The 72,089-nt window shown below is 36.8% G+C and overlaps 2 protein-coding genes and 1 pseudogene across 4 annotated transcripts; 2 read left to right on the top strand and 1 right to left on the bottom strand.

Annotated features, from left to right (window-relative positions):
• Positions 1–35,481: 35,481 nt before the first annotated feature.
• On the bottom strand, positions 35,482–36,210 carry LOC147544385 (putative gamma-glutamylcyclotransferase At3g02910 pseudogene; annotated as a pseudogene). The gene has a single exon (XR_015224386.1). The product of XR_015224386.1 is annotated as a putative gamma-glutamylcyclotransferase At3g02910 pseudogene (transcript).
• A 5,276-nt stretch (positions 36,211–41,486) lies between these two features.
• LOC147544384 (uncharacterized) lies at positions 41,487–42,353 on the top strand. The gene has a single exon (XM_086635689.1). The coding sequence runs from the start codon at positions 41,487–41,489 to the stop codon at positions 42,351–42,353; it is 867 nt and encodes a 288-aa protein (XP_086491815.1).
• Positions 42,354–42,774: 421 nt separating this feature from the next.
• LOC147544383 (uncharacterized) lies at positions 42,775–56,315 on the top strand. 2 transcript variants are annotated; one of them, XM_086633191.1, is made up of 20 exons: positions 42,775–43,197; positions 43,677–43,833; positions 43,909–43,996; positions 44,089–44,166; positions 44,276–44,335; positions 44,446–44,550; positions 46,432–46,542; positions 47,444–47,485; positions 48,463–48,576; positions 48,695–48,876; positions 49,585–49,706; positions 49,874–49,986; positions 50,130–50,172; positions 50,303–50,394; positions 51,243–51,291; positions 52,409–52,488; positions 54,672–54,785; positions 55,341–55,432; positions 55,682–55,727; positions 56,113–56,315. In XM_086633191.1, the coding sequence occupies exons 2-20, from the start codon at positions 43,685–43,687 to the stop codon at positions 56,143–56,145; spliced, it is 1,713 nt and encodes a 570-aa protein (XP_086489317.1). In that variant the 5' UTR covers positions 42,775–43,197; positions 43,677–43,684; the 3' UTR covers positions 56,146–56,315. The 2 variants fall into 2 exon arrangements, with proteins under 2 accessions (XP_086489317.1, XP_086489316.1); XM_086633190.1 differs by having other exon boundaries at positions 43,668–43,833.
• Positions 56,316–72,089: the final 15,774 nt, after the last annotated feature.

The raw sequence follows: 72,089 nt of genomic DNA, 5'->3' as shown, positions 1-72,089 counted from the left end.
CAATTTTCACTTCTCCAATTCCTACGATTTTTGGGTAACCTAAGTTTCCCATCCTGACTTTGCCAAGGTCACCAGTTATGTAAGATATAAAGAAATCCTTACATGGAGTAGCATGATACGAAGCACCTGAGTCAACCAACCATGTTGTTTTTAGTTCTGACTCAGTGATACTTAAGCAAGTGTCTCCACAACCTGAGAGTAAGATAATGTCATCACCTGATGCAACTGCTGCAACATTATCTTGTTTTTCATCATCCTTTTTATTTTGCTTCTTTGGTTTCTTGCATTCACTCTTGTAATGACCCATTTTTCCACAACCAAAACATTTAATTTATTTCTTTGGTTTTGATCTTCCCCTTGACTTATCACGGTTATGAGGTTTTCTACTTTTACCTCTCCCCCGTCTTTTTGTAACAAGTGCTTCTGAATGAGACTCGTCTGACAATGATTTCCTTCTTATTTCTTTATTCAAGAAACTACCTGTTACGTGGTTCATACGCATTATGCCACCAGGAGCAGAATTGCTAAGAGACGCCACAAATATCTCTCAACTATCTAGTAAAGAATTTAGAAGAAGTAAGGCCTGCAACTCATCATCTAAAACTAACTTCATTACAGAATGCTGATTTACTGGACCTTTCATCTCATTCAAGTGTTGAGCAATTGAGGTTCCTTCTTTATATTGTAATTTTCTTAGCTTTCTGAACAAGTAAGCCTTTTTGAAAACTGTCTTCTGATCATATAATTCTTCTAATTTCTTCTATAGACTAAAAGCGGACAACTCCGTCGATACATGATGAAAAACTCTGGGTTCTACCCATTGTCGAAAAAATCTAACAACTTTTTGATCTAACACCTTTCAGTCTTCTTCATCCATCATCATCGGTTTTGTACTTTGATTTTCAATGGGTGCAGCTAGGTCTTTGCAGTATAACAAATCTTCCATTTATGCTTTCCACATCAAATAGTTTTTCCATCTAAACTAATCATGCGATTAGCATTCACTTCCATATTTCTGAACAATAAATCTAACCTGAGCTCTGGTACCACTTGTTAAGAAAAATAACCTAATTAACTTGTTCACAAATATGAAGATAAAAGATGTGAACGTAAAAGCAGAGACACCAAGATAATTTAACGTGGGAAAAAACCTCTCGTAGATAGAAGATAAAATAACCACGGGACCTAGTCCATAAATCTTCCACTATTGATTAAATAATGGGTTACACAATTCTTCCCTAAAGCAATAGGGGATTAACCAAATCTTCATGATGTGTAGAAACACTCTTGGATAACAACTCTTCACCAAAACTATGGTAGATAAACTGAACAAAGAAAGAAAGAAATAGAAATCTCTTACTCATTAGGATTTGAATAAATCCTATATTACCAAAGGCTGAAGAAGATAACCACAAATTAAATTGCTTCACAAGATTAATAATCTTCTTTTCTTCAAATCAATATTCTTCTCTTTCAAACTCTCTTGAAAGAACCACTTCAGAAATCTCCCTTTCTCTGACTTCTCTTTGTTCTGAAAGTTGTGAATAATCTGTTCCTTTTCATTTCCTTTTATAATGATAAATAGAGAAGTTTACCAATAAAAACAGGAATTCCTTTTTAGGCTTGAAAGTTTCTATTTTTTCTCCAAGTTAGGAATAAGGGAAATCCTATTTTAACTAGGAGTCCTTTTATTATAAGGAGGGACCCCAACAACTTTCGGCTTACTTTATTGTTGCTTCTTTGCAACAGTTTACATGAAAGAATGGTTAGAAGATTGGTTCATACACTTGTTTTCAACCTAATTTATCAAAACTTGAACCAGGACACGCCCTGGTGGCAATTGTTGTTGGATAACAGACAACTATTTCTCTAATTAATGCACGGAAGTAACAAGTTCAACATTTATTGAAGGGGTGGAATTTTATCATTTAATTATTTACTAGTGGTAAATAATATAGATAAAGTATAAATAAATGGACTTTCAAACTATACCGTCTTAAAGACTTCTATGGTTATATGGCCTAAGATGTCTTTGATGATATCAGTTATATTATTTACGATGCATCTTCACATCCTATATAGTAAAAAAACTCTGTTAGTTGCTTGAACTGCCATCCCATTACTCAAAAATATAAACGCTCTTTCTCTCTCTCTGAAACCGTCTCTCTGATAAGAACCTAAGTCTTTCTCTGGGCCAGTCAAAGATAAACGTAATACTAATAGAAAACTTTATTAATAACTTCAAGATTCATCTCATATTCATATCCCTTAACTACTATGAACTCAACCAGATCGTGGTCTGTTCGTGATGAACAGACCTAGCTCCGACGAAGGTTTTCCTTCGCCGGAGTTTAGAGAGAGAGAGAGGTGAGAGATTTTTTTTTTTAAAAATTTTTTTTTTATAGAGAGAGAGAGAAAAAAAATTTGAAGGTCGCCGGCTGGAAATTTGGCCGGCCGGCGACCCTGCCGGTGAAGACGATGATGTGGCTGGTTTAACGGGGTGGCAAAGAGAGAAAACATGCTGGAGGAGAGAGAAAAGAAATGGAAGAGAGAGAGTAACGGTGTTATAACGGAAGGGGGCCATATGGGTATTTCTTGTAAAGTAGGGGGCCAGGCAGGAAGCTGGTCACAAAGTTGGGGGCCATTAGGGAAATAAAATAAGGAAACTCCTAAATTACTTAAAAACTCTAAAATATAGAAACTCCTAATATTAAATAACTGTAAAATATCTTCCAAAATGTAGAAACTCCTAATTTTAAATATAGAGAATATCTTTCTCTATCATTCCTCCTCCCTTGAGAGAATCCTTGCCCTCAAGGATGTTCTCGATCATAGTTATCTCCGGGTCTCCCTCATCTTCGACAATTGGTATTTCATCAGCAATCACAATATTGAGGATACGTACCTTCTTCAAAACAGAAACATGAAAAACAAGATGAATTTTAGTTCCCTCTGGCAATTCCAAATGATACGCTACTGGACCGATTTTTTCTAGTATTTTATATGGACCATAGTACTTTGGAGAGAACTTCAGAGACACCCTTCTTATTGTAAACTTCGCCTATATAGTTGAAACTTTAAATACGAAAGTCTTGCTTCCATTATAGAATTCACTTCCATATATGATCAGTTCTCTTCCCTTCAGTGGATTGATGTTCATGAAACAGTTTGATCGAGGAGAAGGTCTAGGAACATTTTCTTCAATGTGAATTTCCTTCTTTTTGGATTCTAATTTTTGTATGTTCATCGGGATGGCATCGATGTCGTATTCCTCTGAGATTTTTGTGTTCTCTCTGCGAGCTTCCTTCTCCTCTAGTTTGGTTGTTTTCTCTCTGTCTTCTCCTTATTATTTTCGGGCTCCTAAACCATATTTGAAAGACACTCAAATTCTTCTTGATATTCATAGTAGGATCCTGTTTGTCGTAATTTTGCTAGTGTAGCCCCCGCATCTTCATACGTTGTTCTCCTGAAGCGACCTACAACCGCTTCGACGAACTCTTCCAATGTACGAAAATAGTTACCTCTTTTAGCCCAACGACACCATTGCAATGCTTTTCCATCCAACTAATTGATTGCAAACTGAATCTTTTGGTCTTGTGCAGTGTCATGAAACTCAAAATATTGTTCAGCTTGAAAATTCCATCCTTCCACATATGATCCGTCAAACTGTGAAATATAACCTTTCACCTTTAAAACGATCACCTATTTGAGACACAATCTCTCTATTGTCGACCAATCGATCAATCTTCTCAATCAATAATGATTGATTTACCATTATCTTAGTCATCTTCTCCGCCAATTCACCTAATTGCTTCTCTATTTTTTTTTCGAGTTCGTACTATAAACGAGGTTCTCTAACGAAGATGAAAGTAATGCGAAAGCGAATGATAGGAGCGTCTGCTCTAGATACCAATTTATAAGAACCTAAGTCCTTCTCTAGGGAAGCTAAAGATAAACGTAATACTAATAGAAAACTTTATTAATAACTTCAAGATTCATCTCATATTCATATCCCTCAACTACTATGAACTTAGCCATATATGTAGGCTACAACCAAACAATTTAGACTCCAACTAGGATAACTAATTAGACTACATCTGGGACTTAATATTTAAAAATATAGAAATATGGAAACTCCTAAATTACTTAGAAACTCTAAAATATGGAAACCCATAAAATTAAATATCTATAAAATATCTTCCAAAATATAGAAACTCCAAATTTTAAATATATAGAATATCTTTCTCTATCACTCTCTCTCTCTAAAAACATCTTTCACGGATCTGAGTTTTTCCTCCCTTCGCCGGAACCCTTTTACCTTTCTTTAGTAGTTTTTTATCCTTCCATATTTAGTTTCTAGAGCAGATCGGTGTGTAGCCGTTGTATCCATTGATAATCGATTCATGATAATTTGAGTTTTGATCATCGTCGGCATTATTTGTGTTGTTTTAATGGCGAAAAATGGTGGTGGTGTTGTAGTAGGATTAATAGCGGGTGTGGAAATGGATGATCAACAAACTTGATTTTATGCAAGTGTGTCTTTGTACGTTGGAGATCTTGATAGATCTGTAACAAAAGCACAATTGTATGACCTGTTTAGCCAAACTGGCCCGGTTATCTCAATTAGGGTTTGCAGAGACAAAACCAGGCATTTTTCTCTTAGTTATGCCTACGAAATCTACATCAACGGTCAACATGCTATGAAGGCTTTGGAAGTTTTGCACTTTATACCTGTAATTAGGAAGCCTATGAGAATTATCTGTTAATGGTGGCGGTGGTTCTCTCGGTTGGAGAAACCTTTAATCTTAGTAATATAATTTTGTCGACCTTTAGGGTCTTTTTATTCTCGATCTTGAGGATATTTTTATTTGTTCAACCTTTAGTGTTTTTTCTTTTTAGTTGTGTCTACTTATTCCTTTCCCTTCATAAGACACTTTACGTTCGAAAGTTCTACGTAGAACTTTACTTATCTAACTCTCATGTAGTTCTCAGAGGAATTAACAATCGAATACCATGTAATGATGTGGATCAATTCACTTATGAATGTAATTCTGGTTTTAATAAAAAAAAACTCCGTTAGTTATGCATCTCCATATCCTATTTAATCTGACGAAGAAGCATTTCTAAAGGAACAAAGTTCCAACATTTATAAGTATGGAGACAACCAAAGACTGTTTCAGTCATTCGAAATCACGAGATAAAAAAGTGAAAAGTGATTGGAAAAACTACTAATTTCCATGTTTTTCTCTCCATCATCCCACTCATTTCTTCATCTTAAAATCATAATTTTTTCAGTTTATCTTTTTGTTCTTACGACTCTTTCAATCTCATGTTTTTTTGCTGAAGTCTTACAATCTCATGTTATAACAATTGTGGAAGGGACCCATGAGAATGAGAGAATCTTTCCTTTTGAGGCCTGGAAATAGTACAAATGCAAAGCACCTTCTTGTTTCACGTGGAAACAAACTTCAACTTATAGAGGGAAACAAACATATCTGTTGACTCCATAAGAGTTTTGAAAGTTCATTTAGCCGCCACCCAAATTGAAATTTGTATTTTGTACATTGAACTTGTAGCAGCCTAAATAAAGAAGTCTTTTCACCAAAAATAAAAATAAATAAAGAAGTCTTTATCCGTGCTAATCTAATAGGGAGTGCCATAAAATTTGATTAAATTTAATTAAATTTGGCTTAACTTTTAACTTAAAAGGTAATTTAACAAGGGGCTATGGGTTTTTACTCCAAAATCTATTATATAAAATGGATGGGTGATTGCTAACTGGGACAAAATCTTTGACAAAGCCAAAGATAAATCGAGAGATAAATCTAGGCATCCATTTTGTGTTAGATTGGTTAGATTGAATTTGGCCATTGAACCATAAATCCAACTGTCCATTTCCTTATATCTAATCTTTAAGTACAAAATTTTGATCAGACCATTTAATCGTATAATAATGTCTAAAAAATTGTACACTAATGACATTAACTCTGGATTGTAAATACATTAACTCACTCGTTCCAAATACAAAACTTTTATTCTCTTAAATCTTTATGATGGTACACTAACGACTCATTAAGTGTATACTAATGAGTAACACCATAAAATCAAATGAGTAATGGCTATAAAATCAAAGACTACTGAAACGGTTTTTCTAAATTCATTTTTATTTTTCCTATGTGATTTCTACACATGTAACACGTTTATCTTTTGGGAAATTTTATAGGCCATGCCCAAAGTTGTTATAGGCAATGTATTTTCCACTTATGACTTGGTCAATTCAATATGACCATATTTCTTTAAAGGCAATGCCTACGATAATCAAGTTTTGGGGGTTATCTTCACCCAAGTTATTTTTTTCTCTCACTTCAAAATAAGAAACTAAATCAAGCCCTAGATGTCAAATCCGAATCAAAGTCATCGGTTATCAGCGACCTACGAAACGCACCACCCATTGTGTTCGTCTCCTCAAACTTTAAGTGCAAGTGATACCATATTTGTTAGAAACCACCATGGATGAAGAAAGTTCCAAAAATATTGGGGATACGACAAAAGACTACAACAAAACGATTTCTGCCCAAAATTTTATTTCTAAAGCGGTATGTGAGCATTCCCTAATACTTCACTTCGTGTTTGAAGGAATAAATTTCGGCATTGATAAAAAAAAGTTTGCCGTCGACCTCAAAATCGGTCTGGTTCGACCGAATTCGTGTGTATAGCACGGTGTGACCAGACTGATTTCGACATACTTGCTTTCTGTTATGGAAATCGGTGAGGTTGTACCGATTTGCATTGCCTCCACCGGTGTGGCCACACCGATTATCACCGCCTCTATCGATACGAGCCCACCGATTCAACAACCGGAACTTAATTTTTTCTAACATCTTTAAATCGACAATTGCCTCAACTCCGAACTAAAATGGTCGGTAGAAACGCTTCAATTAAGGCACCAACCAACCCCACACAGAGAAAATTAGCTTTGGATCAATATTTTACAGCAATTCGATCTCCCAAATTCTGGAATTTATGGACAGATAAAATGGGAGAGAGATGGAGAGGAGTGTTGTAGTGAACGCAGGTTAAGTATGGTTGATTTTGAGAGAGAGAGATTTGAAGAAGAAGAAATCGACGAACAACGTAGAACGATATCTCTTCTTTGAATTTGGGAAAGGGTTAAGTCAAACGACTTTGACTTAATGATGGACCTAACAACATCAATTACGCCGTTAGGTCAAATCGTGGTTAAGGCATTGCCTCCTACCCATACATTGTCTCTAACCAAATTCGGGATTGCCTTTAGTGAGATTGCTTATAACAAGTTTGGACATTGCCTATAAAATCTCCCTTATCTTTTTTATTTGTTCATTCTAAAAAAACATTTTCGCGTCTCACAATAAATTCACAATTAGTTTTTTTCTTTTCGATTTTCTAATATTATTTCTAATTTATTCGTTTGCAGAAATAAATGGCAAACTTAATGTTCTTGATCCGAGCTAATATCTTGAGACTGCAAAAGGTAACATCTTAATTTATTTTCACTTGTTGTCTATTCATAGATTTTTTTCTTTTGTAATATTTGAAATTACCGAATGAAATTGAGGTCAACTTTCGCTTTTGCATGAGTTTTTTTTACAACATTACTTACTTGCTAATGTGGGAGCTGCTAGAAAAGTGAACAACAAGGTTAATATGTAAGTTTTCAAGTTTTAATGTTTACTACTAAATTGTAAATGTGTAGTGAAGTATTTTGTGTGATTTTTTACTTTCTTTCTTCATTTCTACTTCATTTTTTGAAAGTACTTCATCGATGGAGATAACATTTATTCTTTTTATATTTTGATGTTTATAACTATTAATGTAAGAGTTTATAACATTTCTAACCAACTGAATTTTCATATCAATATCTAGAAAAATTACATTGTTTGTTGCATGCTCTTTAGTATAAGTACAACTAAATTTTCATATCAATATCTGTAAAATTAAATTATCTAACATGAGAGAGTAATTTAATTTATTTGGAACCACTTGGGCTACCAACTGTTGACCCATAGTTTCATTGTTGAGATTTACATTCTTAAACATTTGGTTTGATTCGTTTCTGTTAAGATGAGATCAGATAATTGTGATAACAAAAGGGTTTATTTTAGCGGATAGAAAATCATTCATTTTGATAATAGGTGGTCAACAACTTTATAGCGTATATAATGCTCAGCGGAAGCGCCCGTGTCGGAGGCACGAGTTATACCTAGTAATACCCTAAAAGAGTTTAGACTTGCAAAAATATGGATTTTAGTCCTTTAGGTGTTTGGTCCATACTACCCTCAACATAACGAATTCACTACCCAATACATCCCTCCCAAATTCCCACCCGAAAGAAACCGTAAAAGGGGATGACCGATTATCTCTCTACATATCTCTCGGTAGGGCTGGGAAAACGGTCCGAAACCCCGCGATCCGGCCCGTTCGGCCCGAACCGTGAGAGACCGATGACCGAAGTCAACCCGACCCGGGCTTACCCGACCCGATGGCTCAGGCTTATAGGGTCGGGATTCGGACAGACTCTCAAATCCGAGTCCCGGCCCGAAAAGCCCGTCCGAGTCCGAGCCCGATAGTGTCCGCCCGTTACCCGTCCGTGAGAACCCGCCCGATACCCGTCCGTGAGAACCCACCCGTCACAAACCGGCCTACTTTCTTAAGTTCTAACTGCTGAGGTAAGATGCCTCTTCAAAATTAACCCCAGCCGTTAGATCTAAAGCAAATAACCCTTTGTCTCCTATAAAAAAGGCCAAACATCATACCAAACCCTAAACCTAATAACACCTCTCGACCTCTCTCTGTCTCTGCGCCTCTCTCTATCTATATTTGTTCCTCTCTCTCTCTCTCTCTCTCTCTCTTACTTCACTGTAATTTTTATTTTTATGATTTACTATTATGATTTACTATTATGAAGATTTAGGGTTTTATAAATCAGATATGTGATCAAGTAGGTGGTAATCTAGGTTTTAATCTCTTTTTGAAGATTTGTTATTATGGAGATTTATGGTTTGTTCTAGGGTTTAATAAATCAAGTTTTTTAGTATGAAGATTTAGGGTTTAAGATCTTTTTTAATCTTTTCATAGTCTAAGTTTTCCTAAATTTTTAGTTTAGGGTTTCACCCTATGATAATCTTGGGGGTTCATAATTTTAATTTCAGGGTGGGTGAAAACTGAAAAAGAAGAAAGACATTCTTCCTCTTAATTGTTTGTTTGTTTCTTTCCTGTGCAAAATGGCAAGAGGATCAAAGGACAAACATCAAACCCTAAGAGCATGTCCAATGTGGGGGGGGCTGGGGCTCCCAAATTCAAAATTTGGGAGCCCCAGCCCGCATGCTCCAACCCGGGAGCCCCGGGGCTGGGCTCCCGGTGGGGCTGGGAGCCCGGGCTGGGGGCTCCCAGCCCCAATAATATTCCCGTTGGGAACTCCCAACGGCTAGTTGGGAGCTCCCAACGGGAATATTGGGGTGGATCGCCTTAAAAAGGGGATCCACCCCAATTTTTTTTTTAAATTTCATTTTCTCTCCTTCTCTCTCTCTATTTTATCTCTCTCTCTCTCTCTTATCTCTCTCTCTCTCTCTATTTCATCTCCTCTCTCTCTATCAATTTCTCCTCCATTAATTTTTTTTTTTCAATGGATCCAAATGCCAATTTGCATAATTTAGGCTATATGGAAATGTTGAACTCCGATTTCAATTATGTCGATGAAGTTAATTTATCCAATGATGGGATCGAAGAAAGGGTTAAAGAAAATCTTGATTGTAATGAAACGCCAATGTCGTCGGTTTCTAGTAAGCGTTATACTAATGATGATGATATTGTGCTCGTTCATGCTTATTTGCATATTGCCACCGATGCGATTATTGGTAATGATCAAAGAGCGGGTACTTTTTGGAGCAAAATTGCCGAACACTTCAACGAACGTACAAATCAAAATCGTGTACCAAAAGGTCTTAAATGTCGTTGGGGCGAAATTAACAAGCAATGCGCGAAGTTTTGTGGGTATTTGGCATTGTTGCAAAGGAACCCAAAAAGCGGAGAAAATGATAATGATCGGGTAATTACTCTTATTTTACATTTTGACAACATTATGATTTATTTTTGACACATATTTGAAATTTTAAAATTTTATTTTTGTAGATAAAATCCGCAAAGGCGATGTTTAAACAAAACGGCAACAAAGAATTTAAGTTCAAACATTGTTATACAATTTTGAAAGACCATCCCAAATGGTCATTAAATTTATCTCAATCTTCGTCACACAAAAGAAAAAATTCTTTTGACCAAGACGAAGGATCTCCCTCAATAACCCAACAAAGACCACTTGGAAGAAAAGCAAGCAAGGAGGCTAGAGATAAATCCAAAGGTAGTGAAATTTCCGCGGTGCTTGAATTTTGGAAAGAGAAACAAGATAGTAGAGATAAACTTATCAATGACGCCATTGATTCGCAAAAAGAAAGTCGACTACTTCAAAACAAACAATTAGAAATGAAAGAAAAAGAATTAGTCATTGAAGAAAGAAAATTAAACGCTAAAGTGATGCAAATGGGGATAGACTTGGTGGGCAAAGATACTTCGAACATGACTCCCGAACAACTTGCTCTTCATAGGATGTTGATCTCAAATTGGCAAAAAAATAATGGGGGTGCATTTTAGTGATTCTAATTAGATCCTTTTAATTATGTATGAATTTCAATTATGTATGAATTTTAATTATTTATAAAATTTTAATGATTTTAATTATAATAATGTAATGGGTGAAAATTAAAACACAAACCTCACACATTTACACCACACATGTACAAAATTTAGATTTGGGAGCCCAACATTGGAGTTGCTCTAAGCCCCGGGGCTCCCAAAATTTAGGGGCTCCCAAAATTGGGAGCCCGAGCCCCACATTGGAGTTGCCCTAAGAAGAATGTCTATTATTTAGGGCAAGGTTATTGAATATGAAAATAGAATAGTATTTTGATTAAGAGAGAAGAGATATTTCAGTAACAAAACATGCTTAATCTACTGAACAATATATAATAATGGCAGAGAAAGAGATCGAAATGAAGATCGTTGAAGTTTGATTCACTTTAAAATCTCTCTCCTTCCCTCTCTAATAATCCCATATAGTTGAGTTTCAGTAAAAATTTGATTTCTAGGGTTTCAATCACTCAATCTGAAGATTTAGCACTAGTTTCTTGTTGTGGGTTTTGTTTATTTTTTCATTTCATGGCTTCTTCAACAATATTTCTTAATGAACCTGAAGATCTCACACTCATCACTCCAAATGGATTATGTTTTCTTAGATCAAAATTTTAATGGAAAATTAATACCCGCACTGGGTTTTGTTTCATATAATAGAAAGTGTTCAGAATCAAGAAATTTACTAGTACCAACAAAATGATTTTTTTATTAAAGAATTGTTTTTTTTTTAATATTTTTTAAGTCTCAAAAACCCGAGCCCGTCCGGCCCGAGCTCGTTGGAACCCGCTCGGGCAGCCGGGCTCGGACGGGCTACGGGCACTTAGATGGCTTGTTTCGTCCGGCCCGATCCGCCCGACTCCCTACCTCGGGCTCGGCTTATCCGAGCCCGATCCGCCCGAGCCCGACACTTTATAGCCCGAGCCCGTCCGCGCCCGCCCGATTCCCACCCCTATCTCTCGGTCCTTATCTCTCTCTCTCTTGAGCTGAGATCTCTCTCTCTCTACCTATCTACATATTTTTCTCAATCTCTCAAAATTGAACCGTTGTCTCTCTAGTTATCTCTCGTCCCTAGTACGCTCTCTCTTCGAATCGGTGAACCTAATCCTCAACCGACACCACCAATGACAGAAGGTTTGGTCTAGGTTTTAGTATGTTTCGCTTTAATTGATTCTTTGATTGGAAGATTTTAGATTTTTTCCAGTTTTCTAAACATGGGATTTAGGATTTTAGGTTTTCTTTTCAAGTTTTGTAAACACGGGGTTTAGGGTTTTCGGTATTTATGTTCTTGTTGAAGAAAAAATATGTTTTGCAGATGTTGTTAGTTCCATGGCATACAAAAGTAAGCTTAGTTGTCAGTTTTGTTTCCACAAGCGATCTGTGCTGCTCTTGTGATTCTTAGTTTTAAACGACCTATGTTTCTTCTTGTTTTGTTATTTTGATATGAGTAACTCTCTTTTTCCTTGTTTGTTTGTAACAAAATTAGGGTTTGCTATTAGTTTTGTGTTAATGATGTACATAACTTGTTTTGATTCTTGTTTTATTATTTTTACCAACGTAATATGATATTTCATATGTTTGAGGGAAAGTAAGAAATAGTTAACAAACTTCGAATTTTGCAACGTGGAAAATAAAAAAAATGTATGAAACTAAGTGAATTTGGCTTCATTTGTAAAGTATTTTGGAATATCATTACATGATTTCTTTTCCTAGTTCTGGATTTGTATACAAACGCAAATCCACACCCAATATCAAAAGACAAAAGGAAAATATCCTAGGATTGTCCGGTGGTCGGTTACTTAATTCATGGACGGAACTGAAAATGATTTTACTAAGTTGGAAGAACGATAGTCGATAAGTAATTTTTTTATTACTCAAACCATGTTTTTGATTCAGCACATGTTCAGCACATGTTCTTTTTGGGTATTGAAGTTACTCGTGTTCCTAATGATTTTTTTCTTTCTCAAAAGCGATACATATAAGATTTACTAATAAGGGCAAATATGCAAGGAGTCAAACCTGTTGGGACCCCTATCAACACTAATGCTCTCACTGAATCAACAAGGAGTCCTAGACTAACTGATCCCACTATCTATCGCAGTTTGGTTGGGGCTTACAATATCTTACATTCACTCGACCGGAATTAGCTTACGCCGTTAATAAGGTTTGTCAATTTATGCATGAACCAACTGAGGCTCATTTTGCAAGCATATTCTTCGTTATCTCCATCAAACCTCTACATATGGTATTCTTCTCCAACCAACACCATCATTGCAGTTAGCTTTTGCAGCATATATTGATGGTGATTGGGCAGGTGACCTCGCTGATCGTCAATCGACTAGTGGCTATTGTGTTTTCTTAGGTAATAAAATCATCTCTTGGAGTGCTAAGAAGTAAAAGACTGTCTCTAAATCTAGCACCGAAGCTGAATATCGAGGCCTAGCTATTGCTACGGCTGAACTTATGTGGATTGAATCTCTTCTAAAGGAACTTGGAGCACCTATTATCACCCCACCTGTCTTATGGTGTGATAACATTGGAGCAACCATCTTGCTATAAATCGGGTCTTCCATGGTCGAACGAAGCATATTGAAATTGATATCATTTCGTTCGAGAAAGAGTCGCCGAAAATTTACTTGATGTTCGATTTGTCTCTTCTAAAGATCAAATTGCTGACATCTTCACTTAACCACTTAGCAAGGACATATTTTCTCTCTTGCGCTCCAAGTTAATTGTGTGCCCATGCCCACTTGGATCGAGGGGGCGTGTTAATAGGAAAGATTTGATTGATTCAATCATAGAAAATCTTGATGTTGATTGAATCAATTACAATCACTCTTGATAAGGAGAATATACTGACTTGAAATATTCTCTATTCTCTATTATAGTATTTGCTATAATCTAGATATGGAGAATATACTAACTTGAATAGCTACCATTATACTACATATATTTTCCTTGTATATTATTTTATCTTTGTAAAGTTTCTATATTCTACACCAAGAATTGTCTATAAATTGAAATCAGTTTCTTCAAGGTTTCTCATCGAGAAAACCCCTCAATTATATTCTTAACACCAACAATCTTGGTAGGCTTATTGAGCACAAGATGCTGCTTGGCAATAAGATATAGTTATCTTCTCCACTCAAAAGATGAGTTATCAAGATTGAAGCAGTTACGTCATCTGCTACACAGTTCAATCACACCCAGAATCACCAAAAAAATTGGCTCCACCTAAACAAAATGGCGAATTTCATTTGCTAGTCTTATAGTTTTCGATGCAAATTCAAAATTTAAGAGTTGGGTTTTCAAAAAGGTTGCCCTCTTTTGATCTTCCGTGTCTATAAAAGTATCCACTTGATTCAAAAGTTCAATTTCTCTTTCTTCTTCTCATCCTTGGTTATATATTCTGCAACATAACTTTGATTTCTAAATCTTCGTCTTCATTCTTGTTTTCGAAACAACTATGGTACTTGAGCTGACCTCATCATACGATAGAGGAAGCCATTGCAACAAAAAAGATTTTGCAGTATAAGAGGGAGTTAGACAGAGAATGTTGCAACTCCAATTCAATAGAAGGAACTTCGCAATTCTTGCACAAGTTTCAAATGTAGAAGCAATAACATTCACTTTGCACAGCAAGTGACAACACTGCTAAATCAAACATAGTAATAAAAATTTTCAGAAAATTAATGGTGTGTTTGGATGACGGATTCATGAATCCACGTAAAATCTTTTGGGTTGTTTGGCAACTAATAAGAATCCTATGATTTATTATTATTAGAGTACTTTTAAACGTTTCTTTATAAAAAAAAATATTGAATAAACCTTGTTCTCGAAACTTGTTTTTCAAATGTCGTTTCATTCGAGAACTCTGGTTTCTCGTAATTTTTTTTGTAAACAATTTTTTTTTTCAAAAGTAGTTTTTCCCGAAAGCTGTTTTTTCCTAAATAAAAAAGGTTTCCCTAAATTTTTTTTTCGAAACCATTTTTTCCGGTAACCAATTTCCTAAAAAAAAAATTTCCCTAAATTTCATGACACCTATTTTTTCACGAAAATCTTTTTTTTTTGGCTGAAAACCAATTTCTTTCGAGCACTGTTTTTCCGTGGAAAAAACACAATTCGGGAAAACAACAATCTTTATGAAGCAAAAAAAAACTTTTATAAATTTTCAGTTAGCGAAAAAATATTTTTCGAGAAAAAAACCCGGTTTGAAGGAAAAACAGTTTTCAAGGAAAAATCTGCTTTATGGAAAATAATTTGAGGAAAAAAAGGTTGTCGGAGAAATCGGGTTCTGGGAAGAAAATATTTTTGGGGAAAAATGATTTTTTGAAGAAAAAAAAATAAATTTCGGAAAAAAATAATAATAATTTTTGAAAAAAATAATATTTTTAAAATAATTATTTCGTAGAAGGAAATCTTTGTTTGTTGATTTTAAGTTTGAAATTTAGGTTTATTACTCCAAAATCCTAGGGGTAAGGTGGGATTTTGGTCTAATACAGATTTTGGATTAGGAATCCCTAGGATTCAAGAGTCCTAGGATTCTCGGTAGCCAAATAGATCAAGGATTAATGATTTCTACCGAATCCCATTTTTGATACGAATCTTACTTAGGAATCCTCCAACCAAACATACCATAAATAGAAAAGCATAAAGTTTGAAGAGCTATAAAAGTTTTAGTTAAGAACCAAAACTCTTTGGGATAACAAACAACAAATCCATAAACTCAGAAAGAAGAATCAACTAATAATGATCAAATTACATCTAATTGTGATCCAAATTCCAAACTATCACTATAGAGAAATATTGGTTTAACTCCAAAGTCGAAAGAAATCAAGTTTGCTCTATAAAATTACCTGAATTTGGGGCAAAGTTCAGGAAGGCTCGTTTTATGAAGCAAATTGAATCAGTATTGTTTCAATCGAAATCTAAAAACAGTTGTCGGAGTAACAACATATTATTCTATTGGATCGTCTTTTTTCTCAGCAATTTCTTCTTCTTTCTTGAGCGGTATGCCTGACCTTATTCTAGTCTTGAATATCTTTTTCCTTTTCTATAGTTGGGAGATCATGGTTAGGTTATGCCATCAGAACTATTTTCAGAACCATTAGAAACAATGGTCGATGATGATTCGTTTGAAATGAAGTTATGAGAACATACTAAAGCTGTAGTTCCAAGACTATTCGGAAGACCAATTGAACTCCAGATCTATTTCTCTTTTTGTTTCGATTTTATCTGAGTTTCTGCGATCTGGTAAAACCTTTAGAAGCAGAACAAAAGAAGAAAACAAACTCGAAAAGAAGAAGATGTTTATTTGAAGCTCATAATTTGTAACTTATATCAGTGATTTCGAAGATGTTGATTTCATCTATATTAGGTTTAGAATGTTTTTGTTGATTGAAATTGAAGAAGAATTGAGAAGAAGAAGAATCACGATGAAGAAAAGGGAAAAAAACCCTAAAAACTTTTGGATTTTTGAGAGAGAAATAGTTCATTGGGTAAAGGAAAAAAATAAAAATGACGTGATTGTTATAAATATTAGATTTATGGTGGATGCCCACCACCAATTGTAACTCCCACCACCATAGGTTTTCCACCATTACTTTGTATTCAAGCTCCATTATTGTGTGCCTATTGGATGTGTAACTCATCTAGCTAAATGCCTATATAAAGAGGTTACTTGCTAATGAAGAAGATGTACCAAACTAATGTATCTAAGTATCAATTTACCAAAGTAGAGAATTCTCTACAAACATATGAATACAACTCTGGTTCTACTTGTCTCTATCTCTTGGTCTATATTTCCATTATCTTTCTTCTTCCCTACTTCTTTTATTTTTCACAACACGTTATCAGCACGAATTGCTCTATGGTCAAAGGAAAGAAGAAATTATCTACCTCCATGATCAAGATATAAAAATGTAAAAGATTGGTAAGTTTGTTCAAGTGTAATTGGTAAGTTACAAGATATTTTCATTTTTAGTTGTGTATATTCAAAATTATTATTCTTATTTTATCTCTAACCACTGAGTTTATGTTTTTTAAGACATAATAACCTATATCAAAAGGATATGAGAATTACATAGATGATAATGACTAAAGGGTTAATATTGCAAGCTAATATGAATGTAAATCCAATTCATTTTATGGTAAGGTCAAGGTAAGTTATGTCTCAAAAATAAATTTGTGTTACTCTCATAACTAATGTTTAATTTTGTATGAATATATCATAAGTGCGTATTTTGATCTGTTAATTTTGTATAAATAACCATCGGAATTTGGTTAAGATCAAATTGAAGCATCTATTTGTATATAGTTACCAAACCTGAAGTTTGGTGTATATACTTCTTCAAATCTAGACAATTCTAAAATAATTACTAGAGTAAATAATCCCCAAAAAAATGAAAATATATAACCCCTATGAGTTGGTATATTATCACCAAAACGGTGAACTCTTCAAAACAAAATTGTTTACTCATTCCTGAAGAATGAGAAATATTGATATTTCAGTATTGGAATTATTTTCCATTGATTCTTAAGAGATTACAACTGAACAGTTGGTAAGAAAAGTACTACACTGCGTTCAAAATATTTATTCAAGTGCTGATAATATTTTCTTTCACATCTTTGGATGGTGATGAGTTGTAAATTCTTGGAAAATAGAATTTGTTGAATATCTGATTTCATATTACACCTGAAGTTGTAATACCCAAAGAGAAAGTAATGATAGATTTTAATTAAAAAAAAATCACATGAGGATGATATAATTCACACCTGAAGTTGTGATATTAAACCAAATTGTTCATACCTGAAATTGTAATAACCAAAGAGAAAGTGATGATGGATGTGATAAATAAAATAAAATAAAATAAAATCACATGAGGATGATATCTCACATGTAATTAATCACACCTGAATTTGTGATATTATAACAAATTGCTCACACCTGAAGTTGTGATCAAATAACAATTTTTGTCCAACAGAAAATATGATATGGAAATAAAAATCAAATTTGCCTAAAGCAATTGATTTTTCTTTCGTCTTTGTCACATCCTTGAAGTATGTACTCATAAATAAGACAGAAATCTATCGACATTAGGGGGAGGAAGTCCTATATCCAATGTCGTAAAATACTTGAAAATGATCGAGTTTCTCTCATTTGGAATCAATATACGGAAAACTTGCGATCTCGAGATATTAATATTTTTCAGAGCTTAATATGCTTATATCCAGATAAAGGTAATGGAAAATGATCAGAGTTGATCAAAGTGACATATACTCCTTGACACTGAAGGAACAATTTTTCCTCCTGAAGAGGTTATCAAATTAGAAATGAATGTGATTCATCTTCCTAATAAAATCCCCTGAAGAGGATATGGGTAAAAAGAGACACCGACCTTTTACAAAGGCACATATATGAGATCATTGAACTATGTATGCTGTGAAAATTTGAAAAATCAAATAAATTATTTCAGACGATGTATTTCTGAATATAGTAGCTACTGGGAGCATATTGAATCGGAATTACTCTAAGTAATATTGGTCAACTTTAGACGAGATACTTCATTACTTGTGGATTTTCTTACAAAATAATTAAGTCTTCAGACATGAAGTCGAAACACCAATTAAGAATTACCCCGAAGGTAATAAAGTAGACATGTGTAAGAAATGTCTTTTAGTCTATAAAGGATTTGACGTCCACTTATAAAATTTCAATATGAATTACGAATCTCCGAATTATATTATGAAGTTTATAAATCCTATTGTGACTCCTGAAGAGTTTATCAAAGTTTAACAGTGGAGTATTGAAAAAGATTATTCGAGTAACGAAAATCTTGAAAATGAACATATTCTGAATTACTAAAAGGCTATAGTTCAAAGCAACTCATATTGTCTTAACTTATCATATGTCATGGAAATTCAGGTCCCGAAGTACCTAATATAGTACAGACAATACATTATGTGTGTTGTAATGTGGTTTTAGAAAACAACCATCATTCATATATAAAATGTCAATCACGTTGTACTCTTTTTCCTTCGTTAAGGTTTTGTCCCATTGGGTTTTCCTTATCAAGGTTTTAACGAGGCAACTATGGGTATTGAAAATCGTTATTATTTGTTTAAAAGTTGTAGTCTTTTTTCCTTCGTTCAGGTTGTGTCCCGTTGGATTTTCCTGACAAGGTTTTGGCGAGACAACTAGTCATCGAATGATGAGTTTAACACCTATTATGTGTGTGAGGTGGATTGTGCATAAAATTTATAATGCACATTGAAATGTGATTAGTACATTTATTTTAAAAAGTATCATAATTATCTTATCGATGTATATGACAAATACGAATCACTTAAAAAGTGAGTTCAACTGAAACCCCTAGAGGATTTAACAAACTTCAATCTTAAGTGTGCATAAACTTTGAAGCATTATATGGACGCAACATGGAATGCCAAATGGTACTTATTATATTTTTGTGTATATATGTCAAAAGGAAGCTGACAATAGAAGGTTGAACAACGCCATCAACCTTCATGAGGGGGAGCAAGTTTATGAAAACACTGCATACTATATTTTCACACTGTACTCTTTTTCCTTCGTTAAGATTTTTTTTCCCACGGGGTTTTTCTTAACAAGGTTTTAATGAGGCAGATTATGTGTACATAAAAGATGTACATGAACAAAGAATTTGTACTCTTTTTCCTTCACTATGGTTTTGTCCCATTGGGTTTTCCTAGTAAGGTTTTAATGAGACAATTTTGATGTGGTGGACATCCAGGGGGAGTGTTATAAATATTAGATTTATGGTGGATGACCACCACCAATTGTAACTCCCACCACCATAGGTTTTCCACCATTACTTTGTATTCAAGCTCCATTATTGTGTGCCTATTGGATGTGTAACTCATCTAGCTAAATGCCTATATAAAGAGGTTACTTGCTAATGAAGAAGATGTACCAAACTAATGTATCTAAGTATCAATTTACCAAAGTAGAGAATTCTCTACAAACATATGAATACAACTCTAGTTCTACTTGTCTCTATCTCTTGGTCTATATTTCCATTATCTTTCTTCTTCCCTACTTCTTTTATTTTTCACAACAGTGATCACTAATTACTCATATTATTTTGAACTCTATGCATCTTTACCAACAATATTTTGACAACTCTTAATTAATAGTAAAAGATGTGGGCTTTTATAGTTATTAAGATGATTTGAAGTTTATAAGGGTTCGGGTAGATGACTTGAATTTTATAGGATTTATGGTAGATGAATTGAATTTATAGGGTTTAGGGTTGTTGAATTGAATTTTATATGAATTTACTTCATGTCATCTTTACACATTATTAGATATATAGTTATAGACACAGGCACACACATATATATATATATATATATATATAACTTAAAATGCTTAAGAGGGGACTCAAACTCATAACTTCACACTCACAATTGAACTCCAACCCGCGCCTTAACCACTAAACCAGGTGCCACAAGAATCCTCAGAGGATAGCCGGTTCACTTCGATCCAGGGAATCAGGCCCAGTAGTCTCTAACATGGCTCTAAATACACCCCCATATTGAGCCCCTCTATCTTGAGTTGGAACGTGCGTGGAATATCATCGTATATCACAAAAAAACACTTACTTAATCTCATCAACAAGCACAATCCAGACTTTAATTTCCTTTCAAAAAACAAATCGATACATGTCAATAAAAACATTCGCATTGGAAAAACTTACGCTAGCCATTTTATCGAACCGACCGATAAAGCAGGTGGCTTGGTGATGTTCTGGAAACATCACTTTAAAGCAAACATACTATATTCGGATAACAATATTATACACATGGAAATCCCGAAAAACCAATCAACTAAACAAACCATCATCACGGGTTTATATGGGAGCCCATATCAAAAAAACAAAATGAAACCGTGAAAGAAGTTAAGAGAACTTAACCCGGGTCCAGAGAAACCATGGGTGGTTATAGGAGACTTGAATATTATCCTAGACCCCCTTGAGAAAAGCGGAGGAAAAACACTACTAATTCGCAATTACCAAAAATCACTAGCATTATCAATGACTTAGAACTAATAGACATGGGTTACAAAGGTAATCATTTCACTTGGAACAATAGACAATTTGGAGACAAACTTATTCAGGAGCGTCTAGACAGGGCCCTATCAAATCATCCCTGGCTACAGATGTTCAGCTCAGTTGGAGTTACCTACCTGGATTCGGTAGGATCTGATCACCTGCCGATTCTTCTTTCGATCCAAGAAGAAAAGGAGAATAAGGCCAAACCATTTAAATTCGCGCGCACATGGATGTCGCACCCGGACTGCCATGATTTCATCGCGGATAAGTGGGCCAGAAACAAACAGAACCATAAGAATGGCAACATTCAAACCAATCTTAAATGCTTAAGCAAACAACTTACGAATTGGAATAAAAACGTATTTGGCAACATCGAAAATAATATTAGTAAGACAATCACAGCTTTGCAAAACTGCAAAAACAGAGAGGAAGATACACGCCTCAACTCGAGACTTGAGGAGCTGTACACACTCCAGGAAAGCCTATGGTAGGAAGAATCGAGGAATAATTTTATCACCCTGGGGGACAAGAACACTAAATACTTTCATTCTCATGCTATCCAGAGAGGTAGGAATAATCGAATACTCGCGATCAAAGACGAGAATGAAGAATGACAGGAAAATATCAATGACATCCAAAACATTTTTTCTTCTCACCTCCTTAACATCAGCTCTACCACAAACCTGAGGGGTAATCCGGAACTGCTAAATCTATTCAAAAAAACTATTACCAACGATCTGAATACAAGAACTTAATAGGCAACCAGATCATGAAGAAATGAACAGAGCCATAAATTGCCTGGAAAAGGAAGTTGCGCCAGGTCCGGATGGTTATCCACACTTTTTCTTTCAATCTAATTGGGATACAGTCAGCAGTGACATATATCTTTTGGTTCAAACATTTTTCGAAACTGCAGAACTACCGTATGAAACAAACCATACCCACATTTGCCTCATCCCGAAAACCCCAACGCCAAATACTCCCGCAGACTATCGTCCCATAAGCCTTCTGAACACCACATACAAAATTATCACAAAAATTTTAGCTGATCGGCTAAAACAAACTCTGAACACCATCATCTCCCCTTTCCAGGCGGCGTACGTCCCAGGCAGACAAATATCTGATAATATCATCATTGGACATGAGACGTCCACTCGTACAAAAAGATGAAAGGTGCTAAAGGTTATTTTGGCCTTAAGCTTGACATGTCAAAAGCGTTTGACAGACTGGAGTGGAATTTCCTAAAGGATATAATGAGAAACTTAGGATACTTAGAACACTGGATAAGCATGATAAGTAATTGTATATCGACCTCTTCTATGGCAGTTCTAGTGAACGGGCGACCTAGCCGGAAATTCATCCCTACTAGAGGAATTAGGCAAGGAGACCCTCTTTCACCATTCCTGTTCACTCTGGCTATGGAGGGGCTTAGCCGTCTCATCAACTCGGATATTGGTAACAATAAATTCCAAGGTTTCCCGAGTAACAACAACAATTTCGAGATAAACCACTTACTGTTTGCAGATGATTGTATTATTTTCGGTCGCAATTCGCTGGAAAACATATCGAGCCTTAAAAACATCCTAAACATCTTCTGTGAGGCTTCAGGACAAATGATAAATTACTCAAAACCGAATATATTTTACTCAAAAAATTCTCATCCGAAATTCAAACGTATGATCATGCGATAACTCAAGGTAAAATATGCATCCACCTCAGAAAAATATCTAGGAGCATAATTATTCATAGGTACTCTGATGGGCCTAAAAAGTTTCCTAAATAGGTCTACACCCGCAAGTGCACGGGTGTCAAGTTGTAAAATTCCGGTAAGACCGGTTCGTTCCTCAGGGACTAAGTCAAACTTCAATTCTAATCTTAAAACTAATATGTCTTCAAAAAGTGGTTTGATTGGTAATATTTTCTTTCAAATAATAAAAAGATAAATAGTAATTAAAATTTAAATAATACTAAAGTTGATATTCAGATAAAGGGAACCTAGGGTTTTCGAATCCATCCATATAATCAATTCTAAGTATGAGGTGTTTGCATTAGTTAATCAATCTTTCATTTAACTCGGGTTTTATAACATTAATGGTATAAAATCCGGAATATATCATCGTTTAAAAGCAATTAAGAAATTAAAATATAGGAAATTTATTCTAAAAATTGATTAACTTACATATAAATCATATTAATAAAACTAATTTTGGACTTCATCTAAACTCTAAATAGATAAGATTTAGCTAATCATAGACATTATATAAAAAAAATTGGAAAATAAAGTAAAGAGAGGGAGAAGAAAACTTAACTTTTTCGCTATTTCAGAACCAAACAGGGCCTTAGGGAAAGGATTTCCTTCTGTTTTCCCAAAATTCTGCCAAACGCACCCTCAGGGAAAACGATTTTCTCGTCTTCCCGGAAACGGATTCCCTGTGGGAAAATTATTTTCTCACTCTCTTTTCTCTCTCTAACTTCCTGATTCTCTCTCTCTTTCTTCTATAACTCTTTATAATCTCTTTCTCTTTAAGTATTCTATCTCTCTCTCACCAAGGAAACAGAAACAAAAAGGAGAAAAAATAAAAAACAAAATGGAGATTTTTTTTATCAAAACTGAATTTTGATGTCTCTCTCTCTCTACAATCTCTCTTTCTCTCTTAATAATCTTTTCTCTCACTAAAAAGAATTACAAACAGAAGAAGAAGAAGAAAGATAGATGATGATGATGATGAGCTCGGTTTTCTGTCTATGTTCTTTCTCTCTCTAACCTCTGTCTCTGTTCTTCCTTTCACCGTGGGTCTTCTCTCTAAACCTCTGTATCTATCTTTGTTTTAGTTCTAGAGAGATGTCCCAGCCGAGAGAAGATGTTATAACCGTGGCCTCTGTCTCTGTTTATAAATAGCCAAAATAAATTCTCATCCCTCTTTTACTCTTTCCTTCTCTCCATGTAATCTCTTTCTCTTCATATGGAAAGAAAATCCGAGAGCTTTCTCTCTCTAAAATAGATGCTCCGGTTAGCTCCTCCTCTTTCCTTCTCGGTTTCCATCTCACTCTCTCTCTCTCTTGGTTTCCTTTTTTGTCTCAAGAAAACAGAGAAGAGAAATATTTCTCTCATTGTTTCAAACGTTAAGAGAGGAAGGAGATGAATATTGCCCACTCAAAAGCATTCCCGAAATATCAATCACGTGGAGACAGCTGTATTCGTGTCACGTTGGCTGTCAAGGAGTGATTCGGTGTATCACGGAACACAGAAATAAGATTCAGCAACCGTCTGATCCAACCTGGCCCTCTGTTCGTCCTCAGATGTGCGCGGTCCTATTGTAACAAGTTAGGATCGGTGCACTGGATCCTCATTACGTTGTACCCCTTGCGCGCCCAAGTCCTGTACCGAGAGAATCCCACCTCTTCCAGATTTGTGTACTAACGTCCAGATTCGTGCCACATGTCATTGAAATGCCCTAACTTGACCGGATATTAACCAAAACTTGACGTGATAAAATTATCTCATCCGAACTCCGATTTGACCTCTATTTCCGCTGTTGGACTCGTCTTGGGCTCTACTTTCATCCGAGCATCAAAAATTGATCACAACTCGCTGAAAATTACAATGACCAAAATGCCCCTCTTTCATCTATTTTTCGAGCCCAATTCCGTAGAAGATACCTGAGAAAGAAAATCAAACAAATCATCAGAGCAACCGCTCGAATCGGACTAACTGACCCGAGTTAAGAGATTCAGATGGGACATTTTCATGTCTCATCAAACATCCCCAAACTTAGATTTTGCTAGTCCTCGAGCAAAACAGAAAAATAAAACTAAGCCCAGTTCACCACTTTCGTGGGGAATCACGATTGCACTTAGCTCGTGCAACAAGCCGTTAAACCTCTAGGTTACCCTAGAGGACGAGTTTTGTCTCGTGAGGGTTTGCAGTGAATATACCCACAAAATTCAAAAATTTCAAAAATGCAGAAGGGTCTAAATATGATATAGACTAAAAATGTTTATCCGGTAAACTTTCGAAAGTTAATAGAAATGAAATCCAAGCTAACCAAACCATACAAAAGCTAAAATTCCCTTCACTAGTAATCAAGACTCGAAGTGCACGTGACCAGCCAATATGAGTATCATTTCGGTTCCAAACAGACAAGACCTCGATTACCTTCTCAATACATTTCGCCTCGACTACTGCCTCACGGTTATACACTCAAAAATTAAAGTCACTCAGAAATGTTTCGCTCAATGTGCGAGTATGAGCATGAAGAAAAACTCAACACATTACAAAAGACAGACTAAAATTTTTGATGAACGACTGATCTCATAGGAAAGAAACAACCACTAATATGGGATGGGGAAGCTAACCAACTCTTCTCACCTGATCTACTATCTAACAATGCTTCCTCGAGGTCGATAGACACTAAGGATGAACTAGAACTCCTGAGAACTCGACGTCTTCAAATCTTCAAGAACTACTTTGGGATAAACATTTAAACACAAACAAACACTTTTTTTTTTCTATTTCTATTTTCTTCTTCTTCTTCTTTTTTTTTTTTTTTTTTTTTTCAGTACACTAGTACTATACTCAAAATACAAATACTACTTTCTTGACATTATTTTTTTCTTGGTAATATTCTTTTCATTTTGCTTCATGCCTTATTCTCAGGGTTCTAACAAATGGATTTCTATCTTCCTCTAGTTGACATTGCTTTCAAGTTTCTCAGACTACAAGAGAAGGGTTTACTTCCTGATGACATCCCTAGTGGTTGTAAAATTTGAACTCAAGAGATCAACTGAGCTCTAATGAATATTGCGAGGTTGAGTAGCTCTTCATTCTACTCGGAGTTATCACATAAGAGATCACTCAAAACAAAAGGAAAGGCTCAGAATCTCACATAGGTTAAGTCTCCACTAATGATCGATTAAGTTCTCTCAGAAAAGTCAACTCTTCACCTATCTAACACTCACATGGCTAGTGCACAGACAACTTCAAGACTCGAAATTCATGGAAAAACCTTTAGCCAACGGATAGTCTGACAAACTAGACTCTATAACTATTAACAAGCAAAAACAACTAGACTCACATTTTCAATCCAAAAATTAAAAATTTTGAACCCTTTTGAATTCTTGAAATAAGGACTAAAAATTCAATCCCCTATCCCCAAACTTAAACCGAACATTGTCCTCAATGTTCTGAAGACTATGCAAAAATAATAGGATGTAAGGAAAGATGTTACCAGATTCGGAAGTCCTATGCATGGGTTGCCTCCCAGAAAGCGCTAAGTTTAACGTCTTCAGCCAGACGATACAGATGATTCAACAATCCTTAAGTAGCATCTCCATAAACCAATAGGCGAAACATCTGAGGATCTACCCAAGACACGAAGTGATTAGTGAATGATAGTCTCACACTTGTGAAAATATGTTGCAGTACCCGTGAGACTATCATGATCAGGTAAGAATCCCCAAACTTAGACGACAATAAAGTCGTTAAGTTTGGCCATGGACTAGAAAGATTATAGTCCTCGTAGAAAGGATCTAGGTATGGAGGAGAAACCAAGTGAGGTATTGCACCAACTTCTAAACATGCTTCCGAGGGATATGATACAAGAGGATCTAGAGGACTATCAAATACACCCAGAGTTAAACAAGAGGTTTCTAAAACAGGTACACGAAGTTCTTCCAAAGGAATCACTCGGTTACCAGACTTAAGCTCTACCAAAGTTGGTTCAGATAAACCCTCTATAATTTGTTTGATTATGATGTCATTAGTGTCCTTAAAGAACTCCAGATCCTTTACTAAGTCAAGCGAGTCATCATTCTCATTTACTAGATTGAGCAGCCAAGATTCATCATCATCTTTTATGGTGGGTCCATAGCTCAGTGATAGAGCATTTGACTCATACGATGGAAGTGGTGACTCTAAGGTTGGCAAAGTAATCGGCTCAGACACTAACAAGGAGGTAGACGCTGACATGTTATCTATCTCATTAATACTATCCTCCTCATCTAAGCATAAAAGTGCCAATAGAGTTTCTAAAGGATCCTCGGATAAAGTCTCAGGTAAAGAATCCTGAACGAACATATCTATTAGGTTCATCTCACTAAAATCATTAACATCATCAGGGAAAAGTCCAGCCTTAAAGATGTTCATCTCTACAGTCATGTTTCCAAAAGATAATTTTAAAAGTCCACTCCTACAGTATATGACAGCATCAGATGTAGCTAAGAATGGTCGTCCTAGAATGACGGAAATTTGGTTTTGGGTATCACTAACTGGTTCAGTATCTAAGATGATGAAATCTACCGGAAAGATGAATTCACCAACTTTTATTAAAACATCTTCCACTATCCCACGTGGTCGCCTAACAGACCGATCTGCCAACTGGAGAACTATAGAAGTGGGTTTTATTTCTCCTAACCCTAATTGTAAGTAAACCGGATAAGGAAGTAGGTTAACACTGGCACCTAGATCTAACAATGCTCGTTCGATCTCATGTTCCCCTATGGTGCATGATAAGGTAGGGCTTCCTGGGTCTTTATACTTAGTTGGAAGGGTTTGCTGGAGAATAGAGCTGACTTGATTAGTCAAGAAGACTTTCTTATGCACATTCATCTTACGCTTCCTAGTACATAGGTCTTTAAGGAACTTAGCGTAAGCTGGGATTTGTTTAATAGCATCTATTAATGGAATGTTAATACTAACCTGTTTGAACATTTCCATTATCTCCTCAAACTGAGTCTTCTTCTTTAGTTCTACCAAACGCTGAGGATATGGGGCTCTAGGAACATACGACTCAGACACAATGGGTGGGTCTTCAGACTCAGGAGCCTTCTCAGGCTCTTTACTTGGGACACTAGTTGGTAAGGTGGGTTGTTCAGAGTTTAGTCCACTATCTTCGGGAACTCCTACCTTATTGTCAATTACCCTACCACTTCTAAGGGTGGTTACTGCATTGGCCTGGTCCATCGACTGTTTACCCTTCGGGTTTGGCTCTGGTTGACTAGGAAACATACCCTGATCTCTTTGCCTAAGGGCTTCTACCACGGTTTTTAGACTAGAAATTTCCTGGGAGGTTTGTTGCATAAATTTAAGCATGGTTTCCTCTAAAGATCCCTGAGGAGTATTTTGGGTATTAGGCTGACCCTGATTTTGAGCATAAGGATTCCTAGGAGCATTAAACCCAGGAGGGTTCATGGAGCTACTAACCTGACCCTGATTTTGACCCTTAGACCAAGCAAAATTGGGGTTATTTCTCCAACCCGGATTATAAGTGTTCGAATAAGGATCATATTTGTGACGGTAATCTTGCCTAGAGTTTAGGTAAAGAGCATTAGCTTGCTCTTTTTCGTCAGAAACAAAGAATAGGGTACACTTATTCCCTGTATGAGATGGGTCTCCACAGACAGAGCATGGATAAGAGATGGATTCATTTCCCACACTCATGGCCTGAGTGGGATCCTCCCTAACTGCTTTAGGCAGCCCTTCAGGGCTTCTATCCTTCTCGTCATGGCGGCGAGTTTAAGTTCGGAGTCATCAACTCTATAGATGCAGCCTTTATTCGGAGTAGGGTTTGCCCTAGTAGGAGGTCCTCTAGAAGTTTCCCATTGATGGGATTTCTCAGCTAAATCTTCTAGAAATGTCATGCAGTCATCGACGGATTTATAAGTAAATCCGCCATCACAGAATGACTCTACCATGGATGTAGTGGGATAGTCTAGTCCGTCATAGAGAAATTGGACTAGTCTGCTCTTTTCATAACCATGGTGTGGACACTGTAGTTCCAGTTCTTTAAATCTCTCAAGATATTTGTAGAGAGATTCTCCTTCTTGTTGCACAAAATTATTAAGACTTTGGCTTAAAGCGGTGGTTTTGTGCTTGGGAAAGAATTTCAAAAGGAATAAACTGGTTAATTCTTCCCATGTGGTGATGGAATGAGGTTGTAAGGCATACAACCAAGATTTTGCTTTCTCTCTCAAAGAGAAAGGGAACAACCTAAGCCTCACTATTTCATCAGACATATTGGGGAATCTTATAGTCCCACAGATTTCTTCAAAATCCCTAACATGGTGGTAAGGATTCTCGTTCTCAACTCCACGAAAGAGTGGGAGCATTTGGATAATGCTCGGTTTTAACTTAAAGTGAGCCGTGGAGTGGCGTAACTGTATACATGATGGTTGACATGTTCTAGTAGGGTTCATGTAATCCCTGAGTGTCATAGGTGGATTTCCATCCCTGGCTTGGTTTAGATTTTCACCCATAGTGTCACTCAAAGAGAGATTGGCTAGAAGATTACTTAGATGAGTTTCTCTACTAATGAAACGACCTCTCTTATCACGATATCTATCGGGCATAAACTAGAGCCCAATGACCAAGGATATTCTCAACAATTTTTTTTTTTTTTTTTTAAATCGAAAACCGAGGAATCACTACAAAGACCCTAGAGGAAAGCAAACACAATCAGTCTGACTCAACCAAGCAACCTAAACAGAATCTAGACAGACAAGTTGGTCAGATTCACCCTAAAATTCTAGACAGCTCCTACTTCGTTACAAAGCTTGAACTATAATTGTTATGAGGGTTACTCCGTCAAAGTAATACGGTCAAACAATTCTTGGTGACGACCAACGATGAACGTTGTGATAGCCGTCCAACCTTCGGTAGCGTTGCCTCTTCTCGAGGTGACCTTTTGAAGAATTGATTAACACTTTCCTTTGAGGAATGCCCAAATAAAAATTAAGTCCCTGAATTGTTTCAAAGATCCTATGAGATCGAAACCTTAGGGGCTGATGTCTAATTCAGATTTTAGATTTTAGGTGAAGTTTGGGATCGTGAATGTTGTTACCTATTTGGGCAAGAGAACGGTGATGAAATCCGTCTCCTATCTTTCAATTGGGTTATTGCCCTTACTAGAATGCTTACACTAAGCAATTCGATCAAAACAATTAGGCACACGAAACACGCAAATACCCACTGACAAGGGGCTAGAGAAATTACCTCCCGTTCAGGACGGGCGATGACCCTCGCAGACGACCCGGGCCACTCTCCCCTTGAGTGTTCCAACCCGAGGCTTCGTTTTGGTTTTCGGTTACAATTTATAAAGCCCTCCAATTTAGGGTCAAAACTTTAATACCAAAAATAAAAACTAGAAAGTCTAAAAGTCTCTCTCTCACCAAAAATAAAAGAAAAAATAAAATGTAAATTTTCCTTCTTGAGCTCCTCTCCTTGTTGCGCCTTTTCCTTCGCTCCTTAGCGTTCAACACACCAAAAATGGAAAAGCAAGTCAAAGTGTCCAAAAATAAAAACTTACCAAAAATAGAAATAAAATTAGATTCAATTAAAACTAAGTCCCCGGCAGCGGCGCCAAAAACTTGATGGGCCTAAAAAGTTTCCTAAATAGGTCTACACCCGCAAGTGCACGGGTGTCAAGTTGTAAAATTCCGGTAAGACCGGTTCGTTCCTCAGAGACTAAGTCAAACTTCATTTCTAATCTTAAAACTATTATGTCTTCAAAAAGTGGTTTGATTGGTAATATTTTCTTTCAAATAATAAAAAGATAAATAGTAATTAAAATTTAAATAATACTAAAGTTGATATTCAGATAAAGGGAACCTAGTGTTTCCGATTCCATCCATACAATCAATTCTAAGTATGAGGTATTTGCATTAGTTAATCAATCTTCCATTTAACTCGGGTTTTATAACATTAATGGTATAAAATCCGGAATATATCATCGTTTAAAAGCAATTAAGAAATTAAAATATAGGAAATTTATTCTAAAAATTGATTAACTTACATATAAATCATATTAATAAAACTAATTTTGGACTTCATCTAAACTCTAGATAGATAAGATTTAGCTAATCATAGACATTATATAAAAAAAAATTGGAAAATAAAGTAAAGAGAGGGAGAAGAAAACTTAACTTTTTCGCTATTTCAGAACCAAACAGGGCCTTAGGGAAAGGATTTCCTTCTGTTTTCCCAAAATTCTGCCAAACGCACCCTCAGGGAAAACGATTTTCTCGTCTTCCCGGAAACGGATTCCCTGTGGGAAAATTATTTTCTCACTCTCTTTTCTCTCTCTAACTTCCTGATTCTCTCTCTCTTTCTTCTATAACTCTTTATAATCTCTTTCTCTTTAAGTATTCTATCTCTCTCTCACCAAGGAAACAGAAACAAAAAGGAGAAAAAATCAAAAACAAAATGGAGATTTTTTTATCAAAACCGAAGTTTGATGTCTCTCTCTCTCTCTCAACAATCTCTCTTTCTCTCTTTCTCTCTTAATAATCTTTTCTCTCACTAAAAAGAATTACAAACAGAAGAAGAAGAAGAAAGATAGATGATGATGATGATGATGATGAGCTCGGTTTTCTGTCTCTGTTTCTTTCTCTCTCTAACCTCTGTCTCTGTTTTTCCTTTCACCGTGGGTCTTCTCTCTAAACCTCTGTATCTATCTTTGTTTTAGTTCTGGAGAGATGTCCCAGCCGAGAGAAGATGTTATAACCGTGGCCTCTGTCTCTGTTTATAAAGAGCCAAAATAAATTCTCATCCCTCTTTTACTCTTTCCTTCTCTCCATGTAATCTCTTTCTCTTCATATGGAAAGAAAATCCGAGAGCTTTCTCTCTCTAAAATAGATGCTCCGGTTAGCTCCTCCTCTTTCCTTCTCGGTTTCCATCTCACTCTCTCTCTCTCTCTTGGTTTCCTTTTTTATCTCAAGAAAACAGAGAAGAGAAATATTTCTCTCTTTGTTTCAAACGTTAAGAGAGGAAGGAGGTGAATATTGCCCAATCAAAAGCATTCCCGAAATATCAGTCACGTGGAGACAGCTGTATTCGTGTCACGTTGGCTGTCAAGGAGTGATTCGGTGTATCACGGAACACAGAAATAAGATTCAGCAACCGTCTGATCCAACCTGGCCCTCTGTTCGTCCTCAGATGTGCGCGGTCCTATTGTAACAAGTTAGGATCGGTGCACTGGATCCTCATTACGTTGTACCCCTTGCGCGCCCAAGTCCTGTACCGAGAGAATCCCACCTCTTCCAGATTTGCGTACTAACGTCCAGATTCGTGCCACATGTCATTGAAATGCCCTAACTTGACCGGATATTGACCAAAACTTGACGTGATAAAATTATCTCATCCGAACTCCGATTTGACCTCTGTTTCCGCCGTTGGACTCGTCTTGGGCTCTACTTTCATCCGAGCATCAAAAATTGATCACAACTCGCTGAAAATTACAATGACCAAAATGCCCCTCTTTCATCTATTTTTCAAGCCCAATTCCGTAGAAGATACCTGAGAAAGAAAATCAAACAAATCATCAGAGTAACCGCTCGAATCGGACTAACTGACCCGAGTTAAGAGATTCAGATGGGACATTTTCATGTCTCATCATACTCACAAAACGAAAGTTTTCAATGAGATACTAGATCAAATGAATCAAAAACTCTCCAAATGGAACAACTCTTTTCTCTCTTAAGCAGGTCGAACGGTGGTCATTTCAGCGATCGCGGCGGTCGTACCCCGATAACAGATGCAATGCTTCGCAATTCCAAAAAGTGTAAGCAAGCGCATCATGACTCTCCAAAAGTCTTTCTGGTGGGGTAAGTCAAAAGGCATATGTACAAAAGCATGGACCTCTATCTGTCTTCCAAACGACTTGGGAGGACTTGGAATTGACATCCCAGGTCTTGATAACAGAGCCATGTTAAGTAAACAAGCGTGGCGAATTAAAATGAAACCGAACGCAGCGTGAGTGAAATTCTTGAAAGCTTACCCAAACTCTGATACACCAGGCCCTGCGAAACAACATCACTCATGGCTATGGAAAAACATTTGCAAAAATTTCAATCAAATAAAAAACTTATCCATTTGGGAAGTCCACACAGAAGAAGACATTAATATATGCAGGATATTTGGATTCCTAACATAAACAACCCGATCACAAACCAAAATAACTCAAACCTGACAAGAGTGTCTCAACTCATCATAAATAACAAATGGAACAAAAATCTTCTGATTGAAAATTTTGACGATACTACAAGAAACTTAATAAAACTATCCCCATTGATCATGAAGGAAGGGATGAACTGAAATGGATACTCACAGAATCCGGAAAATACACAGTCAAATCCATGTACAATCACCTTAGAAGGGAAAACCATACCAAGAATACAATTATTTGTTTGGAAAATATGCACAAATACTCTACCAGGAAAAGATCGTATAGGTAAATATATAGGTAATAACTTCCAGTGTCATATGTGCCCGGAAATAGAGACTACAGAGCATGCATTGCTACATTGTACCATAGTCAAAAACGTCTGGTTTCACTTTAACATAATCTCGGAAAATATTATTTCCATCAAGGAATGGATCTTCACATGGCAAAACTCTGCACATAGGTGCAATACAAAGAATAACACTCATTTTTCAACTATCCTATGGGTATTATGGAAAACTAAATGTGAAGGGTGCTTCCAACACACTCATACTAAAACAAAAACAATCATCAACATGATCAATTATTTCCCGGAAAAAAATGAAGCTTCTAAAAAGAACATTTCCTCCGAAGAAAAATGGATCCCTCCAACGGCACCATATATCAAAATTGACGTAGATGCTTCGTTTTCTTCCGTAGAATCTAATATAGGCACGGGCTTCATCGTCCACAATGCGGACTCTAAATTCATAGAAGCTGCAGCGGCCTACACCAGAGCTAGAAATAGCGAAGAAGGTGAAGCGATTGCCATTCTCAAAGGAATGACTTGGGCGAAAGATAATGAACACAAACACATTATCATTGAGAGTGACAACTGCAACCTCATCAAGTATCTCCAGGATTACAGGCACAAAATCCAGTGGCAATCCAAAGTGCACATCAACAAAATTCGAGACATAGAAAAAAGTTTTGACAACATCAATACTAGAGGAAATTAAACTCTCAAGCAGACAAGCTGGCTAAATGGGCACGTAAGAAGCACAATTGCAAGATTTGGAAGAATGTTCCTTTCTTTTTAATTAAACAGTATTGTAATAGTGTTTTAATTTAATTAATATTAAAAACTCTTTAACAAAAAAGAAATTTACTACTAATATTTTGTTTTTACGGGGGATCCAGGGGGTGTGGTTGCACCCCCCTCGGATCCGTCCTTGCTTTTAGGTAACGTTGGATAATATTAATACCTCACTAATACTGATGCTAAAACTTAAAGTTCGTCACTAAAAGACCACTATCAACATAACACACAACGTAGCGAAAATCACGGTAGAAAATTAAATTACCAACCGTTTGAGCCGAGGTTCTGTTTAACCACCATATTACAAAGATTTTTACTAATGATTGTCTCTGAAAAACATATCCTGAAAAAAAATTCTATCCAATTTAGTTTTCCTAATCAACGAAACCGTGGGTTCTATTCTAATTTTTTTTAACTATTTTATGTGAGTGGAGCATCCATAAATATGTAATTTTGGATAGGTCAACCCTACAATATTGCAAGTACACGGTTGGAAAGAGTATTTATAGATTCAATGATGATGGGGGGCTCCCTGGACATACTCTCAGGTGTACTCCCCCTTACAATGACAAGACTATTTTAATCTTTTCACAGTTTTTGTCAGACTGAAAAGACCCAAATGACTTTGTCCTGTGAGGGGGAGTACACTTGGGAGTATACCCCTGGGAGTGTCCAATTCATTTTCCTTATAGATTTACTCCAACACAAATTCATATATCCAATGAGGAAAAACATTTTGAAGTAGTCAAATCAAGATATATTCAATTTGTCAACTAAATGTATCATGTTTTTTTTTAAGTAGATATATCGTATTTCAAAATTCCAAAAAGTCTCGACATTAAAAATGTGTTGTAAAAGCAATCCCACATTGGTGGGAGACAGGAGTGTGGTGTTCCTCTTAAGAGGTTAAGCACCCTTCCCTAAGAAGCCTTTTAAACCCGTGAAGCCCAGGTGTGCCAAAACGGACAGTATCACTAACAGCCCGGAAGGCTGGTCCGTACCATCCTATAACACGTTATCAGCACGATTCGCTTTACTGTGATGTGATCTTGGGAGGGTGTGTTGTAAAAGCAATCCCACAGTGGTGGGAGACAGGAGTGTGGTGCTCCTCTTAAGAGGTTAAGCACCCTTCCCTAGTGAGACCTTTTAAAACCGTGAGGCCCACGTGTGCTAAAACGGACAGTATCAGTAGCAGCTCGGAAGGCTGGTCCGCACCATCCTATAACAGTAGGCTCTTATTCTTTTTATGCAAAATATATTGATGCCAAAATCTGCAATGAATCAAAAGTTAAAAAGTATGCAAACATATGTACCATTTGAATTGTTTTCAAGTCCATCACAAGACAAGATCACAAGAAACAATAAAGCAATCAATCAAAGAAGACCAAGACCATATACACACATTACATCATAAGTGCTAGTTGTGCAACATTCTGAAATGTAATGGTAGGAAAATGTGCCATTCTACACAATTTAATGGTCATCTTTTACCAAGTCTCTGAAATTTGTGTTATGACAAAGGCCAAATGATATGAAGCTAAGAAAACATAGTTTTGTATGAGGTTTTACTTTCACATCTCAATCCTGTTATCTCTACTAATCTCTTCATCCAAAGAAAGCAACTCCGGTTTGCAATTGAGAAAAAGACCACTCAAAGAACAACTACATCTCATCTTCAATCTCTTTTGAAATTTTCAAAACAAACAGACTAAACAAAAAAACATTCAATTAGAATCAGAAGAGATAAAAAGATGAATATGTTCAACAAAGCTAACATTTTCAGGTCTATCCTTCTTTCTCACATACCCTTTTGCTTCTTCTTCAGAATACCTACAAAATCCCTTTTCTCCATTTTTCTTCCAAAGTTCTTCTGCATAATTTCTATGCCCATAATAAACAAAAGCTTCAATCTTTTTCATCTCTCCTGAACCTTCAAATCCTTCTTCTCCTGCTGGGCAAATCTCAATGCGGAGTCTCTCGTAATTTCCAGTACTAATTCCTTCTAATTCGTCCAATCGATCTAACCCTAATTTCGTAACTGAGTAAAGTTCGCCCCAAATTCGATCACCTGAACCAGGGAAATTGAGAAGGAAAGGAATATGAAATGGACCACAAACCATTGGATATTTCTTGAACGTACGATATACTCCAAGATATACAGCATCCCCTGTTGGAATCATATCTTGTATCAGATAATGGTTGGGGAATCCTTGTTTTAGGGTTCCATATGTGAAAACTAGGGTTTCATTCTCATTCTGAGTTTGATTAGTTCCCTCTGTACCCATCTTTTACTTTTTCTCTTGCTCTTGTATTCTGGTCGTGGAAATGGTGGTGAGTTTTATGGGAGTTCGAACGCGGCACCCACCTTTATGTGGCTGTACTTCTAAAAGAGATGTAGAAGTTGTATTATGCTTAGCAACAAAACTCGATTTTCCTAATAGTACTGGAAAAATGATGTAGCCACTCAAATTCAAGTTAAATTTGGCAAGAAATCCAAAATCTAACGGCTGCGATTGATTAATAAACTTTCTCTTGATTTATGTTCTAAATCGTGAAGAAATTCGAGCGGTTGAGTGGCGACTCCCTTCCAAATTTGCTTGCAGTTTCGGTTGCTCTATCACTACTGGGCCATGACTGTACCGTAATAAAAGACGTGTAAGTATAACATGAGTAGTATTGTTCACTGTGATAACTATTAGTCAAAATTTATTAGAACATCTCTAATGCAAAAGTGCAAGTATAATATGAGTAGTATTGTTCACCGGTGATAACTATTAGTCAAAATGTATTAGAGCATCTCTAATGCAAAATTTTGAGGTTAGTCCCCATATTTATCCAGTGTCCACATTTGGTCTCCAAGACTATGATTCCGTTAGCCAAACTTAAAAGTCAAGCATTTGTTCCATTTTTACCCTTCATTCCAAAAGTAATTAGATATTTTTAGTTCCTTTCTCTATTGATAGGAAACCAGTTGTTGGCGACTAGTTTCACAAAAATAATATTTTTCTTCTTCCACCACCATAGTCGTTCACCATCACTGCTGATGTTAAAATTTGTCCTTCTAGTTCAGTCAGATTAGTGAGACCGTAATGTTGAATCCCGCTTTAAATGAAGAGACTGCGTCATTGAATTTCTTTTTGCTCATCTCGATCTCGAGAGAAAACCTATAGGAGTTCTAAAATCTTTTCGACACTCAAGACAGTTAGATTGTCCTTGCAGTTAAAATATTGAGTATTGAGTAAACATGGAATTCATGTGAACGTGAGACGTACCTCTTTCGGGGCGAGTTGATTTCCTTTTATAGGTTGCTTTAACCGACTTTAAAGAAACGATGGTGATGAGGCGGTTGAGATCCACCGTGTTACATTGAAACTACTATTTCGTAACCCGAAGATGTTATTATTTTCCTTTGGGGTTATCTAGTATCTTTGATAACTAGAAGTTACCTTAAGGTTGTTCAAGGATTCTTGATATATTATGTTTCATGTTTGATAAATTCTTTAAATGAGGTTTCCTCCTGTAATGACTCTTGAAGCCTAAGTTTATTAAATACTTTAGATCATCACCGTTTGGGATCTTTGATTAGATTCAGAAGTAAGTCGGGTATTGAGGTATCTGCCCTACTGATGTGGACCTCCTAGTCTTCTCGCAAACCCACGCCAGACCTAGTTCTATTTGAATCCAGGCAAGACTTAAGGCGCATAGAATAATCGTACCGACCCCCAGTTCTTCTGGGCTACCATGGATCCCACTAAATTTAATAACTGACATAATAAGAAGCCCTACCTTTCATATCAGCTCTTCCTTGGATCCCTGCTCCGCATACTAGCTCTCCCTCGGAGATTTGCCCTGCTAACGGGTTTAAAATTTCAAACACGAACCAGGTTAGATATCAATCCATATTCAAGACACTTTCAACAAATGTCATCTTGCCAACATAAAGGCTAAACATCTGATGATACAAAAAAGTTGTCATCAGTTGACTAAGGTCAATGAGTCAAGAGAAGACTAAAAGCCCGTGGGTCAACCCGCGTCACGTCAGTAAGGGAGGTCGAATCCGAAGATGGTTTACCACTCAAGCCCAAAATTAGGGGGTCAGCACGATTGTGCAAGGCGCCTAAGCCCTGCACTGGCTCAAATACGACCAAGTCTGCTCTGGGATTTATGAAAGGCTAGGGAAGTCCATGTAAGCAATGTTGATGCCTTAAGCCCTAAATATGGGAAGGCAGAAGCGTGCCAAATGCTGGCTGACTTAATTTCAAATCTGATCAAAGATCTCAGTCGGTGAAGATCTATAGTATTTGCCTAACTTGGTCTTTAAGAGTCTCCGAAGGAGTGAAGATCTCCTCGACTCAGAAAGTTATCTATCAAGGATCCTAGCACAGAGGAACTCCTGAATATTTAAGACACGAGATAAACTCAAAAGGAAACCATAAATCTCCTGAACTACCAAATAGTGGTCCTAATACAACACGGTGGATCTCAACCGCCTCATAATCACCGTGTATTGACAGTTGGTTCAAAGTAAAGTATAAAAAGGCGTCAAATCACCTCGAAGAAGGTACCTTCACAAAGAACTTAAGGCTCATTAAATACTCAATCTTTTATCTACAAAGGCAATATGACTGTCTTGAGCGCCGAAGAGGTTTTCGAGCTCCTTGTAGGTTTCCCCCCAGGTTTCCAAAAGCAGGAGTGGAACGAGATTGATCATGGAAGGAATCAACGAAGCAGAATCAATCAATCAATCAGACATAATCCTGCATCAAGTAATCTTTCTGCTGACTGATAACCAGATTGACAAATTTTGACACCAACAACATCATTTTTGCAACACAAAGGTAAAAATGTCATGCTGCTAATATTAAAGGGTAAATCTGTCATTTTAAACATATAAGGGTCAAGTAGAAGGCAGTCACTTAATTCTTTATCTCTCGTGACGATCAAAGGGTGCACACACTTTATTACTTTTTCCTTTTAGCGGCCCAAAGAGTCAGACAAATATTTATTTCTAGAGTCAGTCAGTTAACATAACCCGTACGGATCTAACTCCGACGACTCTACGATTCGCACCATACTTCAACCACTCCTTTTCACGTTAAACCCAACAACATATAAAGATGAGTAGTGGTGGTGAGAATATGCAAAAGATATGAAATAATTCGACGAATGTCGTTTGCAAATGACTGAGTAGTCCGATGGGCCTTCGTTGACGATGACCCCAAGACAAGTTTCTTTTTTTTCATTGACGCATAAGGTTAACATTTAGGTAAAAAATTGATCCTCATTAATTTTTTGTTTCCCCGAAACACCGCCAGGAAAAATATAAATTGAAGGGTATAAAATTTGTGCAAGTGGGAAACACGTTGTGAGTTTTTTGTGGGTTTGCGAAAAATGCGATCGATCTTTTGTATGTGAAACACGTGTTTGAACTATTTTTGAAACCAACTTTTAAAAAAAAACTAATTAGATTTAAAAAAATAATTAGATTAAAAAAACAAAAACAAAAAACTTATTAGATTTAAAAAAACTAAAACTAAAAACCAATTACATTTAAAAAAGAAAAAAAACATTGCCCGTTGAATGTGCTCCAACAACCATATTTGGCCCCCTACATGATCGTTGGAATCCCCAACGGTCATGTTGGGACCCCTGCAGTCGTATCAATCTGTTGGTCGACTGAAGGGGAGAGTTGGGATTGAGCTTCAGCTCAGCTCCCTCCAACCCAGGTTGAAATGAGCGACCCAGGCACAAAATTCAAATTTTAGACCTGAGTCGCGCCCGGGTTGGAGTTGCTTGTATTTCTATCGTGTGGTTTAATTAAGCCACTGATTTGGGAAATAAGAAAATTATCCGTGGTGCAAAGACTTTATGAAAAAACTGGTCAACTTTAGTTGACCAATATATTTTTTGATTGTTGTTGGGAATCAAATTTTGTTCAACATTTCTTCTCCATACCGGCAAGGGCCGCCGGTAAACTGCCATTGTCGGCGACCTTTTTTTTCCAAATCCTTTTCTCTCATCTCTCTATTTTCGATCACTAAATGTGGCAACCACCATCATCACATCCCTCTTTTTTTTCGCTCACTATGTCTCTCTCTCTCTATCGTTTTTTCTCCCTTTTACTACCTCCCTCTCTCCCTGTATTTCATTCTCTCTCTGTCTCGCTAAGACTCGCGCTACCTTAACCCTAATCCTCTGTCTCGCTAAGACTCGCGCTACCTCAACCCTAATCCTCAATCTCGCTCTCATTCTTTCTTTCTCTCGTGGTTACAGACTTCGTGGTCAGCCGACCATGATATTTACACAGTAGATCTCGTGGATCGGTCAACCACGAAAAATTTCTTAGTCTGTTGCTGGTCGACTACGAAACTTTTCGTGATCGACCAACCATGAAACCCTCATCGAGGACTGGTTGCAGCGAAGGGAATGCTTCCCTTTGCGGGATAGGTGTGTATGCAAAAGAGAGAGTGAGATGTAAAGAGGGACTGTGAGAGAGATAGAGATATAGACCGTGTGAGAGAGATATAGACCGTGTGAGAGAGAGAGAGTGTGAGAAAGGGAGATAAACAATGAGAAAGGGAGATAGACAGTGAGAGGGAGAGATAAACAGTGAAAAGGGAGAGATAAACAGTGAGAGAGAGAAAGTGAGAAAAAGAGATGGAATGTGAGTGGGCGAGGGAGCTGGAGAGAGTGAGAAGACTGAGAGAGGGAGAAAGAGGGAGAGAGAGCAACTGGAAAGAGAGGGTGAGAGGTTAGAGAGAAAGAGGAAAAGAAAAAAAAGAAAAGAAAATGGCGGTAGAGATGGTGCCTGTAATTGAAGAAGAAAAAATAGAAATAATTTATTTCCTATTGAAATGTATTTTCCCGGATAACCTTCTAAATTTTACATCTTCCTTTTAAAATTGTTCACCCGCATAATATTCTTATTTCCCCGATCAGCGGCTGGCATTCAATTAAACTGCTACGAGCATCTCCATGCAACACTCAATATTAGAAACTCTGAGTACCACATAGGATTTTTAGAGTTTTTGTTTGAGAACTCTCTCCAATGCAACACTGTATTTGGATCTCTAAGATGACGTGTCGAGGGTGGAATAGAGATATCTTAGAGCATCTCCAATGCAACACTCAATCTTAGAAACTCTGAGTGCCACCTAGGATTTTTAGAGTTTTTTTCTTAAACTCCTCTCCAATGCAACACTCTATTTAGATCTCTAAGATGATGTGTCGAGGGTGGAATAGAGATATCTCAAGAGGACACTCTAGAAATAGAGTGTCCTCTTGAGATATCTCTAATTGTCCAACTCATCAATATTTGATTTTCAACCAGAAATCGAGTCATCTATATTTTTTAAAATAACTAATTATTTATTGACAAAAATAACTATGCCACATAAGTAAATAAGATAAGTTTAGAGTTTTGCATTAGAGACAAAAAAAAAAATGAGGATCTCTATTAAGGCCACCTAGGAGTGAGAATCTCAATTGGAACTTGACACATAAGATGAATAGAGATTTTTATAAGTTTTGCACTGGAGATGCTCTTAAGAGGACATTCTATTTCTAGATAACTTAATATTTTTTTACAAAATAACTACGACAAATAAGTAAACAAGAAGCTTCTTAATTAAGCCAAACAAGAAGTCAGAGGAGGTGGATATGTTGAACATTTTCTATGTGAAGGATCTATTAAACGCAAAAGGGCAATGGAATGCGAGACTCATAGAGAATATTTTTGATGATCTATCGACTAAAGCAATACTTCAGATTCCTTTGAATAACATGGGTATGGAAGATAAATTGATATGGGTACACACGGAAAAGGGGAATTTTACTACGAAATCATTATATACTTCAATATCTAGAGCAGCACCGAGTTCCTCATCAACCAATGAATTACCACATGGTTTGACATGGAAGAAATTATGGAATAAAAACCATTGGATGCCGAGAGTCCAAACATTTGTATGGAGAGTATTACATAATGCTCTACCTACAAAATCGAGAGCTTTGAAATTTAACCCAGAAGTCTCAAAAGTATGTGCAATGTGCAAAGAAGCAGAGGAAGATATAGACCATTTGTTCCGAAAATGTAAAGTATCGAGGGAGTTATGGATGAGTTACCCTTTACACTTAAGGGTAGATGGAGATGAAAATTTCAAATCACTGGTATGTAAATGGTTGGTGGAAGATGAAGAAAGCGATATCATTGATTTAAGAATATATGTGGCATGGTGCTTGTGGAAAGCCAGAAATAAATGCACATTTGAGGACATTAAACGAAACATTTACCGAATCATTCAAGAGGCACAAATCATGTTGCAAGAATTCTCAGGTACTGAATTCAACTCAGATAACAGGTCAGACCCAATTCCTCAATTGGTTTATCGCTTTTGGGATCCACCACAACCAGACAAGTTGAAGATTAACTTTGATGCATCATTTTTTCGTGGTCGAGCGGTAGGGGCAACAGTCTGCCGAAACAGTGGGGGAGTCTTTGTTATGGCAATGGTTCAAAGTTGGTGAGCAACATCAGCTATGGAAGCTGAAGCTAGAGCTGCTAGGTTGGCGGTCTCTTTGGCAATGGAGCTCCCGGAGTATGAATGTGTAATGGAAGGTGATGCGATAAATGCGATCCATGCTTGTTCAAAAAATTTGGAGGAGTCTTCATGGAAAATTAGAGCGATCATTATGGAAATTCAAAGTGAAGTATGTAATCTCCAGAGTAGTACGTTCCAATATTGTCCTCGTGAAGCAAATATGGTAGCACACTTGTTAGCAAAAGATTACTTTAATGTTGATCTAAATCAGACTGTGGAGATTTATGATACTCCCAGATCCATTGTAAGTCAATTGGCGACAGATTTAGCCAATATGAATATTTGCTCTAGTAGCTAATAAAGTCTGGCAATAGCCAATTGTCATCAAAAAAAAAAAAAAAAAAAGTAAATAAGATAAGTTTAGAGTTTTATATTGGAGACACAAAATAGTTAAAGATCTCTATTTTTGTCACTTAAGAGTGGAAATCTCAATTGGAACTTAACACGTATAACGAATAGAGATTTATGTTTACACAAGGAGGTCGCTGGGAATATCATTTGCCAATCTCGATTTTCCATAAAAAGTGAAGACTTCTGAGAATTTCCCTTTTCCTATTCCAATTCGTAGCAGCTATACAGATTCAATCTGTTCACACTTTAGCTTCTAATTCGTAAGCAAAGATTCACCAACAACCCCACTTCTGACGTTACTTACATCTCTGACCTCTGTCTCTCTCTCTCTCTCTCTCTCTCTCTCTCTAAGTTCTTGATTTATTAAAGATCTATGACAGACTTTCCAATTTGACGTACTTTCAGTTTTTAGCGATCAGGTAAGTCAACTACAGATTCTGCTTTCTTTCCCTTTTCTGAATTCATTCTTAATTTAGGGCTTACTTTTCTTTCATTTATTAGAATTTTTACCTGAGTGTCATTCTAAATTTGATATCTTTCACTTTCACTGAGAACTGATTGAATTCTGTTCCTCAATTTTGTGATTCTTTTTTCTTCTTTTGTGGAATTAATTAGAACGATTTCCATAATAAAATTTCTAGGTTAATTGCAATTTTTCACTTTTTGATTGTTTTGGTATAAATTCTTAGTAAAAGAGTTGACATTATTTTGTTCTTGTTTTTGTTTGTTTGTTTGTTAATTTATAGAATGAAATAGGGAGTATGATTCTTTTGTTACTCTTTTTAGCTTCTACTGTTTGCGCCTTAGTTTCTTCCTTGACACTGTCTATTTGTAAGCATATCAATGCACAACCATGACTATTCAAAACCCTGAATTTTTCTGAATTGAGGACGAACAGAAGGTAACATGCAAGATTCTCGTGGAAAATCTTCTTCGGGTAGTAAGCAGTTGATTCCAAGAATACCTACATTTCCCAATGTAGTAACATCCAGCAAGAGTTCTTTGTATGGAAATAGTGATGATGGGTTGTTAACTCCATCTGATTCTCCAAGAAGGTACTACTCAAGCCATTTATAACCTGTAAAAAAAATCACTTTTTGTTCTTAGCTAATCTCGTATTTTGTCCTTAGGCACAACGGTGGAACACATTTTGATTCTATAAACGTGGTAGGAGATACCCGTGACGATGTAAATAATATAGTGGACAGAGAAGACATGGTATTTTTCATTTACTATGTATTCCCTTCCAGGTTGCTAATATAATTAAGTAGTTGGCACATTGTTGTATGTCTAATCAACTATACAAGCAGGAACTTTTCTCGAAATCCAGGCATCAGACGGAGGAGATTACGTTGCTTCGCAAACAAATTGCTGATGCATGTCTTAAGGTATGCAATGAAGTATAATTTATGGGTGTTAGCTCGTAAGCATTTTCACTTTAGTGTGAACAGATTCTTTTCACTTGCTGGAAAACTTATGGCATGCTTGTGTTTCCAGGAGCTTCAGCTGTTGAATGACAAATACACTTCGGAGAGGGAATTTTCTGATCTAAGAATGGTTGGTGAACATTGTATTTTTACGTGCTACTTTTCTTTCGGGTTTGAATATAAATTGCTAAAATACATGTTTTCTGTTAATGATTGTCTAGTTCATCTTTTGAGCAACAGGCTCTTGATGAGAAGCAGAAAGAAGCCATAACTTCTGCTTCAAAGGAACTAGCTCATAGAAAAGGCGACCTTGATGAAAATATAAAACTGATTCATGAACTAAAGGTAATTTTTTGCCTCGAACTTGTGACTTGTGCATTTGCAATCTATAATTGAGCTGACAATCTAACTAAAGATAATAACAAGCACTACCCATACTTGATCGATAAAAAGATGAGCATTAATTAGTTTTTCATTCGTGGAAGTGTTCTTTTCCTTATACCTACTAGTTTGGGGCCAAGTTAGTGTTTGTACTAATGCTTCACCATGGGGCACGTAGCTAAGTAATTTGGATTGCAGTTGTCACTTCCTACATAATATCGTGAACTCTGATTGGTATTGTAGCACTTAAACTTCCAAAAGTAAATGTGCTTAAAATCTTCTATGTAATTCATTATATTTGTACTCTTAACTGGCTACTCACGCCTTTCTCATGCTCATATTATATAAATTCATGTTTCTCAGCATCCTGATCCTTGGTACGTTACTTCATCTGCTATTTTCAGATCGTAGTCTCACAACTAGAATTTGTTAAGATATGCGATCGAGAAGAGTCCAAGATATATGAAGATCTAAATGATATTATTTCATATATTTAGGATATCTTGTAATTATCTCTACTAATGTTATTTGATATATTATATAGTTTCAAAGTTTAGTTAGGAATCACAGAAAGTTAGGGATTATTTGATAATGGTAGAGATATATTGAAATAGTGACGCGATAATTTAACGTTGTTCGGTCAGAAAATCACGAACTACATCCACTGAGAAAGTCGTGAATGGGTTTTGTAATAGTCACCACAATCTCAAGTTTGATTCGGTATATTGGTCAGACGCAACTGAACAATAAATCCATAGAACCCCACTCATATATAGAGTGGATTAGGGTTTCCTAGTTTCCTTGGATTACCAACTAATCTAGGAAACTAGACAATATCTATTTTATAGTATTAGAAGAGATAATTACGAGATATCCTAAATATATGAAAAAATATCTTATATATCTATAAAAATATCTTGGACTCTTCTCGATGGTCAGATTTGCTCTTCTCGATGTGTCAAATATAACTCACCTATCTTAAGCATGTCATTTTCTACTTTAACGATGTTTATTTACCAAAAAAGGAAACACTTTGATTCCACATTCTCCTTTGATAAAAATAAATTGCTCATCAAAGAAGTCTTACTTTTTAAAAATTGACTAGGTATGATTTCGTTAGTGTTGTGATTTTAGTTTTTACCTGTGGTTCAAATTTTAGTTATTTTTGTGAGAATAGTCCCACATGGGAGAAGGGGTAACTAGCAACCGAGAATATAATGTATAGGTCCTCTCCACTCATTGGCAATTGGTTTTGAGTTGGATGACCACAAATTTAACATGGTATCAGAGCTAGGCCCACACGTGATTGGTTTAAAAACCACACGTGCTCCACGTCACCCGGAACAAAAAAAATACACGTGTTAGGCCAACCACGTGCCACATGTGAGGGGGGCGTGTGAGAATAGTCCCACATGGGAGAAGGGGTAATTAACAACCAAAAATATCATGTATAGATCTTCTCCACTCATTGCCAATTGGTTTTGAGTTGGATGACTACAAACCTAACATGGTATTAGAGCTTGGCCCACACATGATAGGCTTAAAAGCCACACGTGCTCCACGTCACCCGAAACAAAAAAAACACGTGTTAGGCTAACCACGCCACACGTGAGGGGGCGTGTGAGAATAGCCCCACATGGGAGAAGGGGTAACTAGCAACCAAGAATATAATGTATAGGTCCTCTCCACTCATTGCCAATTAGTTTTGAGTTGGATGACCACAAATTTAACAATTTTTACATTTTGTCTTCACAGGCATACTGATTTTATTTCCTTGAGAATTCCCCTTAGCTGGTACTTTAACCAAATTTATCTGTGGCTGATAAATACTTGCATCTTCTCCAGACTGTAGAGGAAGACAGATATATCTTTACATCCTCTATGCTCAGACTATTGGCTGAGCATGATATTCGACCTCATGTGATAAATGCTTCCTCTATTTCCAGCAGCGTAAAGGTATTATAGCAACCTCTGACGTAGGTGTATTATTTCTTGTGAACTGTGAGACAATATTGTTAGATATTGGTTTATCCACGTCCATGTGTTGTTCTGATACATGTTGATTTAGAAGAAACATAATAAAGAAGAGAGGAACGGTGATAGTCACTTCCTTAAGTACTTATAACCTCATTTTAGTATTTCATGACAAAGACGTTCTTACCTAGAATGGATGGTTTTATTTCTTCTGATATAATATTGTTTCGTAATAAAGAGGTTCCTACCTAGCTTCATTTGAGTATTCTCAGTTAATATTGTTTATCCACGTCAATCTGGTGATTCTGTTACATTTTGATTAAAAAGGAACATAATAGGGAAAAAAGGAACTATGCTTATTAGTCCCCTAGTACACATGGCTTCATTTGAGTAGTTAATGATAAAAACGTCTTCTCACCTAAAATGAGTTATTAGTTATTACTAAAATTGTTCACATTAAGATAAACCAACTGGTTGGGTGGTTCCATGTGTTACTTCCCATCGAGGACAGCGGGTTGGGTCCTTGGCAAGGATCTTGGTCCTTTATAAAATCATGGCAAGGATCTTGGTCCTTTATAAGGTTGTTCTTTTTTTCTTTCTTAGTAGGTAATATATCTACTAGACCAACTCTTATACCTGTCTCATCTACCTTTGAGAGTCTCTAGGATAGCATAACTATTAAGTTGACCCTATCCTGGTGTTTAAATTCGTTGAACTTACATTAGCATGATCAGAGCACGAGTTCTCATTTCTTCTGTTGTATCCTTACTTCTTAGGATCTGCGTTTGTATGTTGTATAACTTTCAGTATTTGATTCAACTTATTAAGTTGCCCATGAATAAGTTGCCAGGCTTAAGTGTTAATCCTGTTAATCTGTTTGCAGCATCTATATGATCAGTTGCAATGGAAGATTAGAACTTCTCATGTAAGTATCTTGTTATCGAACTTTCTTTCTTGTGCTGTAAAATTACATGATTGTCGTGTCAAAGAAAAGGTACATGACTATGGTGGGAATAATTATTAGTTCCTACTATTTTCCAATTCTGTTCTGTTTATCTTGATTGTACAGTTGATTTGTCCAATCCCTATGACGGCATACTGGTAATGGGGATATTCATATGCACTTATGTCTTACTAGTACTTCCATATTGAGCTGTTACCTCAATAAACTCCTATTATATTTTTGTAAAGAAGCTCTTTTACAATTGAGCACTGCAGATGTGGATACGTCGGCAACAAAAAGATTATGGTAGTTTCCTCTCCTTAGTTAGGTTGACGATTCCTAAACTGTAAAATGAGATACATTCTGCTACACAGGTTTAGTCCTATGGTACGACATAACTACTGGTTTTCAGCTTTAGTTAATGGCTATGCCCCCCTTGATGTATGACATGCTGTCCTACACAGTATTGTTTCAGAAGAACATCCTTTCGACGGTTTAACCCTAGATGCTTGCAGTTGTTTCTACACACATTAACAAACATTAGCAGTCAATAGATATGCTTCTTTCCATCAGTGAACATCATAGTGGAAGGCCCATAACAAGTGCTGCTACATGAAATGGAGGCGTATTGGACCAACAAGTTAAAGTAATCTGTTACTTCTCATTGTTATTTTTCGGAGTACTTCCTCTTTATTCGATTGCCTCCAGGTTCTGTTGCTCCAATTTCTATGTATTTTGCATGATGAGTTTGAGCGACCCCCATATTGGGTGTTTTGGTTACTTTATTCCGCGAGAGACTGCTTTTTCCCTTTCTCTGTGTAACTTTCTCTTCTAGATGTAAACATATTCTCTAGTAATAATTCGGTTCTCTTTAGGTGTGAAGTGTATAATTATCATCATCCTTCTAATTTTTTTATTTTATTTTTTCATTTTCATGGATGCTCCAATCTCCATTACAGGCTAGTATTGTTGATATAAACTCCAAGCTAGCAATTCAAACTGGGGACGGAAATTTCAATAGAGAGAACCGGCTTTCAGATGTATCAAACAATCAACCTCTTGAAAAATCCGGGGTATTGCATTGGCACGATTTAGTACCAAGTTTCATATACTACTGTTTTCATCAAATTTTCTCATTTTTTTCTTTTACTAATTCTTCTCCTTGTCTTTTTGTTTTTATTTTTGGTGTAGGTCTCCAATATATTTTCTCCAGATAACCTCTATGTACATGAACATCATTTAGATTCAGCTTCAAATATGTTGAGATCTCATCTGGACCATGATCCTGGGAATATCAAAAACCCAGAGCCAGAACTTGAGATGCAGCAGCATAGGTTTATTGACGGCAATTTACGGGCTTCCAGAATTGATAAGTTAGTACATGTCATCTTAAGTTTATGGTCACTCCAAATTTGTGCTTGGTTAGTCTTAGGATTAACTAGATGGCAAAAAGGTTACTAATGGTTGTCATTGTCTAGTTTGGTTTCCTGTGAGATGGTTTTGATGGATAAGCAAGTTGAGCCGTATATGTCAAGTTCAACTTAAGTAGCAGTACTATAATTCTTTTGTTACTATAAGTTCATATAATTGTAGTATTGAAGCTGGGTTTTCAACCCTAGAGTTATGTTAGCTTTCACACGCATGGATAACTACTAGGGCCAAGCAAGTCTTTCAGTCTTTAAACATATCTTTTTATTTGTGAAGGGGAAATTATTTCACCATGTGTGGCTGTGTTTCATATAGTAATGTCTGCATCCTTCAGAAACTTGTGCAGGCGAAATTATTTAACCATTTGACGTGGTTCCTCCAATGTTTCTCATTTCGTCATGACCTACTATATGTTTCTCTTACATTTGCCACCCAAAAACAAACTGACCTGCTGTTTAACTCTTGTTCATAGTTCAGTTGGTGGATCATACATATTTTAGCATAACTATCTTCTAGAGAAGTTGATACACCGTACAAGTTGTTTATGGTTCTAATACAGTGTTATTGAGCTGTTGAGCATTTGCTAAAATTTTGTTCTTTTCTGAAGATTAACCAGTTACTCACACATGTATTCATGAGTGTTGCTTTCACAGGAGAAGTGAAGTTTCTCCAGAACCTGAACCTCAGGAAAGACATTTTGGGAACCCAAATGGTGAAACATCAACAGGATCCCACTTTCTTATGATGGAAGACCATGGATCCTATATCTCCGAAGGTAACTATAGCTATTTTGTTATTAGTTAGTACTGAAACCTGCCCCATAGTTCAACTGGTTAACCTTCTTATGTACAAAAATGAGGCTGAAGCTTACTCCCTGGTCACATAATACAAATGTAATATTGAATAATTCCTTGAAATCTGAAAAAAGCTAAATTCCAATAGGAGAAGGCCTACCTGGCATAGAAGGGTTTCAAATTATCGGTGAAGCTAAACCGGGCAACACTCTGCGAGCGTGTGGCTATCCTGTACGGGGGACAGCCCTATGTATGTTTCAGGTATTCATTTCTATTTTCGTCTTTTTATGATATTATCTTGTTAGTGCCTGGTACAACTGCATTATTTGTACTGAGCTAGTCTGCAGTTATATAATGATGACAAAGTACTTACATGCTCAAACATATCTGTATTGCGTATTTAGTGGGTTCGTCATCTTCAAAATGGCACCAGGCAGTACATTGAAGGTAAGTAGGACACTGGTTTATTCGCTAGAACAAATGGTTCTATATTTCTGTATCTTTATTAGTGTCTGAATTTCCGAGGAATTTTTACCTTATGTTACTCAAGTTTTCTTGCATTTGTTTTGTGCTTCAGGTGCTACAAATACGGATTATGTAGTCACTGCTGACGATGTTGATAAGCTAATAGCTGTTGATTGCATTCCGATGGATGATAAAGGAATCCAGGTATTTTTCAAGTCTATTATGGAAGAGCATTTAGCCTTACCAAGTTATAAGCTGTGATGCTCCTTCAAGAAAACTGTTAAAACTTTTTTCTTGCCTTCTCTAACATTCGTCATTTTAGTTTTCCTTTAAAGTATGACTGTATTCAAACGGCTCTTGCATTTGATTTTCAAACCCATCTGACTTCACCATTGTAAATTTTTGATATATTTAAGCCCGTGCAACTGCTCATAAACTGATGATGAAACAAACCAAGTAAAGCTTACTTGCCGGACTTGAACTGGAAATCCTTTCGAACATTTTTTAATCTTTTACGTGGCAGCTGAATCAGGTTCTGTTAATAATGGTGTTCTTTCTGTAATGGTTTTTTAGTTTGTATCTTTTTTCATCAGTCTAGTACTTTGAAACTTGGCACATAAAGATGTTAGTTTTTTTTTGGTTCTTACTTTCTCTTTAATAACAAACTTGTTAAAACTGCTTTGAATATGGACCGATATCTATCCTGGTTTACGACCCAAAAACTGTTCTCTATTTTGGCTCGACCTGTTAATTGTGTTTGCCTAGTCTTGTAAATGGCTGTTACAATGTAAAGGGGGACATCCTATTTTCGGTTTTGAAGGTAGAGTTAGGGGCGGCTGAGTTCTAGGGTTTTATCGAGTTACTAATACTAAAACCCTTGACAATTCTCTGTAATCTTGTTCTTCATAATGAAAATCATCACACCGTTGTTCGCCATGCAGTAGGTTTCACCAACCGAACCATGTAAATCTTTTCTGTTATGTAATTGGTTAATACCGTTATTGCTTTTCTTGGTTTGCTTGTGTATTACTGCTAAATTACATTCTGTGTAGGGAGAATTGAAGAGGCTTTTTGCCAACAATCAGGAGAAAATAACGTGTGGTGAGTACGTTTGTAGTTAAATTTATTTATTTATTTTATGGTTGGCTAATGAGTAAGATAAAATTTTAAGGATGGTGAACATATTTGTACAGCAAGTGAGCAAGTCATTGGACCCTTCATCTGATTCCAGTGTCCTCCCTAAGCGGCTAAGCCTGCATACTAGATTTGTCTTCTTGAAATGAATAAGTTATGTTAGTTTTATATAGTTGGAGCATTCATACACTAACATTACTTGACTCTTTCTATTTTCACTTATATGCTCGATGAAAATTTCCAGCTCTAATCAGCTGTTATTCACTTAAATATGCCATACATGAATTTTTTGTTGGAGGAGTTTTCTTTGAGATAACACTCTACGTACTTGCATATATAATGTTTCTCACTAAGAATTCAGTAAGGTGCTAATATAAGCAGTCTTAAGAAGTACCACCCAAGTTGACTTTTTGCATCAAGTTCCAATCTGTTGGTCTTTATACGTCATTCCATATCATTGCAAAGATACTTTGGTTAGAATTGGACACACTGTATTAACTATTAAGTTTGTGGACATCCGACTCAGAACAATTTGGCAATTCCTGTAGACGCCCTCAATATTATATGCTTGGTCATGAGACCTCTCTTTTGTCCATGAACCATGTAGACTATCCTCACATGACAGTGTGGCATTCTTTGATCCTAATGTCTTTTTGTTGGGAGACGTGGATATGTGTTATCATTTGGCATATCACGTGCGGACCTAGCTTTGGAAGCATATTATATTTGTAAGTCATCAAACTCAAAACCAGCTGATAATGACTAGAAGCCCTAGAATTATATTCTTTATCACGAGGTGTCTCTTTGTTTGCCTTCATGTATGTTCATTTTCGGATAGTGAGCGTCATTTTATTACTTTAGAGCTCTACCTAGGGGTTTCTGTCTACTTTAGGATCTACTTGGGAGAAATTACTTCCTACAGATCAGTCAATGACTCAATGGTGAACTATGAATTAGAAGATTAGTGGCATGCCCTTCATTATAAGCTATGTTTTAAATATCTTCAGTTGTCTTCTTAATGGAAGCATGGTACAATTTTCTAATGATTTTGGGAGCAAGTGTATGATTTATATCTTTACCACAGATCTTGATATGCAAATGGAGATTGAGAATTACATATCTGCAGGCCGAGCCACTTTTGACGTCCTTCTGTGGGTTGGTCGGGTTAGTATTTGTTTTTTGTTTGTAGCATTCTAGTTATATCCTGTCTCTTCTTTTTGTAAATTAGAAATCTATTAGCATTTTTGTTTTATACTTCTATTTCAAGTTTTCAACGTAACATCAAGATGATCATGGTAAGTTAATTTCAATTGGTGGATGACAATTGATAATTTGGTGTTCTGCGAGGCAATTTGCTTACACGATTGAACGAGATACCTGACGCAGGGAAAAACTCGAAAAGGGTTTAGATCTATGTTCAAAACTTAGAAAACTTGAAACTCACTAAGAGGAAAGAAAATACTGAAATTTTATTGATAAAACTGAATGAATGAAACAACCATAAGATCCCCTTTATATAGCTTTAGGGTTTCATGAACCTAATTAAATTAGAATTACAACTTCTTAATAAATAAATTGTAGAATCTCAAGAAAATGGAAAACTACCTAAGAAATACATTCAAAAGGAAAACTTATTAAAATTGTACAAGAACTACCAAAAGTCTGTTTTGAGGGCCTAAACGATGGAATTTGACCCCCAAAGTGTGCCGAAAGGTGGTGTTGGCCACAACTAATGTGCCGAAGGCTATTTCGCACCAGTGCTCAAAATTCGTCCAATTCCAACACCAGTGGCTTCAATTTGTACCGTTTCAGTCACTTGCCTTTATTTTTCGCCGTATCGATTCTTCCATATATTTTTCAGCAGCACTGGTTGCAGGTTCAGGATTTTAAGAGATTTAAATCTAATACTGATTTTGATTTTGAAACGGTTAACAAATGTATTGGAAAAATAGGAGGGTTATATTAGATTCTCACACATCAAGAGACTACACCGTCCTTCATATTTTTACGGGTTATTTAGTGTATAGACCCCAGTTATTTACCTATATTAGGGATCCACCCCCAAAACGATAATGCTTTAGGGGTTACCCCCCATTCTCTATTTTTCCGTCAAAAGCCTGTTAAGTTGCGAGCGTGCCAGTCACGTGAGCTTCCTTTGACAAATTTGCCCTCTCCATCAGCTTTACTGTTGGGGGTCCTTCCCTAAATAGTTGTTTTATAGTGGGGGTCCTTCACCATTTTAATACTACTTCCTATCTTTTCATAAGAAAGCTGTGATTTTAGTGAAAACAAAGTTCAACTCTCTTCCAATTGAGTAACTAGGTCGAGGTTTAACTTGGGTTTGGGAGCTCAGCTATAATGGAGTTTAGAAAAGAAGGTTTCATATAAATGCTAGCTAAAATTGGAGATAATTGTTAGGTTTAAGTCATTATGCTCAATTTTAATGTTTTCTTTGTAAATTTGTGTTCTTCGATTTAGTGCTTGATCTTGAATTTAAGGTAATTAAGCAAAAGTTCTTTGCTTTTGAAAAAAATTCAAAAGTTTTTCAATCTTTTTCTCTTTTCTCAAGATCAGATTGTTATTCATGTAATGTAGTTGGTATTTCAATCTTTTTCTCTTGATCTTGATCTTGAACAGATTGAAATACCAACTACATTACACGAATAACAGTCTGATCTTGAGAAAAAGAGAAAAAGATTGAAAAACTTCTGAATTTTAGCTGGCATTTATCTGAAACCTTCTTTTCTAGAACTCCATTATAGCTGAACTCCAAAACTCAGGTTAAACCTCGACCTAGTTACTCACTTGGAAGAGAGTTGAACTTTGTTTTCACTAAAATCACAACTTTCTTACGAAAAAGAGGAAGTAGTATTAAAATGGTGAATGACCCCCACTGTAAAGCAACTATTTAGGGAAAGACCCCAACAGTAAAGCTGGTGGAGGGGGCAAATTTGTCAAAGGAAGCTCACGTGACTGGCACGCTCTCAACTTAACGGGCTTTTGACGGAAAAATAGAGAATGGGGGGTAACCCCTAAAGCATTATCGTTTTGGGGGTGGATCCCTAATATAGGTAAATAACTGGGGTCTATACACTAAATAACCCTATTTTTACTTCTTGGAAAATGTAGTTTATAATATCACGGTGGTTATTATTTTTGGTGCTTCCAATTTCATTCTGTTAATATCATTGTTTGTCGATTACATCTTTTCTTGTTTGAGCTCCATGCTGAATTCCATCCATACTCTTTGTAGTAACGTGTAAGATTAACTTAAAGTTCGTCATTTCTTTCGTTTTCTTTTCATCAAATTTCTGAAGTATAATTTTCGTCTAAAAAATGTTCAACAGACAGATTCATCTGGAGATTGGGAGCCGAGAATTATCATTCTAAAACGTTACAGCTACCAAATTAAGAATATGGATGATGTGATATACGACGAGATTTATTCCGCTGACTTATCTGTAAGTACTTTACATGTGATAGCTTCTCTAATACTAAGAATAGAACACATTTGGCAATTTTGGCGTTCAGATGACATTCTCTTTCTAGATCTTCTTGGTGAGCCAATGAAGTTAATAAATGGATATAATGGAGAAGAATGGGGGCAGCTTAACTTTCAACTAAGAAATGCCATATTGTTGTGTCAAATTCTCATCCTATTCTAACCTCTTTATAACGGATTAGGACCTTGTTCTTACGTGTCTTGGTTGATTCGACTAGGCACTATCCATATACTTCACGATTGAACTTCTTGACAACACAAGAAAAAAGAATTTCTTGAGGAGTATATCTTGGCAAGGGTCTGTATCCTTTCTCATTTCTTGAACAATTACAGGAAATCAGCGATAAAAGTGAAATGCTAAAAAAAGTAGAGATTCTATACTTTTTCCTGATTATTATCTCTTAGAGAGCTCGAGTGTTTGACTATATTGCCATTTTCGCCACCATGCACTGAAATTGAAAATACAAAATTCCAAAATTGAGACGTTTAATATTTTGTTGTTGTCGATATGCAGATTAAAATTCCTTGCGGGCTTACGACCCAATTTGTTTTAACATCATCCAATGGGACTTCTCATCCATTCAGCACAACACACGATGATGTTCGGTACATGCCTACATATTTTCTTCTTTTACTTAATTTTATGTGTCATGTCCTACTTCAAAGTTCATCTGTTTAATACACAGTACTATTTCATACCATAAAAGCTCTTCTTTTGTGCACTGGACTGAAACCTCCAGTTTTCACCTTTGATATAGGATATAGGACAAGTCCTATATAGATTTTCTACCGGCTACTATCTTCTCATTCTTTTCTCATCTATCATCTAATTCGTCTGAAATTTGATTTGTGTAGAATGCGCGATACTCTTGTGTTGACCATGAGAATCTTCCAAAACAAGGTACACCTATTTGTACCACAACTTTTAGGAGTAAATATTGTACCAAAAACATATACAGTAAATGCTACATGTTTTTTTCTTTTTTCTTTGCTTTGTTTTTTCGACATGGTATTTGCTTATTTACTAGCGATATAAGATAAAGACCCGTACGGGTATAGTCACTTGAAACAGGTACGGGGTGTATCAGATGACAATATAATTTCTCCAAACTGGACGAAACTTGCAGTGCTACACATTTGTTTCATGTCTTAGTTATCTATTTACTTGCAATTTCGTTGCTTTTGAATAGATAATTATAACCGACATAAGTGATATTTTTGTGCTTCAGAATTAATTTATCTGGTTTTCGAAAAACCAATCTTGATTTTAATCTTTTCTTTGACAGGCTTTAGATGACAGGAGAAAAGGAAAAGCATAGAGAATCTCAAAAGCATTTCAGCTCCTTACAGAACTTATGATCAATTCTTTCCTGTACAGAAAATGATCATGATACCTGCATTTATGACATTTTTGGTTTCCAAACAAGAAGAATAAAAAAACACACTAATGACTGTTCAGTAATAAAAACGTATATAGTTTTTTTCTTCATTTTCAATTATATAAAAAATTATAATTTCTTTTCATGTTGTTGTGAAAAGATATTTTTTCTGTATAATAGTTCCTCGTTGAAAAGACTTGAGCTTCGGCTTTCTTTTGCAACAAAAAGAAGCCTCAGCTTTCTTTTAACGAAAAGAAAAGGAGGACTCAGGCTTTCATTTCGTTCCACAATTTTTAACAAGTGTGTCTCTGTAGGCGTCCTTTCATTTTGCTCTTGGGCCTCCGTGGCAGAACACTCGCACCGGGATTAAACACCGTCCGAGTGCCCTACAAACTACAATTAGTGAGTCGACACTCAGAGAGAAGTGTCAAAAAAGGGAAGGGCTAAAGAGCAAATATTTTAACAACTCCTCACTCTTGTGAGTAGGTGTCATTTGAATTTCATTGCGTTAGGAAATTGATTGATTGATTGATTGATGGAAGACAAGTGATTGGTTGGAATAACCATCAACCTACTTACAGTTATATGTTACAATTCTTTGATTTTCCATACAAACTACTTGACTAATCTTGTTTCCTGTTCATGTGAGAAACCACGAAGAGTTGTCCCCTTCTAGATACTTGACCAACTAGGCAAAGCCAGCACACGTGTCATACAATCTATGCCAGTATTGACCCCAATTATTTTTACTTTTATTTTTTTTTTCGGAAAAGACCCCAATTTATACTTCCTATATTTTCTTGTTTGACAATTTTTGGTGTGAAAATATTTGATGTGAAAATTGTTTTCTTTCTCGTGGGAAAGAAAACTATTTTACCATGTTAAAAAGCAAATTTAAGTGTTAAATACGACCTCGGATTTTCCCGAGAAATTCAAATTTAAGTGAAAAAATCTGACATTTCTATAACATTAATACCCAAATAATTTGTATTAACGTGTCATTCAAAGAAACAAAAAATAAACAACACAAAGGGAGTAAAAGACATCTATTTGGGAGATTCAAGGGCTATATCGAAGACAAGTTTTGGAGAAATACGAGAGGAACGGGCTTCATCAATATCAATTCGGTTTTATCTTTTTCTCTCTTCTCTTTTATTTGTCTATTATTAATTGAACCATGTATTTAATATCCATGGGTTTCTAACTCTTCCACTAGGATAGAGGATGAAACCCTAACATGAGTATTTGAATTCTAATATCATATTTATTTTATTATCTCTAGTTAATGTGCTTAAAGATTTATAAATAATCGTACTTTGGTTAGTCTAATAAACTAACAACTTGGATTTGAATTGCAATATATTTTAAGTGAAGTGGGTTATGGGTTTTGATCATTGTTAAAGTGTTTAATTGTCTTATTTTCCGAAAATTGAAGATTGATTTCTAACAATTTTTGTGTTATCAAAGAGGGATAATAATTTCAATTAGATATTAGATTCGAATATGATTGTTAGTGGTGAATTCTAATATCCTAGATTTACCAACTTATAGTTTTTCATCACAACTTTATTTTGTTTTCTAAGTTTCAATTCTTAGTTTTCCGAACATCTTCTCAAAATCAACTGTTTTCTTTCCTAGTTTATTAGTTAGTTTTAGGTTTAGACTTAATTCCGAACATATCCTCGTGCGATCGACTTCGTAATACAAACCATATTCACATACGGTTCGTGCACTTGCGAGTTTTAATTTAGTCTAGTTAGTCTATTATTTAGGTTCACTAGATTTTACATCAAGTTTTTGGCGCCGCTGTCGGGGATCGAAAACTTGATGTGAAATCTAGTGAACCTAAATACTAGGCTAATTAGATCAAATTAAAACTCGCAAGTGTACGAACCGTATGTAAATATGGCAAGAATTACAAGGTCGATCCCACGAAGATTTGTTTGGAATTAAATCTAAACCTAAGATTAACTAACAAATTAGGAAAGTAGATAATTGATTTTGAGGATAATTTGGGAAACTAAGAATTGAAATTTAGAAAACAAAACAAAGTTGTAGTGGAAAACTATAAGTTGGTAAATCTAGGATATCGGAATTCACCAGTAACAATCATATTCAAATCTAATATTTAATTCAAACTATTATCCTTCTTTTGATAACTAAAAAATTGTTAGAAATCAATCTTCAATTTTCGGAAAATAAGACAATAAAACACTTTAATAATGATCAAAACCCATAACCCATAACCCACTTCACTTAAAATATATTGCAATTTAAATCCAAGTTGTTAGTTTATTAGACTAACCGAAGTACGATTAATTCGAAATTTTAAGCACTTTAAACGAGATAATTAAATAAATATGATATTAGATTTTAAATACTCATGTTAGGGTTTCATCCTTTATCCTAGTGGGAGAGTTAGAAACCCATGAATATCAAAGACATGGTTCAATTAATGATAAGAGAAAAAGAATTGGAGAGAAAACACATTTTTTTCACTTTTTTTCCTTCTGTGCAGCCAAACAGACCCTTTGGGAAAATAGTTTTCTCGTCTTCTCGGAAAATACTTCTCTGTGGGAAAATTATTTTCCTTCTCTGGTTTTTTTCCTCTCTCTTCTGTTTTCTCTCTCTTCCTCACTCTATCTTCTCTCTTTCTCTCTAATAAACACAGGATCTCTCTATCTCTCTCTCTAACAGTAATAATGGAGAAAGAAGAAGAAAAGAGAATTTCAATGATTTTATTATTTTTATTCAATCTTTCTCCCTCTATAGTATCTCTCTTTCTTAACTCTTTCTATCTAACTTTCTCTCTCACAAAGAGAATAATCAGAAGAAGAAGAAAAAGAAAAGAAACAGGAACTCTCTAAACTTACTTTCTCTCTCTATACCTCGGTTTTTTCTTTAATGGTGAGGATATCTTTCTTCTCTCGGTTTTTTCTTCATATAGGAGAAGATGGGTCGGTTTCTATCTTCTTCTTTCCTTCTTTAATCATCAAGTCGAGTCGGTTGTTGCCTTATAATCAGTCGGTCTCGGTTTTTAGAAGGGTTAATTCCGTTTTGGCCCCCGATTTGTGACCAACTGGCCGTTTTGGCCCCCATAAGTGTCCGGCAGTTCGTTTTGGCCCCAAAAATTTCCTATTTGGCCCCAAATTTTATCCAACCTCCCAATTCTACCCCGGTGGCATTTCTGTAATTTTTATTTTTTTTTCTTTTTGTTTGTCCACCTCATCTAATCTATCCTCCACCACACCACCTCCTCTCCACCTCACCACCTCACCCTTCTTCTCCGGCGGGATGTTGCCGGCCGGAATAAAAAATTCCGGCCGGCCACTTTATTAAAAAAAAAACTTCTCTCTCTTCTTCCTCCTTTCTCTCTCTTCTTCCTCTCTCTTCTTCCTCCTTTCTCTCTCTCCTCTCTTTATCTCTCTCTATTCCGGCGAAGGATTACCTTCGCCGGAAAATTCTGGATCTGGGGTTTCCCCAGATCTAGATCCCCTTCGTCTGGGATTCCAGACGAAGAGGAGTTTCTTCGTCTGGAATCCCAGACGAATAGGAGTTTCTTCGTCCGGGAAATCCCAGACGAAGAGGATCTGGGGTTTGAAACCCCAGATCCAAAAATTTTCGGCAAAGGTAAACCTTCGCCGGAATAGGGAGAGATAAAGAGAGGAGGGAGAGAGAGAAGATGAGGGAAAAAGAGGAGAGAGAGAAAGGAGGAAGAAGAGAGAGAAAGGAAGAAGAAGAGAGAGAGCGAAATTTTTTTTTTTTTTTAATAAAGTGGCCGGCCGGAATAAAAAATTTCCGGCCGGCAACATTCCGCCGGAGAAGAAGGGTGAGGTGGAGAGGAAGTGGTGTGGTGGAGGAGTGATAAGATGAGGTGGATGATAAAGAAAGGTGTCATGTGGTTTTTTTTTTGGTTTTAACCTTTTTCACAAATAATTCTGTTTTGGCCCCCGAAGATAATTTCGTCAAAAATTTAGCCTTTGGGGCTAAAACGAACTGCCGGACACTTATGGGGGGCCAAAACGGCCAGTTGGTCACAAATCGGGGGCCAAAACGGAATTTTTAGAAGTCGGTTGGTAATTTTCGTTTTTGAAACAGAGAAGGAAGAAAGAAGAACATGACTGCTGTGGGGAATTGCTTGGTGTACTCCTGACCGTGACAGAATGTGGCCCGCTTGACTCCTGGTCCATTGAAATTGACCCGAACTTTGACTCGCTATATTTTACTCATCACAACTCCGATTTGACTTCCGTTTTGGCCTACAGGTTTGTCTTGGACTCTACTTTCCATCCGAGCACAAATCTTGACCATGAAATCAAATAACCAAAATACCCTTATGATGTAGAACGCAGCGGAATTTAAGAATAAAATAAACTAATACGAAGAACGATAAAATAACGATTAAATAACTCTAAATAACTGTAAACTCGATTAAACTTGATTGGGTTTTCTCTTCAACATATCAATAATGGACAAACTAGATATCCTTTTATAGGATTCTGGACTTTCCTAGATAGACTTGAATTAGACTTTCCTAAATAAATAAAATACTGCAACTTCCTAAATAACTAGACTAAAATCTGGACCTTTTCAATTATTGGAAGTACTAAAATAACATAATTTCCTAAACCTAAATTCTCTAATAATCATACTAAAATTGGGACTTCCTAAAGCTAATCTCCATGGCCGGATGGCTCATGGTCCGGTTTAGTCATGGAAAAAGCCTCCACGCCGGGTGCCCCTGCATCAGCATCCCTTCTCCCAAGAGGTTCGTCCCGAACCGTTTGATGAAGAAAATAACGTAATGCACCAGCAAACGGTGAACTCTGTTATGGCGATCCGTAATTCCCACTTTGTTCGACATTTGCCGGAATTTCGAAGAAGAATAAGGACCAAAACACCAACTTCATACCGAATCCAACGTTGTCGGAATTCCTTCTTTTGGTGATTTTGTTCTTTAAGTGTCTTTTCTATATTCTTCTCTAATTCCTGAATTTTTTGCTTCAAGATAGTTTCATCTTTCTTCTTCAATTCAAGATCTTTTTGAACACCATTCTTTTCAAGAGTAACCCTTTCGAGATTATCCTTCATTTTCTCAAATTCGGATTGAAGTTTGCTAGTTTTTCCCACTTGGGTTTTGTAAGATTCTTCATGTTTTGATGAAACAACTCTAAGATTGCTCAATTCTTTTTGAAGTTCTTCAATTTTAGTCTCTCTCTTAACCTTTTCCTTTTCAAGATTAGTTTTCTCTTCGTCTATTTTCTTAAACTTTCTTGCTACTTCATCCAAAGTGTTTGAAACTTTCGACTGTAATTCTACTTCACTCTTTTCCATTACAGATATGGTGGTTTTAAGCTTTTCAACTTCCTTTTGTAAGTCATCCATCTTCATCTTCAGATTAGTTCCCTGTTCATTAATCTCTTCCTTCTCTCTAACAAGTTCATCTTTCTCTCTCTTCAAATTCTCAATTGATTTCAAGGAATCAATCAACTTTCCATCAACTAAATCTTTCTCCTTAATCAAAGATTGAATATTTATTTCCCTAACTTTTCCTTCCTTAATAAGTATTTCTTTCTCTTTCTCTAATTGATTCAGTTTCTCCTGAATTTCTAATATAATTTTATCAAGTTCAATGAAATTTGATTTCAAAGTTTTAGATTCAATTACCTGAATATCGAGATTCTTCTGGATCAAATTCATCTCACGAATAACAACTTCAGAAGAACTTCGTTCACGACCTAACTCTCCATTGACGATATCAAGCTGCTTCTGCAATTTCTTGATCTCAACATCTCGATCAATCTTTTCTTTCTCTAGATTACAAAACTTCATCTCCATGTCTGATTTCTGTTCGAGAATTCGATTATTAATCTTCCAGATCCGCTTGATTTCATTCTGAGATTCTTCATTACTCTTCTCCAAATCATTCACTAAATTTCTCAATCTATCTTCTTCTTTTTGCCTCTTCTCACGATCATTATTCACTTCAATTCTGTAATCACTGAACTCCTTATTCACCTCAATAACCTCTTTGATTTTCTCATTTAATTGATCGTTCAGTTCTTTAGCTTCTTCATTCATCTGTTCCTCTAACGCAGCTTCATTCACTAGGGTTAAGTTATGTTTAATCTCAGCTTCCATAGCTTTATCTTGAAGAATCTTCTATTCTTCCTCTAATTTTTGATTCTCAGCTATAAATCGTTCGATTTCAATTTCAAGATCACTTTTAGATTTCATAAGAGTACTAACCTGATCACGTCGCTCCTTTGTTTCTTTCAAAAGGATATTATTAAGAGTTTTCAAGCTCGTAATCTTCTCCAATGTATTATTATTCTCCATTGTTATTTTAGGGCGTTCGCAGTTTGTGATGAAGTAATTGCGTAAATACCTATAGCTTCAACTTCTTCGTACGCTTCTTTTTCTTCTTCATCGTCGACTTGAACATCGTTGTGAGCGTCTTCTTCAACTTCTTTGTGTTCTTCTCTTTCTTCTTCCTTATTGAAAGTTAAAATAGACGATGAATATGGTTGACATATTATTGTTTTGATGTCGTTCACCACATGTTGAACCTTAACTAAATCGGGTATTAGCGATGGAACTGTTTCGAAAAAAGACGGTTGTGGTTGTTGTGGTGGTGAATAGGAAAGAGAAGATGATTGTGTTGGTGGTGGAGGTGAATACGGTTGTATAAGAGGTGGTGAATACGGTGCCGGTGTAAAATAAGAGTACGAAGGTTGCGGTGGTGGTGGTGATTGTGGTGAATAATAAGCGTATGAAGGTAAAGGTGGTGAAAACGGTTGTGAATAATAAGAGTACGGAGGTGGTGTAGAAGAAGAATATGGATGTGAAGCTGTATAAGACAATGGTGGGGGTGGTGATGGTGATGATGAATACGGTTGTGGAGGGGTTTCTCGTTCGATTTCTCCCGGATTCCAATGATAATTGTACGAGTCGTTATTCGCATATAAACATGAAGAACATGAGCATTGATTCGTTATCTCTTGATGAGTATAATTTGATTGAATATAATCATCTTGACGAATATAATACGATTGATACTGATGTAACTGCTCTGGAAAAAAATTTCCAAAATCATTAGCCAAAAACTTTGGTGGCTCTGAATACCACATGATGTAGAACGCAGCGGAATTTAAGAATAAAATAAACTAATACGAAGAACGATAAAATAACGATTAAATAACTCTAAATAACTGTAAACTTGATTAAACTTGATTGGGTTTTCTCTTCAACATATCAATAATGGACAAACTAGATATCCTTTTATAGGATTCTGGACTTTCCTAGATAGACTTGAATTAGACTTTCCTAAATAAATAAAATACTGCAACTTCCTAAATAACTAGACTCAAATCTGGACCTTTTCAATTATTGGAAATACTAAAATAACATAATTTCCTAAACCTAAATTCTCTAATAATCATACTAAAATTGGGACTTCCTAAAGCTAATCTCCATGGCCGGATGGCTCATGGTCCAGTTTAGTCATGGAAAAAGCCTCCACGCCGGGTGCCCCTGCATCACCTTAGTCTGCATTTTCTCCGACTTTTATCCATTTTGCACACATAACTCCGACAAAGGTACCTGAGTAGAAAAAAGAGTAATTCATGAGAGTAACTGCCCTAGATAGACTAACTTGTCCAAATTAAGAGACTCAGATGGGACATTTTCATGTCTCATCACTATGCACGATTTCGTCGACGATACCCCTCCCGCATAAATGTTACTAATTGCTCTTTTTGAAGACCACTCTGGTGTCGGTCCGAGTATGCCACTCTGAACTTCAAGTTGAGGCTCAAAGTCAGTATATTTCCGTGGAAGCGGAGAACCAGGACAAGCAACTGCAGAAGATTTAACTGCTGTACAAGTAACCAAATCGTCCTCGTCTACCCAATCTTCCTCCATAAATGATGCTAAATGTTGTTCACCATTTCTAGGACCTGAACCACCTTTTTCAAAGATTTTGTAGAGAACATATGCACCTTGCAGTGAAGATGCCACACTTTTGGACAACCAACACCAAGAGAGAGTGAAAAAAAAGTACTGAAGTCTACTGGGTCAACCCCGCTTAAGGTAGCAGGACAGCTGAGCCCCTGATAGTCTACCGAATATTCCCCTAAGTGGGAGGTCGGCCAGAAGAAACCAGCCCTATAAAACGCCCTAGGCATGGACAGATCAGCACTGGGTCTTCAAAGGAGTAAGGGGGGTCCACACAGGTTCGGCCAGTGTCTTACGCCCAGAACTGGGGAGGCAGCAGCGCCAAGCGACCTACCGACTTAATCCCGAAACTTCCAAAAAGATCTCAGTCGGCTACACATCTCGAAGTGTTTAAGCTAGTTTGGTCTCCACGTATCTAAAAGAGGAAACTTCTCCTTTAGAGTCTATCACATCGGCAAGATATCTACGGAGAATCCTTGAACTTAGGATTTTCACTTATCAAAGATCTGAGATAGACTCTAAGAGAAACTCTAGATACTCAAGAGAGGAAACTTTCCCTTCGGTTTGACGGCAACCGCCTCACCACCGCCACTAATCACAATCGGCCTCACATCGCCTACAAAAGGCCTCCCACATCGTCCTTCACAGGACACGATCTCTTTACCTCAAAAAGATCACAAGAAACTCAGAGTTCTCATAACTCGCCCCTTGAAAGGATCAATCAACATTCATTATTTTACTGCAAAGAACACCCTGACTGGCTTGAGCGTCGGAGCGGTTTTCGAACCCTTTCCATGTTTTCCCCCTCGGGAACAGCCGAACAGGAGCAAGAGCAAGGAGCTGGAGCAAGGAGCAGGAGCGAGGAGCTGGAACAAAGAAAAGTAGAACAGGAAGCAGAGCTGGAACAAAGAAAAGTAGAACAGGAAGCAGAGCTGGAAGCAGGAATGCCAGGCTGAACAACACTCAACATAACGGAGTATTCATACATAATGGAGGTTGTCATGCATCAACTCCCTTTTTCATGCTGATCTAACGGAAGGCAAATTTTTGACATTAACATTTGGCGCTAGAAGGAGGGTATCTCTCCAGCAAAACCATCAATTCGGTAACCCGAATCCTATTCATTAAACTTTTCAGACTAACTATTTCCCTGAGTCCCTCAGGCAGACATGTCTTCAGGCGAGCACACCCCACGCGGATTACCACACAGGCTCCGCAACCCAGTCAAGCTCATGGTCGAGCTAGAACAAGTCAAAGCCGACTACCTCCGGAGGGATGAGGAGGCAAAACGACTAGAGGAACGCCTCCGCAAAGCAGAGATGGCCAGGAAAGCTGCAGCACTCGAAGAGAGAGAAGAAGTAATCAGGAGGCACGTGCGGAGGCTCTTTTCACCCGGTAATGCATTCTCTTCCGGAGCTCTGACTTTACAACCTTGCGACCAAATGCATCTAGAGAATATCTTGGACGAATACGGAGCATTAGACCCCAACCGACCTTATATCCCTAAAAAGAAGGGGTAGGCGAAGGGTGCACAGACGATCCAACCGTCTGCGAAGTGTTCATACATCAGATAACAGAGCTAACTCGAGAAAGAGAGAAGGAGAAACTGTAGGGAAAAGTAGTAATCCACCAACCCCTCCCTGCCGAGACATACTGGAATCTGAGAAGTCGAAGAACTTTAAGTGTCCAACACTAGACCATTACCACGGCCTGGAGGACCCGGTAGTGTTTATCAACAACTATACGGCAGTAATGAACCTATACACGACCAATCAGAATATATGGTGCGTAGTCTTCGCCACCATCCTAAAAGGACCAGCCCAGGCATGGTACCAAGCGTTGGCCCCGGGATCGATCAAGTCTTTTGACAACTTGCCAGGTCTTCTGTGACGCCTTCCGAGGAAGCACCACAATTAAGATAAAGACCAACGAGCTGTTCAACGTGGTTCAAGGAAAAAAAACAAGACTTTGGCGATTTATTGGCAGAGATTCCGCAACCTCATGGTGCAGGTCCTCGATTTGGAGCCAAAAGTCGCTTTCGCCGCTCTGATGAGAGGCCTCACGCAGGACGACGCCATCAGGGACATCTCCGGCAGGGAACCAGATATTCTTGCAGAGCTGATAGAGAGGGTGCAACAATTCATTAGGAAAGAAGAAAACTACCGACGAATGAAGGAGGTGGCTAAGACCCCGTATGGACAACGGACGCAATTCAACTACGATGAAATGAAAGAGTTCTTAAAAAAATGTGCGCTGAAGCCGACATACGTCAGCGTCAATAAGCCCGGTGGAAACGGGAAAGTAAAGGTAACTAACAAAATCCTTCTCCATTATATTAAAACTAAATGTGTAGAAAACGGAAAAACTGCATGGACGAGCTTACAACGTACTATGGGGGTATCGTACTACGCCCCGAATTCCACCGAGAAAAAACTTACAAAGTAGTGTACGACATGAAGGTTGTATTACCAGCGAGCTTAAGGATAAACTACTTCAACCCAGAAACACGCGAAAACTCATAAAGGAGCTATTGGACCTTGTGGAAAAGATTAGAGACCAGATGGATGTAAGAAACATTGCTTTCAAAAATGTAATGGTAAAACCACACAAATCACACACCAAAGAAAGTTCGGGCTAGGGGATATAATTTAGAGAAATTCTAAATTTATCAAAAAACTTTCGGCGGAAAAACTCTTTCCAACATAGGAAGGTCCCTACGGTATAATCAGTGTTACGCCCAGGAATCTTTATCCTCAAAAACATCTTAGGGTATGTCCTACCACGCCCATTGAACGGTGAACGCCTTAGAAGGGCATTCCCCACAAGAGATAACGGAAGCACACTAGGTACTCCACACATCTTCAATAACTTTTCAAAATGACACTGAGGGAGTAGCGATATGCATATATCTAAAGCTCAAGTTTCTATTTTAAAAGTTATTTTACTGTAGCCCTGAGTCTATGAATAAAAACTAGTTATTTATGAAAAATCTTTGCATCAAAATAAAAAAAAATAATAAAACCGCCCTAAGGCACGAAAGCCCTATTCTTCAGGTACAACTCTCAAAACAAGCATTGGTAGTTTACCACGAAAGTGTTCTCACTTATTCAAGCAACAAAAACTTGTAAGCCCGGATAGCTCAAGCGATAACTCGCTAGCCCCAACAAATCGTAAACCCGAATAGCCCAAGCGATAACCTGACAGTTCCAAAAAATCGTAAGCCCAGATAGCCCAAGTGATAATTTGGCATATCTAGAACTATAAGGCCGGATATCCAAGTGATAACCCGACAACCCCAAAAAATCATAGCCCAGATTGCCCAAGCAATAACCTAGCAGAACAAAAACAAAAAGCCCTGGTAGCCCTAGCTACAACAAGACACAAGGAGAAGTCCTAGTCGAAACTTAACAAGGAGGTGTCATATTCGAAACTCAGTAAGTCTTGATTAATAAGGGTCAAGCAACCTCAACGTCTTAAGCCATATTCGTCAGGCATCCGTCATAAACATAAGCTTGAATAGCCTAAGTGATGACTTGATAATCAACCAAACAAAACTCTAGTAGACCAAGCTATGACTAGGCTCCAATCAACTTAATCCAGCAAGCCCTGAAAATAGGCAACATAAATAAACCTAGACAAGTGTAATAAGCCCTGAAAACTCAATCTGTGACTAGGAAATCAAAAAAAAAATCTAAGGCAAAAGTCTTTTCAAAATAAAATCAAGCCTCGCAAGACGAGCATTCAGAAAACCTAAAGCCCTACTTTGCTGGCCCCCATAAAATTACAAAACTTGCCTTGATAACCCAAACTACGACCAGGATAGGCTAACTAAAGAAATCCCAATACCGCAGGCCATCAAGTCAACAAATCTACTAGCTGAGGCGACGATCGAAGTTAAACAAAGACATCCCTAAATTAAAATTTCTTAGGGTTATCTAAAGTTAGAGGTCCTAAAAGTCAAGCCTTGCTTCAGAGGCGAAAAATATACAATTGAAAGCCATGGTAGCCCAAGCTATGACCAGACGCAGAAATAACGATTACATCAAAGATAAGCTCTATCGTCAGGCCCCACTGGAAATCTTTTACACGCTATTATGATTAATATAAACAGATAACTAACATATTTGTTGTTTCACAGGAACGAGGAAGGGAGACCTCTTCACCCCTTAGTTAGTTTAGGACATACATCTTAATAAGCTTAGGATATGCATTATTGCACTAACCCACTAATGTTTTATGTTTAAGTATGAAATCTTGCGTAGGAAATAAACCCTAAATAAAATATTACGATAGCCAGCAGGACCAGAAAACGAAAGGATAATGTTTCATTCATTATAAAGAAGATTTTAGATACTTGAGGAAGAAGAAGAAGAAGGGAGAGGAGGAGAAAGCGCCAAAGGTGGATTCACCACAGTAACACAAACAGTATTCACAAGCGATGCATAGCTACCTACCATGGTCCTCTTCTCAATCGTAACAAATATCCCAAGATCTTGAACGTCGTGACCCTCGAGTTGTTAAGAGTTCCTTCGACGGTCTAACAGATAGGATGGGCATGGAGGATAAACTAGAAAGTATTTTTTTTTTTGGAAGAGATAAACTAGAAAGTAGAAAAACGAATCGAACTACTGGCTCAAAAGATTCCAATAAACCTCCAAACACTCTCCAACTCCGCTTGGAGGTTTTTTATGACGAGTTCATGGTCGACAATAATGTAGAAAAAACGTGGGTTATTTCCCAAATAGCCCCCAACTTTGTGACCAGCTTCCTGCCTAGCCCCTACTTTGTCAAAAAATGCCCAGATAACCCCCTTTTTGAGTCTCTGTTATAACTCCGTTAACAAGTCACGTTTCTCTCTCCTCCATCTCATCACCTCTTTCTGCCACCTCATCGTCTTCACCGGGGAAGTCGCAGGTCAGCAACTTTTCCTGCCGGCGACCTTCAAACATAAAAAAATAAAATTTCCTCTCTCTAATTTTTTTTTTTGTCTTCTCTTCTCTCTCTCTTTCTCAACAGATCTAGAGAGAGAGGTTTGTTCGCAGACCATCAATCGTCTGTTCGCAGACCTTCAAGGTCTGTTCACAAACCTTGAATGGTCTGTTCACAGACCTCTCCCTCTAAATCTGTTGAGAGAGAGAGAGGAGAGAAGACAAAAAAAAAAAATATTTTCAGAGAGAGAGGAAATTTTTTTTTTCTTTTTTATGTATGAAGGTCGCCGGCCGGAAAAGTTGGCGGCCGACGACCTTCGCGGTGAAGACGATGAGGTGGCGAGAAGATGAGGTGGCAGAAAGAGGTGATGAGATGAAGGAGAGAGAAATGATGACTGGTTTACGGAGTCATAATGGAAACTCAAAAAGGGAGCCATCTGAGTATTTTTGTCAAAGTAGGAGGTTAGGCAGGAAGCTGGTCACAAAGTTGGGGGCTATTTGGGAAATAACCCAAAAAAATGTCAGAGTTTTACTGAGGAAAAACAAGACGAGCTACTATAGAAGCCATTGTGGGGAGATGATTAGTCTCTCATGTTCGAGGGAATTCATAGCAGGTTTAAGGCAGATAATCGAAGCGATTCGACACCACTTTCTAGGGAGTAAATGTTCATTAAGAACCAAATTATGCCGCATGGGAGATGAAACGAACATGAATGAACAAAGCACCGTCAATAATCAAAGAAGTTAAAAGGGAGACCGAAAATTAGCCATTAAGGGAATTCATATAACAATAAAAATAAATGACAAACTGCTAATTGATAGCCAAAAGAAAAGGCAGAAGTAAAATATTGTGTTTATTTACAATTAAGGGTCTATTATAGAAGAATTTGCAGCTAAAGAAAGCAGACTCGACATCCAAACCAAATTTATCAGAGATGGAATTCAAAACGAAGAAAGGAAACCCGAGAGAAAATCAGAGACAAATATCTCTGATCGGCCAGGTCAACTTTGCTCCCTCACGTCATCAGAAGGGAAAAGGAACGGGATGACAACAACCTGGGAAAGGCAAAAATCGAGAAGTTCCTAAATCCACCTTGAGCCAACTGGCTCCCAAGATTGACCACTAGCTAGTCGGATTTCATTAAAAGATTAGACGAAGAAAAAGATCTCGGACACCACCTGAATCTCATATGTACCACGAGATGAGCCTAACCGACCTCCAAGGATAACGTCACTTGTGACACTCCCATTTAGCACAACTTCCTTGAATGGAGCAGAACACAAGTGATAAACCCTAAATGGGTCTATTCCTGCAAGTATACAGGGTCAAGTTATATTAAATCCGGAAGTCCGGAATCGATTCCGAGGATAAGTTGAATCCCACTAATTACATCTTATGGCACTTACACTTTGTTGCATTTTTACGTGGTAATGATTTATTCGGATACGTCGATGGTAGTCTTCCATGTCCGTCTCGTTATGTTGATAAATCTGCTTCGGATTCTACTGCTACTATTAATCCTGAATTTGCAAAATGGGAACGTCAGGATCAATTGATCCTAAGTTGTATTTATTCATCTGTCTGTGAAAGTGTTCGTGCTCAAATTGATGTCTCTAGAACTTCTCGTGAAGCATGGTGTCGTCTTGCACAAACATTTGCATCTCCATCTCAAGCTCGTCTTATGCATCTTTAATTACAGTTACACAAAACCAAGAAAGGGTCTTCATCTATTTTAGATTACCTTACCACTATGAAAAATATCGCTGATTAACTTGCGGCTGCTTCCCGGCCTGTTTCTGACCATGAATTAATCCTTCATGTTCTTGGAGGTCTTGGACCAGAATATAGTTCATTTGTGACATCTATTACTACAAGGACTTCTCCAATCACATTTGCTGATTCACAAGGCTTTCTTCTTACCCAGAAACTTTGTATTGCCGAAGAAATTATGACCACTGATATACCTCCTCAGATTCATATTGCAAGAAAACAAAGTAATCAGTCTTCCAAACAGTTTTCTAATCAACCCCAACAACAAAACTTTAGTCGTGGCCGCGGACAAGGGAGTCGTGGTCATTACAAGAATTATAGTCGAGGAGGCCAACATTATCAATTCAATTCGTTCTCATGGAAATCAGGGTTCTTCTAGTTTTCAGGTGCCTTGCCAGATATGCGGAAGAAATGGACATAGTGCCAAACAATGTTATAACCGTTATGACGACGAGCCTTAAGAATATGTTAATCGCTCACAGACTTTTAATGCTCAACCATATGCTCATGTTACGTCGCTTTTGACTCGTAACGGAGAAGACTCTATTCAATCTTGGTGCCCTGACTCTGGGGCTTCTCATCATGTAACACCTGATCTTCGCAATCTTACAACTCATTCGGACTATAATGGTGCAGACGTTGTTAAAGTCGGAAATGGATCAGGTTTGCCAATCACTCACATTAGTACATCTATTTTAAGTTCTTTTGGCCATAATTTTAAATTGCATAAAGTTCTACGGGTTCCTTACATCAAAAAGAGTTTGTTATAAGTTCAAAAATTTTGTCGTGACAATAATGTATACTTTGTCTTTTTTGATGATGTCTTCTATATAAAGGATCGTTCATCGGGGAAAGTTCTACTACAAGGAGAGAGTAAAGATGGTTTATATCATCTCCCCTCACTAGCAGTATGAACAAAAAAGGGGAAATAAGAGTAGGTGAATGTTGTTCGGTAGAAATGTGGCACAATCGTCTTGGCCATCCGGCTGAACAGGTCACGCGGTTTGTTCTACATAATAATAAATTGCCAGGCGGCTCAAATAAAGCAATGGGAATATGTGGCTCATGTCAGCTAGGTAAAATTCATCGACTTCCGTTGGCTCAGACGCGCTCTGTTTCAAGTGCGCCATTGGTGTCAATGATATCTTGGGTTGATCTAATAATCATTTCATAATCATGTATTTATAGACATTAAAGCACAATAAAAAGATTTAATAATACATATCTCA

The sequence above is a fragment of the Eschscholzia californica genome, unplaced genomic scaffold (genome assembly GCF_041429995.1).
Source record: "Eschscholzia californica isolate CP2 unplaced genomic scaffold, dmEscCali1.0.p SCAF_4, whole genome shotgun sequence".
NCBI lineage: Eukaryota > Viridiplantae > Streptophyta > Magnoliopsida > Ranunculales > Papaveraceae > Eschscholzia > Eschscholzia californica.
The sequence above is the reverse complement of the archived record's forward strand: the minus strand, read 5'-3'. Positions and strand labels throughout refer to the sequence as shown.

Bases quoted from the DNA above. Each gene is read 5' to 3' on its own strand.
- LOC147544384 (XM_086635689.1), top strand. From the start codon at position 41,487: ATGTTGAACATTTTCTATGTGAAGGATCTATTAAACGCAAAAGGGCAA.
- LOC147544383 (XM_086633191.1), top strand. From the start codon at position 43,685: ATGCAAGATTCTCGTGGAAAATCTTCTTCGGGTAGTAAGCAGTTGATT. The intron at 51,292-52,408 runs GTGAGTACGTTT...TCTTTACCACAG, and splicing joins TCAGGAGAAAATAACGTGTG to ATCTTGATATGCAAATGGAG. The intron at 54,786-55,340 runs GTAAGTACTTTA...GTCGATATGCAG, and splicing joins TTTATTCCGCTGACTTATCT to ATTAAAATTCCTTGCGGGCT.